This window comes from Oncorhynchus tshawytscha, linkage group LG13 (assembly GCF_018296145.1).
Source record: "Oncorhynchus tshawytscha isolate Ot180627B linkage group LG13, Otsh_v2.0, whole genome shotgun sequence".
In the NCBI taxonomy this organism is placed as follows: domain Eukaryota; kingdom Metazoa; phylum Chordata; class Actinopteri; order Salmoniformes; family Salmonidae; genus Oncorhynchus; species Oncorhynchus tshawytscha.
In genome coordinates, this window is record NC_056441.1 from 5,126,593 (window position 1) to 5,198,442 (window position 71,850).

The 71,850-nt window shown below is 44.2% G+C and overlaps 3 protein-coding genes across 5 annotated transcripts; 2 read left to right on the forward strand and 1 right to left on the reverse strand.

Annotated features, from left to right (window-relative positions):
- Nucleotides 1-926: 926 nt before the first annotated feature.
- On the forward strand, nucleotides 927-22,615 carry LOC112247786 (sodium-dependent neutral amino acid transporter B(0)AT1). Its single transcript, XM_024416611.2, has 12 exons — nucleotides 927-1,512; nucleotides 3,578-3,718; nucleotides 5,426-5,563; nucleotides 6,790-6,971; nucleotides 7,197-7,307; nucleotides 7,393-7,505; nucleotides 7,676-7,804; nucleotides 8,389-8,545; nucleotides 8,637-8,838; nucleotides 9,092-9,251; nucleotides 15,834-15,996; nucleotides 22,191-22,615. Exons 1-12 carry the CDS (start codon nucleotides 1,311-1,313, stop codon nucleotides 22,377-22,379), a joined length of 1,887 nt encoding a protein of 628 aa, XP_024272379.1. The 5' UTR covers nucleotides 927-1,310; the 3' UTR covers nucleotides 22,380-22,615.
- An 11,640-nt stretch (nucleotides 22,616-34,255) lies between these two features.
- LOC112247785 (nucleoporin NUP42) lies at nucleotides 34,256-50,653 on the reverse strand. Its single transcript, XM_042295072.1, has 7 exons — nucleotides 50,368-50,653; nucleotides 38,939-39,239; nucleotides 38,730-38,818; nucleotides 37,124-37,200; nucleotides 36,592-36,678; nucleotides 35,662-35,764; nucleotides 34,256-35,159 (listed from the first exon to the last, which is right to left on the reverse strand). Exons 1-7 carry the CDS (start codon nucleotides 50,519-50,521, stop codon nucleotides 34,606-34,608), a joined length of 1,365 nt encoding a protein of 454 aa, XP_042151006.1. The 5' UTR covers nucleotides 50,522-50,653; the 3' UTR covers nucleotides 34,256-34,605.
- A 3,040-nt stretch (nucleotides 50,654-53,693) lies between these two features.
- LOC112247783 (proline-rich protein 15) lies at nucleotides 53,694-59,454 on the forward strand. Of its 3 annotated transcripts, none has more exons than XM_024416609.2 (3): nucleotides 53,694-54,063; nucleotides 55,565-55,722; nucleotides 57,478-59,454. In XM_024416609.2, exons 2-3 carry the CDS (start codon nucleotides 55,575-55,577, stop codon nucleotides 57,744-57,746), a joined length of 417 nt encoding a protein of 138 aa, XP_024272377.1. In that variant the 5' UTR covers nucleotides 53,694-54,063; nucleotides 55,565-55,574; the 3' UTR covers nucleotides 57,747-59,454. The 3 variants fall into 3 exon arrangements, with proteins under 3 accessions (XP_024272377.1, XP_024272376.1, XP_024272375.1); XM_024416608.2 differs by having other exon boundaries at nucleotides 55,568-55,722; nucleotides 57,475-59,454; XM_024416607.2 differs by having other exon boundaries at nucleotides 53,696-54,063; nucleotides 57,475-59,454.
- Nucleotides 59,455-71,850: the final 12,396 nt, after the last annotated feature.

Consider the following 71,850-nt stretch of genomic DNA (forward strand, 5'->3'; position numbering starts at 1 on the left):
ATGGTTTTACTGCAACACTGCTAACTGCATCCAAGTTTCTTGATGTGTTTCAAAGTGCTGTCAGTCAAAGACGAGCTCGTGAAGCTCCCTGCCCACTCAGCCTGTCGTTTTAAACTTCCTGGTAGTTAGTCCTGAGAGAAAATGTACTTTTTCAAAAATGTATTACAGGTGATATTTCAGTTACTCAAAAGGCTATTTTACATGGGAATCAAAATGACTGTCCGGGACCTTTAAACTAGAAGTAGACTGTACAGATCGTGTAAATAGAACAGGCTTAATTAGTCCACTCCGTACTGTATCTTTACTACGTACATGGAAAGATGACTGTTGATGGGAAGGATGTGTCAACACGTTGGTAAATGAGAACACAGCATCAGTGACCTTTCAGTCACGGGTGAGCTAGACCACATTCCTTTCTGCGTTCTATTGTTCTAGAGTGTTCTACTGTTCTAGAGTGTTCTATTGTTCTAGAGTGTTCTATTGTTCTAGAGCGTTCTATTGTTCTAGAGTGTTCTACTGTTCTAGAGTGTTCTATTGTTCTAGAGTGTTCTATTGTTCTAGAGCGTTCTATTGTTCTAGAGCGTTCTACTGTTCTAGAGTGTTCTACTGTTCTAGAGTGTTCTATTGTTCTAGAGCGTTCTATTGTTCTAGAGCGTTCTATTGTTCTAGAGCATTCTAACAAGGAATAGGGCTGCCATTTTGGATGTGGACCCTCGCTTCCGTCTGAAAAACAATGCCAATTACGTGACTGCTCTTCCCATGATGTTTTAACCATTATAAAGATGGCTGATCTTTTAGCCGACACAACCTGCTGACGATGTGTATAATATCTCACTGGCTCAGATCAATCCTCAGATAACTGAAGCCACTGTGAAACCAAAGTTCAGCAGAATTGCTGTGACAGTCCCCCTTGAAATAAGACATTTAAAGGGTAAAGGCCACACAAGGTAGGCAGGACGCACGCAACAGTCAACCAGCTGACAGTAGAGAGGCTAGATACACTCGGCAGTCAACCAGCTGACAGTAGAGAGTCTAGATACACTCGGCAGTCAACCAGCTGACAGTAGAGAGGCCATTCAGTTCCTTTTGTTGTTTACAACCATCCTGAGACCCTTTCTGGGTGAACAAAAAAGCCAGCAGCTGAAAGAGAAAGAGAACTAGAGAGAGAGACGGAGAACAAGAGAGAGAGAGAAAGAGAACTAGAGAGAGAGAGAGAAAGAGAACTAGAGAGAGAGACGGAGAACTAGAGAGAGAGACAGAGAACTGTACCTTCATTGGGTAAGGAAGACTTCACTATCCAGCCGGTTGCCATGAGATTCCCCAAGCTGCCCAACCCAGGTCTGGATGACCGTATCCCGTCTCATAAGGAGCTGGAGAGGATGGAGAAAGAGGAGGCTGGGGACAGGCCCAAATGGGACAACAAGACCCAGTACATGCTGACCTGTGTGGGCTTCTGTGTGGGGCTGGGGAACGTGTGGAGGTTCCCTTACCTGTGTCAGAGCCATGGAGGAGGTAGGGGAGAAAGAGGGGAGTGGGTTTGATTGTATGCAACATTTTTGTAAATTAATGAAAAGGATTTTGAGATACGTATTTTTTCACAGTAGAAATTAAATAGGGAAAACTACAAACTACAGTGAGATTGCAAAACATTACATTGAGCAAGGCACTTAAACCCAGTTGCTCTGGATGAGAGCGTCTACTAAATAACTAAAATGTCAAACGTAGGACGAGTCAACAACATTATTTGGGTAATAACACTTTAAAACTTCTTAGGGAGGATGTTCCCTCGGGGGGATCAAATCAGCTGATATTTTAGAGCGTCACTGATCGTTTTTCGATAAAATTCAAACTTTCATTAAAACACACATGCAAGGTATTGAATTAAAGCTACACTCGTTGTGAATCTAGCCACCGAGTCAGATTTGTAAAATGCTTTTCGGCGAAAGCATGAGAAGCTATTATCTGATAGCATGTAACACCCCAAAAGACCCGTAGAGGATGTAAACAAAAATAATTAGCGTAGTCGGCGCTACACAAACCGCACAATAAAATATAAAACATTCATTACCTTTGACCATCTTCTTTCTTGGCACTCCTTGATGTCCCATAATCAATACTGGGTCTTTTTTTGGATTAAATCGGTCCATATATAGCCTAGATATCGATCTATGAAGACTGTGTGATAAACGGAAAAAAATAGCGTTTCATAACGTAACGTCATTTTTTAAAAGTTAAAAAGTCGACGATAAACTTTCACAAAACACTTCGAAATACCTTTCTAATGCAACTTTAGGTATTACTACACGTTAATAAGCTATAAAAATCATCAGGAGGCGATGTAAATTCGATAGTTGGTCGTGTGGAAAAAATGTCCGGAAAAACACAGAGACAATGCCTCAAGTTGGTGGTCGGAGGGAATCGGTTCCCTTTGGTCGGATCTACCAAGAATCAAATCAGAATCAAATGAGAAGACTCTATACATCCTGTGGAAGCTGTAGGTACTGCAAGCTCGGCCTCATTTAATACGGTTCACCTTTAACAATTCATGGAAGTGGCGCATGGATATTTTTTTCCATCTCCAGTGATCAGATTTTCCTGCGCTTTTCGATGAAACAGACGTTCTGTTATAGTCACAGCCGTGATTTAAACAGTTTTAGAAACGTCTGAGTGTTTTCTATCCACACATACTAATCATATGCATATACTATATTCCTGGAATGAGTAGCAGGGCGCTGAAATGTTGCGCGATTTTTAACAAAAAGCAACAAAAATTCGCAGCCTCTAAAGTAACTGGGGCAGCAGGGTAGCCTAGTGGTTAGAGTGTTAGAGTTGTAACCAGAAGGTTGCAAGTTCGAACCCCCAAGCTGACAAGGTATAAATCTGTCATTCTGCCCCTGAACAGGCAGTTAACCCACTGTTCCTAGGCCGTCATTGAAAATAATAATTTGTTCTTAACTGACTTGCCTAGTTAAATAAAGGTAAAAATAAGATATATGAGAACTTTTAAAAGAGGGATTTTTCACTGGAGAGTTCATTTAAAATGGTATTATCTGAAAATCTTCAACTTTTATAACACAATACAATAATACACCTGCTACTGTTGCAATATTGGAAATGTGTTCAGTAGACTATTGTTGATTTGTCAACTGATTAAAACAACCAACAAGAGATTCCAATTCCAATCTTGAGTTCCCAAGAGCGTTTATGATCCCATTCCCGATCTTGTGTTCCCAGGAGCGTTTATGATCCCATTCCTGATCCTGTGTTCCCAGGAGCGTTTATGATCCCATTCCTGATCCTGTGTTCCCAGGAGCGTTTATGATCCCATTCCCGATCTTGTGTTCCCAGGAGCGTTTATGATCCCATTCCTGATCCTGTGTTCCCAGGAGCGTTTATGATCCCATTCCTGATCTTTTGTTCCCAGGAGCGTTTATGATCCCATTCCCGATCTTTTGTTCCCAGGAGCGTTTATGATCCCATTCCTGATCCTGTGTTCCCAGGAGCGTTTATGATCCCATTCCTGATCCTGTGTTCCCAGGAGCGTTTTATGATCCCATTCCTGATCTTGTGTTCCCAGGAGCGTTTATGATCCCGTTCCTGATCCTGCTGGTTCTGGAGGGGATTCCACTGCTGCACCTGGAGTTTGCCATCGGACAGCGCCTCAGGAGCGGCAGTGTTGGGGTGTGGGGCTCTGTCAACCCTTACCTCACTGGCATTGGTGGGTGACAGTCCATTCCTGATTACGGTATCTGTGTGAAATTCCTGTGATCATGTCTGACAAAACCCTTGTGGCTTCAGGAATATGGTTATAAGTAGCTATAAGTTTTTATGTTTTACAATATTATGTATTATGTATAGCATACTTAAACATACAGTAGCAGTCAAAAGTTTGGAAACAGCTACTCATTCAAGAGTTTTGCTCTATTTGTACTGTTTTCTATATTGTAGACTAATAGTGAAGCTATCCAAACTATGAAATAACACATATGGAATCATGTAGTAACCAAAAAAGTGATAAACAAATCAACATATATTTTACATTTCAAATCAAATCAAAGTTTATTTGAGAATCTTCAAAGTAGCCACCCTTCGCCTTGATGACAACTTTGCACACTCTTGGCATTCTCTCAACCAGCTGAATGAGGTAGTCACCTGGAATGCATTTCAATTAACAGCTGTGCAAAGTTGTAGAATTTCATTTGTATAATTTCTTTCCTTCTTAATGCTTTGAGCCAATCAGTTGTGTGGTGAAAAGGTAGGTGTGGTATACAGAAGATAGCCCTATATGGTAAAAGACCAAGTCCATATTATGGCAAGAACAGCTCAAATAAGCAAAGAGAAATGACAGTCCATCATTACTTTAGGACATAAAGGTCAGTCTATGCGGAAAGTTCCAAGAAATTTGAAAGTTTCTTCAAGTGCAGTCACAAAAACCATGAAGTCCTATGATGAAACTGGCTTTCTCGAGGATCGCCATAATTGCTGCAAAGAAACCACTATTAAAGGGCACCAATAACAAGAAGAGACTTGCTTGGGCCAAGAAACACGAGCAATGGACATTAGACCGGTGGAAATCTGTCCTTTGGTCTGATGAGTCCAAATTTGAGAGTTTTGGTTCGAACCGCCGTGTCTTTGTGAGACGCAGAGTAGGTGAAAGGATGATCTCCGCATGTGTGGTTCCCACCGTGAAGCATGGAGGAGGAGGTGTGATGGTGTGGAGGTGCTTTGCTGGTGACACTGTCTGTGATTTATTTAGAATTCAAGGCGCACTTAACCAGCATGGCTACCAAAGCATTCTGCAGCGATATGCCATCCCATCTGGTTTGCGCATAGTGGAACTATCATTCATTTTTTAACAATGACCCAAAACACACCTCCAGGCTCCTTAAGAGTTGTTTGATCAAGAAGGAGAGTGATGGAGTGCTGCATCAGATTATCTGGCCTCCACAATCACCCGACCTCAACCCAATTGAGATGGTTTGGGATGAGTTGAACCGCAGAGTGAAGGAAAAGCAGCCAACAAGTGTTCTGCATATGTGGGAACACTTTCCATAGTTTTGGAAAAGCATTCCTCATGAAGCTGGTTGAGAGAATGCCAAGAGTGTGCAAAGCTGTCATCAAGGCAAAGGGTGGCTACATTGAAAAATCTCAAATATATTTTGATTTGTTTTACACTTTTTTGGTTACTACATGATTCCATATGTGTTATTCCATAGTTTTGATGTATTCACTATTATTCTACAATGTAGAAAACAGTTTTTTGTTTTAATAAAGAAAAACCCTTGAATGAGTCGGTGTGTCCAAACTTTTGACTGATACTCTGTATACTGTATATACTTAGACATAGCATACTTGAATACACTTTAATATGCTTATAATTCACTGGAATGTACAGGGAACGTAAATAACATTTGTTGTGAAACAGGTATTGCCTCCATGTTGGTATCATTCCTGGTTGGGATGTACTACAACACCATCATGGCCTGGATCATGTGGTACCTCTTCAACTCCTTCCAGGACCCCTTGCCTTGGAGTCAGTGTCCCCTCAATGCAAACAAGACAGGTACAGAATTTCCTTCGTGAGTAACAGTTGGTATTGGTAGCGACCTTAACTCAATACGTAGCTACCTCGGTTACCTAGCTACCTCGGTTACCCAGCTACCTCGGTTACCCAGCTACCTCGGTTACCTAGCTACCTCGGTTACCCATCTACCTTGGTTACTCAGCTACCTCGGTTACCTAGCTACCTCAGTTACCCAGCTACCTCGGTTACCCAGCTACCTCGGTTACCCAGCTACCTCGGTTACCTAGCTGCCTCGGTTACCTAGCTACCTCAGTTACCCAGCTACCTCGGTTACCCAGCTACCTCAGTTACCCAGCTACCACGGTTACCTAGCTACCTCGATTACCCAGCTACCTCGGTTATGATGTTCAGACGTCTTGGCGTAAAGGTTTTTGAGGTGTTGGCTTGACAGAGTCCCGGTCAGGGCGAACCCCCCCCCGTGAATTCACTACAGTATCATCAAAACCTGGACCCCAAAAAATATATCTAAACTTAGCTAGCTAGCCTAATAACAGCTTGATAGCAAGCAGGATCAGCTCACGGGTTAACTGACGTCGTCACGAAAACGATGCACACACGGGGAAGATGTCTGTGTGTTATTATTTGATGGTCAGATAGCTAGCAACTAGCAAATGAATATATATATATATGATATATATATATATATGATACATATAGCTACGTATAACTAAGCTAGCAACAATGACAAGAAGCTGCCTTGAGGATCGTAGGTAGCTGTTATTAATACCATGTTGTTTTGAGGTGTTTTTGACTCGTCTCGTCTATGCTGAATCCTGCTGAATCATGCTGAATCCTGCTGAATCATGCTGAATCATGCTGAATCCTGCTGAATCATGCTGAATCATGCTGAATCCTGCTGAATCCTGCTGAATCATGCTGAATCCTGCTGAATCATGCTGAATCATGCTGAATCCTGCTGAATCCTGCTGAATCCTGCTGAATCATGCTGAATCATGCTGAATCCTGCTGAATCATGCTGAATCATGCTGAATCCTGCTGAATCCTGCTGAATCCTGCTGAATCATGCTGAATCCTGCTGAATCATGCTGAATCATGCTGAATCATGCTGAATACATTGGCAGTAAGATCGCTAGCTAGACAAAAATTGAGAATTCAGACCGACCCAACTTCTATCTCATTTTCATCTTAGCTGTTATCATTCTTAGATCCAGACAGAAACAGTTTGAATATCGACCCCCTTGCAGGTCTGGTGTCAGAATGCGCACGGAGCTCCTCAGTGGATTACTTCTGGTACAGAGAGACACTGAACACTTCTACGGCCATAGATTTATCTGGAGGCCTTCAGTGGTGGATGGTGCTAGCCCTGGTGTCTGCCTGGACCTTACTCTATGTCTGCTGTATCAGGGGGATTGAGACTACTGGCAAGGTACCAGCTCAGATTCACTCTCTCCCTGTTTATGAGGGAGGTCAAATTTCAGTAAAAAATAATGGCTTGCCTTGGGAATGGTTGCCAGTTGTCTTATTGCTGATGTTTCTCTGTATCTCTCTCTGTCTCTTTCTCTCTGTCTCTTTCTCTCTCTGTCTCATTTCATAAGTGGTTCTGGATTCAGTTTGTGTAACAGTTTTAGAATCTCTCTCTCCTTCTCGTCAGGCTGTGTACATAACATCCACTCTGCCCTACGTGGTGCTCACCATCTTCCTGATCAGAGGACTGACTCTCAAAGGTTCTCTGGATGGAGTCAAGTTCCTCTTCACACCAGACGTAAGCATTAACTGTATGGGCTAACGTTGTCGTGACACTAAAATCAACACAAAGGCTGATTTCTAACTGTTTTCTATTTCTCCAGGTGAATGAGTTGATGAACCCGTCTACCTGGCTGGATGCAGGGGCACAGGTGTTCTACTCTTTCTCCTTGGCCTTCGGAGGTCTCATCTCATTCTCCAGCTACAACTCTGTACAGTAAGCAACTCCTTATTAAAACGTTTTAAAAAAAACACTTTTATTGCGACTGAATCCTCATCCGTGCAGAGAGTAAATCACAGATGCTCATAGACATTATTCCCAAGGATCTTGTCTTTTAATCTCTTCAAATAATTTCAGGCATTTTCTTCCATTGTCTGTTTCTCCAGCAACAACTGTGAACAGGATGCTGTCATCATCTCCATCATCAACGGAGCCACCTCCGTCTACTCTGCTACCGTCATCTACTCCATCATAGGCTTCAGAGCCACCGAGAAGTTTGACGACTGCTCGGATGGGTAAATTCCTAGTTCCTTCTTGGTTGAATCCATATTTTCAATCAAATTCAATGTAGATTGAAGTCATATGTGTTGACAACACTGTCAAGCATATGTCAAAATTGGATTTAATAAATAGGGATTACAGGAAGATAATCTAATGAGTTTGGTATTTACTTCTATATGTTCTCTTCCTTGTGACATCATGGCCCTGCTGAATGTGTTCTCTTCCTTGTGACATCATGGCCCTGCTGAATGTGTTCTCTTCCTTGTGACATCATGGCCCTGCTGAATGTGTTCTCTTCCTTGTGACATCATGGCCCTGCTGAATGTGTTCTCTTCCTTGTGACATCATGGCCCTGCTGAATGTGTTCTCTTCCTTGTGACATCATGGCCCTGCTGAATGTGTTCTCTTCCTTGTGACATCATGGCCCTGCTGAATGTGTTCTCTTCCTTGTGACATCATGGCCCTGCTGAATGTGTTCTCTTCCTTGTGACATCATGGCCCTGCTGAATGTGTTCTCTTCCTTGTGACATCATGGCCCTGCTGAATGTGTTCTCTTCCTTGTGACATCATGGCCCTGCTGAATGTGTTCTCTTCCTAGTAACATCATGGCCCTGCTGAATGCATTTGATCTCCCTGAGCACTTCTTCACTGTGAACAACTATGAGGAAGTACTTCAACATTACAACAGCACATCGCCAGACATCATCCAAGGATTAAACCTGAAGACCTGTGATCTACAGCAGTTTCTCAGTCAGGTAGTGAAATTACACAATGTCCAATCCAAGACACATCGTTTACTCTAAGGGACACCAGAACTTTCTTATGTCCATACTGTGTTCCCTGTAGGGTGTGGAGGGAACTGGTCTGGCCTTCATCGTGTTCACAGAAGCCATCACCAAGATGCCTGTCTCTCCTCTCTGGTCCATCCTGTTCTTCATCATGCTCTTCTGTCTGGGACTGTCCACCATGTTTGGGAACATAGAGGGGGTCGTGGTGCCCCTTCAGGATCTCAACATCTTCCCCAAGTGGCCCAAAGAAGTCTTAACAGGTTAGTGACACACAGAAGCTGGGATTTCTTCTTCTGAACTGGACTAAATCAAAATGTCTTCAAACCCAAGGCATTGTCTCCAACATCCCAGTTGTTCAGGGATTGAGATCACAAACTTGTTGTTGACCTTTAACCTCTCTGCGCACGCACCTTTAAGGGAGTATCCCTCTGAACATCCAATGAGGTTGAGCACCAATGAAAGAACCTTGGTTTGTCGACGTTTAACAACTGTCTTTGTTTCGTCTTCTTTCAGGCATCACTTGTACTGTTTGCTTCACGGTCGCTCTCATATTCACCCAGCGGTCTGGTAACTACTGGCTGGCTCTGTTCGACAGCTTTGCCGGCTCCATCCCTCTCCTAGTCATCGCCTTCTGTGAAATGGTGTCTGTTGTTTACATCTACGGGATAGACAGGTGAGTCCAGATACTGAAACACCACGAAATAAAATAGAACTGAATAGAATAGAAAATACCTAATTGTCAAAGCTATGTGGAGATGTACAGTAGATGTCAAACGTTTGGACACACCTACTCATTCAAGGGTTATTCATAATATTTTTGCTATAGAGCATACCGGACTTATTTTACTCTCCATATCCCCAAATTCCTACCACAAACTCTGAACCTTTTCATCTGGATCATCATAGCTAGCTAACCGCAACCCGGGTTGACTACTCCTGGCTAACGTTTTCGTCCCGGAGCTAGCACCAACTAGCCTGGGGCTAGCCCATGCTAGACCCATCTCCCGGCTCACTCCTGGGCTACAATATCCGGACCCCTTCTACTGCCGGTACGGGGCACGGAACCCCACCAATCCTCTATGACTGGAATACCGACATAATCTGCCCGAGGATTCCAACAGGCCCCTCAGGCGCGACGCCCGCTGAAGGCCCATCCTGCTAACCTGCTAGGCCTGCTAGCTACCTAGAGCTACTTGGAACCCTACTAATTCCACGACTGGTCTATCGACGTCACCGCACGAAGAGGCAAAAACAGACTTACCCCCATCGCGACGTCCCCCAAAGGCTAACTTGCTAGCCCTGGTCTGCTAACTGCTAGCTTGTTTAGCCCCGGCCTACTAACTGTTAGCGTGTCAGCATCGGCCTGCTAACTGTCTGAATCGCCTTGTCCCCAGTCAGCCCAACCACTCACTGGACCCACTACTGTCTTATTGTAGTGGGTTTATTTTACTGTCTTATTTCACTGTAGAGCCTCTAGCCCTGCTCAATATGCCTTAACCAACCATGTTGTTCCACCTCCTACATATGTGATGACATCACCTGGTTTAAAAGTCTCTAGAGACTATATCTCTCTCTTCATTACTCAATGCCTATGTTTACCTCCAATGTACTCACATCCTACCTTACCTTTGTCTGTACACTATGCCTTGAATCTATGCTATCGTGCCCAGAATCCTGCTCCTTCAAATCAAATCAAATCAAATTTTATTTGTCACCTACACATGGTTAGCAGATGTTAATGCGAGTGTAGCGAAATGCTTGTGCTTCTAGTTCCGACAATGCAGTAATAACCAACAAGTAATCTAACTAACAATTCCAAAACTAAATCAAATCAAATCAAATCAAATTTTATTTGTCACATACACATGGTTAGCAGATGTTAATGCGAGTGTAGCGAAATGCTCGAAATACTACTGTCTTATACACAGTGTAAGGGGATAAAGAATATGTACATAAGGATATATGAATGAGTGATGGTACAGAGCAGCATAGGCAAGATACAGTAGATGGTATCGAGTACAGTATATACATATGAGATGTAAACAAAGTGGCATAGTTAAAGTGGCTAGTGATACATGTATTACATAAGGATGCAGTCGATGATATAGAGTACAGTATCAACGTATGCATATGAGATGAACAATGTAGGGTAAGTAACATTATATAAGGTAGCATTGTTTAAAGTGGCTAGTGATATATTTACATCATTTCCCATCAATTCCCATGATTAAAGTGGCTGGAGTAGAGTCAGTGTCATTGACAGTGTGTTGGCAGTAGCCACTCAATGTTAGTGGTGGCTGTTTAACAGTCTGATGGCCTTGAGATAGAAGCTGTTTTTCAGTCTCTCGGTCCCAGCTTTGATGCACCTGTACTGACCTCGCCTTCTGGATGACAGCGGGGTGAACAGGCAGTGGCTCGGGTGGTTGATGTCCTTGATGATCTTTATGGCCTTCCTGTAGCATCGGGTGGTGTAGGTGTCCTGGAGGGCAGGTAGTTTGCCCCCGGTGATGCTGTTTCCTGAAGTCCACAATCATCTCCTTAGTTTTGTTGACGTTGAGTGTGAGGTTATTTTCCTGACACCACACTCCGAGGGCCCTCACCTCCTCCCTGTAGGCCGTCTCGTCGTTGTTGGTAATCAAGCCTACCACTGTTGTGTCGTCCGCAAACTTGATGATTGAGTTGGAGGCGTGCATGGCCACGCAGTCGTGGGTGAACAGGGAGTACAGGAGAGGGCTCAGAACGCACCCTTGTGGGGCCCCAGTGTTGAGGATCAGCGGGGAGGAGATGTTGTTGCCTACCCTCACCACCTGGGGGCGGCCCGTCAGGAAGTCCAGTACCCAGTTGCACAGGGCGGGGTCGAGACCCAGGGTCTCGAGCTTGATGACGAGCTTGGAGGGTACTATGGTGTTGAATGCCGAGCTGTAGTCGATGAACAGCATTCTCACATAGGTATTCCTCTTGTCCAGATGGGTTAGGGCAGTGTGCAGTGTGGTTGAGATTGCATCGTCTGTGGACCTATTTGGGCGGTAAGCAAATTGGAGTGGGTCAAGGGTGTCAGGTAGGGTGGAGGTGATATGGTCCTTGACTAGTCTCTCAAAGCACTTCATGATGACGGATGTGAGTGCTACGGGGCGGTAGCCGTTTAGCTCAGTTACCTTAGCTTTCTTGGGAACAGGAACAATGGTGGCCCTCTTGAAGCATGTGGGAACAGCAGACTGGTATAGGGATTGATTGAATATGTCCGTAAACACACCGGCCAGCTGGTCTGCGCATGCTCTGTGGGCGTGGCTGGGGATGCCGTCTGGGCCTGCAGCCTTGCGAGGGTTAACACGTTTAAATGTCTTACTCACTTCGGCTGCAGTGAAGGAGAGACCGCATGTTTCCGTTGCAGGCCGTGTCAGTGGCACTGTATTGTCCTCAAAGCGGGCAAAAAGTTATTTAGTCTGCCTGGGAGCAAGACATCCTGGTCCGTGACTGGGCTGGGTTTCTTCCTGTAGTCCGTGATTGACTGTAGACCCTGCCACATGCCTCTTGTGTCTGAGCCGTTGAATTGGGATTCTACTTTGTCTCTGTACTGGCGCTTAGCTTGTTTGATAGCCTTGCGGAGGGAATAGCTGCACTGTTTGTATTCAGTCATGTTACCAGACACCTTGCCCTGATTAAAAGCAGTGGATCGTGCCTTCAGTTTCACACGAATGCTGCCATCAATCCACGGTTTCTGGTTAGGGAATGTTTTAATCGTTGCTATGGGAACGACATCTTCAACGCACGTTCTAATGAACTCGCACACCGTATCAGCGTATTCGTCAATGTTGTTGTCTGACGCAATACGAAACATCTCCCAGTCCACGTGATGGAAGCAGTCTTGGAGTGTGGAGTCAGCTTGGTCAGACCAGCGTTGGACAGACCTCAACGTGGGAGCTTCTTGTTTTAGTTTCTGTCTGTAGGCAGGGATCAACAAAATGGAGTCGTGGTCAGCTTTTCCGAAAGGGGGGCGGGGCAGGGCCTTATATGCGTCGCGGAAGTCAGAGTAACAATGATCCAGGGTCTTTCCACCCCTGGTTGCGCAATCGATGTGCTGATAAAATTTAGGGAGTCTTGTTTTCAGATTAGCCTTGTTAAAATCCCCAGCTACAATGAATGCAGCCTCCGGATAAATCGTTTCCAGTTTGCAGAGAGTTAAATAAAGTTTGTTCAGAGCCATCGATGTGTCTGCTTGGGGGGATATATACGGCTGTGATTATAATCGAAGAGAATTCTCTTGGTAGATAATGCGGTCTACATTTGATTGTGAGGAATTCTAAATCAGGTGAACAGAAGGATTTGAGTTCCTGTATGTTTCTTTCATCACACCATGTCACGTTGGCCATAAGGCATACGCCCCCGCCCGTCTTCTTACCAGAAAGATGTTTGTTTCTGTCGGCGCGATGCGTGGAGAAACCCGCTGGCTGCACCGCTCGGATTGCGTCTCTCCAGTGAGCCATGTTTCCGTGAAGCAGAGAACGTTACAGTCTCTGATGTCCCTCTGGAATGCTACTCTTGCTCGGATTTCATCAACCTTGTTGTCAAGAGACTGGACATTGGCAAGAAGAATGCTAGGGAGTGGTGCACGGTGTGCCCGTCTCCGGAGTCTGACCAGAAGACCGCTTCGTTTCCCTCTTTTTCTGAGTCGTTTTTTTTTTGTCGCTGCATGTGATCCACTCCATTACACTGGTTGTAAGGCAGAACACAGGATCCGCATCGCGAAAAACATATTCTTGGTCGTACTGATGGTGAGTTGACGCTGATCTTATATTCAGTAGTTCTTCTCGGCTGTATGTAATGAAACCTAAGATGACCTGGGGTACTAGTGTAAGAAATAACACGTAAAAAAACAAAAAACTGCATAGTTTCCTAGGAACGCGAAGCGAGGCGGCCATCTCTGTCGGCGCCGGAAGTCTGTTCTCTGTCGGCGCCGGAAGTCTGTTCTCTCTGTTCTGAATGTGCTAGACGGTCAGTTCGTATAGTCTTTAGCCGTACCCTTATCCTACTTCTCCTCTGTTCCTCTGGTGATGTAGAGGGGAATCCAGGCCCTGTAGCCCCAGTTCCACTCCTATTCCCAGGCTCTCTCATTTGTTGACTTCTGTAACCGTAAAAGCCTTGGTTTCATGCATATTAACATTAGAAGCCTCCTCCCTAAGTTTGTTTTATTCACTGCTTTAGCACACTCTGCCAACCCAGATGTGTTAGCCGTGTCTGAAACCTGGCTTAGGAAAACCACCGAAAACCCTGAAATCTCCATCACTAACTATAACATTTTCCAAGATAGAACTGCCAAAGGGGGCCGTGTTGCAATCTACTGCAAAGATAGTAATATAGAACTCTGCAGGCTATCTAAGTCTGTACCCAAACAATTCGATCTTCTACTTATAAAAATTCACCTTTCCAGAAACAAGTCTCCCACCGTTGCCGCCTGCTATAGACCACCCTCTGCCCCCAGCTGTGCCCTCGATACCATGTGTGAATTGATTGCCCCCCATCTATCTTCTGAGCTCGTGCTACTAGGTGACCTAAACTGGGACGTGCTTAACACCCCGGCCATCCTACAATCCAAGCTTGATGGCCTCAATCTCACACAAATTATCAAATGAACCTACCAGGTACAACCCCAAATCAGTAAGCACGGGAACCCTCATAGATGTCATCCTAACTAATTCGCCCTCCAAATACACCTCTGCTGTTTTCAATCAAGATCTCAGCGATCACTGCCTCATTGTCTGCATCCGTAATGGGTCAGTGGTCAAACGACCTCCACTCATCACTGTCAAACGCTCCCTGAAACACTTCATCGAGCAGGCCTTTCTAGTCGACCTGGCCGGGGTATCCTGGAAGGAAATTGACCTCATCCCGTCAGTAGAGGATGCCTGGTTATTCTTTAAAAGTGCCTTCCTCGCCACCTTAAATAAGCATGCCCCGTTCAAAAAATGTAGAACTAGGAATAGATATAGCCCTTGGTTCACTCCAGACCTGTCTGCCCTTGACCAGCACAAAAACATCCTGTGGCGTTCTGCATTAGCATCGAACAGCCCCTGTGATATGCAACTTTTCAGGGAAGTTAGGAACAAATATACACAGGCAGTTAGGAAAGCTAAGGCTAGCTTTTTCAAACAGAAATTTGCATCCTGTAGTACAAACTCAAAAAAGTCTGTAAAATAAGAGCACCTCCTCCCAGCTGCCCACTGCTCTGAGGCTAGGAAACACTGTCACCACTGATAAATCCACTATAATTGAGAATTTCAATAAGCATTTCTCTACGTGTCCATACTAGACACGTGTTCATACTAGACACGTGTTCATACTAGACACGTGTTCATACTAGACAAGTGTTCATACTAGACACATGTTCATACTAGACATATGTTCATACTAGACACGTGTTCATACTAGACATATGTTCATACTAGACACGTGTTCATACTAGACACGTGTTGCATACTAGACACGTGTTGCATACTAGACACGTGTTCTATATGAGATGAGACCTATACGAGACACGTGTTGCATACTAGACACGTGTTGCATACTAGACACGTGTTGCATACTAGACACGTGTTGCATACTAGACACGTGTTCTATATGAGATGAGACCTATACGAGACACGTGTTGCATACTAGACACGTGTTGCATACTAGACACGTGTTGCATACTAGACACGTGTTCTATATGAGATGAGACCTATACGAGACACGTGTTGCATACTAGACACGTGTTGCATACTAGACACGTGTTGCATACTTGACACGTGTTGCATACTAGACACGTGTTCCATACCAGACACGTGTTCCATACCAGACACGTGTTCCATACCAGACACGTGTTCCATACCAGACTATATAAGTACCCCAGGGGTGTAACTTTGTCTTTAGAAGTAGGGGGGGCATAAATATATATATATATATTTTTCCAGTCGGATAAACACTCCAAACAGCCTTCCCGACCGCTCAGAGGCGTCCACATGATCCTAAAGCCTCGTTTTGTATCACATTCCAATTATAAAACTGTGGGGAACAAAAATGCAATTTCAGGATGTGGGTGGGGGCATGTCCCCAGTGAAAGTTACGCACCTGAGTCCACCTTAGGTCTTCATTAGACCTGTTGGGTTACATCAAACTTGGGAACATGTATCACAGTGTAAATATTCCTCTTCATTGGATATCATGGGGAACTTTCACTCAACATCGAAATCCTAGTTAATTCACTCTCCTACTCCGACAGGTTTAACGCAGACATAGAGTTCATGATTGGACACAAGCCCAACCTGTTCTGGCAGGTGACCTGGAGGTTCGTCAGTCCAGTCATCATGCTGGTGATTTTCATCTTCTACTTCGTCACCCAGGTCAGCGGAGAGCTGACCTACCTCGTATGGGACCAGGACGCGGTAAGCCTTGTTGACAGGAAATAGTTCATGAATGTTGTTGATACCCTCTGCGTCCCAAATGGCACCATATTCGCTGTGTAGTGCACTACTTTAGACCAGGGTCTATAGGGTAGTAGTGCACTACTTTAGACCAGGGCCTATAGGGTAGTAGTGCACTACTTTAGGCCAGGGTCTATAGGGTAGTAGTGCACTACTTTAGACCAGGGTCTATAGGGTAGTAGTGCACTACTTTAGACCAGGGTCTATAGGGTAGTAGTGCACTACTTTAGACCAGGGTCTATAGGGTAGTAGTACACTACTTTAGACCAGGGTCTATAGGGTAGTAGGGCACTACTTTAGACCAGGGTCTATAGGGTAGTAGTGCACTACTTTAGACCAGGTTCTATAGGGTAGTAGTGCACTACTTTAGACCAGGTTCTATAGGGTAGTAGTGCACTACTTTAGACCAGGTTCTATAGGGTAGTAGTGCACTACTTTAGACCAGGGTCTATAGGGTAGTAGTGCACTACTTTAGACCAGGGTCTATAGGGTAGTAGTGCACTACTTTAGACCAGGGTCTATAGGGTAGTAGTGCACTACTTTAGACCAGGGTCTATAGGGTAGTAGTGCACTACTTTAGACCAGGGTCTATAGGGTAGTAGTGCACTACTTTAGACCAGGGTCTATAGGGTAGTAGGGCACTACTTTAGACCAGGGCCTATAGGGTAGTAGTGCACTACTTTAGACCAGGACCTATAGGGTAGTAGTGCACTACTTTAGACCAGGGCCTATAGGGTAGTAGGGCACTACTTTAGACCAGGGTCTATAGGGTAGTAGACCAGGACCTGCACTACTTTAGACCAGGACCTATAGGGTAGTAGTAGTGCACTACTTTAGACCAGGACCTATAGGGTAGTAAGGCACTACTTTAGACCAGGGCCTATAGGGTAGTAGTGCACTACTTTAGACCAGGGTCTATAGGGTAGTAGGGCACTACTTTAGACCAGGGGCTATAGGGTAGTAGGGCACTACTTTAGACCAGGGGCTATAGGGTAGTAGTGCACTACTTTAGACCAGGGGCTATAGGGTAGTAGTGCACTACTTTAGACCAGGGCCTATAGGGTAGTAGGGCACTACTTTAGACCAGGGTCTATAGGGTAGTAGTGCACTACTTTAGACCAGGGCCTATAGGGTAGTAGTAGTGCACTACTTTAGACCAGGACCTATAGGGTAGTAAGGCACTACTTTAGACCAGGGCCTATAGGGTAGTAGTGCACTACTTTAGACCAGGGTCTATAGGGTAGTAGGGCACTACTTTAGACCAGGGGCTATAGGGTAGTAGGGCACTACTTTAGACCAGGGGCTATAGGGTAGTAGTGCACTACTTTAGACCAGGGGCTATAGGGTAGTAGTGCACTACTTTAGACCAGGGGCTATAGGGTAGTAGGGCACTACTTTAGACCAGGGTCTATAGGGTAGTAGGGCACTACTTTAGACCAGGGTCTATAGGGTAGTAGGGCAGACCAGGGTCTATAGGGTAGTAGGGCACTACTTTAGACCAGGGTCTATAGGGTAGTAGAACACTACTTTAGACCAGGATCTATAGGGTAGTAGTGCACTACTTTAGACCAGGGTCTATAGGGTAGTAGTGCACTACTTTAGACCAGGGTCTATAGGGTAGTAGTGCACTACTTTAGACCAGGGTCTATAGGGTAGTAGTGCACTACTTTAGACCAGGGTCTATAGGGTAGTAGGGCACTACTTTAGACCAGGGTCTATAGGGTAGTAGTGCACTACTTTAGACCAGGGTCTATAGGGTAGTAGGGCACTACTTTAGACCAGGGTCTATAGGGTAGTAGGGCACTACTTTAGACCAGGGTCTATAGGGTAGTAGGGCACTACTTTAGACCAGGGTCTATAGGGTAGTAGGGCACTACTTTAGACCAGGGTCTATAGGGTAGTAGGGCACTACTTTAGACCAGGGTCTATAGGGTAGTAGGGCCCATAGGGTAGTAGTGCACTACTTTAGACCAGGGTCTATAGGGTAGTAGTGCACTACTTTAGACCAGGGTCTATAGGGTAGTAGGGCACTACTTTAGACCAGGGTCTATAGGGTAGTAGGGCACTACTTTAGACCAGGGTCTATAGGGTAGTAGGGCACTACTTTAGACCAGGGTCTATAGGGTAGTAGTGCACTACTTTAGACCAGGGTCTATAGGGTAGTAGTGCACTACTTTAGACCAGGGTCTATAGGGTAGTAGTGCACTACTTTAGACCAGGGTCTATAGGGTAGTAGTGCACTACTTTAGACCAGGGTCTATATGGTAGTAGTGCACTACTTTAGACCAGGGTCTATATGGTAGTAGTGCACTACTTTAGACCAGGGCCTATAGGGTAGTAGGGCACTACTTTAGACCAGGGTCTATAGGGTAGTAGGGCACTACTTTAGACCAGGGTCTATAGGGTAGTAGGGCACTACTTTAGACCAGGGTCTATAGGGTAGTAGGGCACTACTTTAGACCAGGGTCTATAGGGTAGGACCAGGGTCTAGTAGTAGGGCACTACTTTAGACCAGGGTCTATAGGGTAGTAGGGCACTACTTTAGACCAGGGTCTATAGGGTAGTAGTGCACTACTTTAGACCAGGGTCTATAGGGTAGTAGTGCACTACTTTAGACCAGGGTCTATAGGGTAGTAGTGCACTACTTTAGGATCTAGGGTAGTAAGGCACTACTTTAGACCAGGGTCTATAGGGTAGTAGTGCACTACTTTAGACCAGGGTCTATAGGGTAGTAGTGCACTACTTTAGACCAGGGTCTATAGGGTAGTAGTGCACTACTTTAGACCAGGGTCTATAGGGTAGTGTGCACTACTTTAGACCAGGACCTATAGGGTAGTAGTGCACTACTTTAGACCAGGACCTATAGGGTAGTAGGGCACTACTTTAGACCAGGACCTATAGGGTAGTAGTGCACTACTTTAGACCAGGGCCCATAGGGTAGTGTGCACTACTTTAGACCAGGACCTATAGGGTAGTAGGGCACTACTTTAGACCAGGGTCTATAGGGTAGTAGTGCACTACTTTAGACCAGGGTCTATAGGGTAGTAGGGCACTACTTTAGACCAGGGTCTATAGGGTAGTAGGGCACTACTTTAGACCAGGGTCTATAGGGTAGTAGTGCACTACTTTAGACCAGGACCTATAGGGTAGTAGTGCACTACTTTAGACCAGGGTCTATAGGGTAGTAGGGCACTACTTTAGACCAGGGTCTATAGGGTAGTAGTGCACTACTTTAGACCAGGACCTATAGGGTAGTAGTGCACTACTTTAGACCAGGGCCTATAGGGTAGTGTGCACTACTTTAGACCAGGACCTATAGGGTAGTAGTGCACTACTTTAGACCAGGGTCTACTTACTTTAGACCAGGGTCTATAGGGTAGTAGTGCACTACTTTAGACCAGGGTCTAGGGTAGTAGTGCACTACTTTAGACCAGGGTAGGGTAGTAGGGCACTACTTTAGACCAGGGTCTATAGGGTAGTGTGCACTACTTCAGACCAGGACCTATAGGGTAGTAGGGCACTACTTTAGACCAGGGTCTATAGGGTAGTAGTGCACTACTTTAGACCAGGGTCTATAGGGTAGTAGTGCACTACTTTAGACCAGGGTCTATAGGGTAGTAGTAGTGCACTACTTTAGACCAGGGTCTATAGGGTAGTAGTGCACTACTTTAGACCAGGGTCTATGGGGTAGTAGTAGTGCACTACTTTAGACCAGGGTCTATAGGGTAGTAGTGCACTACTTTAGACCAGGGTCTATAGGGTAGTAGTGCACTACTTTAGACCAGGGTCTATAGGGTAGTAGTGCACTACTTTAGACCAGGGTCTATAGGGTAGTAGTAGTGCACTACTTTAGACCAGGGTCTATAGGGTAGTAGTGCACTACTTTAGACCAGGGTCTATAGGGTAGTAGTGCACTACTTTAGACCAGGGTCTATAGGGTAGTAGTGCACTACTTTAGACCAGGGTCTATAGGGTAGTAGTGCACTACTTTAGACCAGGGTCTATAGGGTAGTAGTAGTGCACTACTTTAGACCAGGGTCTATAGGGTAGTAGTGCACTACTTTAGACCAGGGTCTATAGGGTAGTAGTAGTGCACTACTTTAGACCAGGGTCTATAGGGTAGTAGTGCACTACTTTAGACCAGGGTCTATGGGGTAGTAGTAGTGCACTACTTTAGACCAGGGTCTATAGGGTAGTAGTGCACTACTTTAGACCAGGGTCTATAGGGTAGTAGTGCACTACTTTAGACCAGGGTCTATAGGGTAGTAGTGCACTACTTTAGACCAGGGTCTATAGGGTAGTAGGGCACTACTTTAGACCAGGGTCTATAGGGTAGTAGTGCACTACTTTAGACCAGGACCTATAGGGTAGTAGTGCACTACTTTAGACCAGGGTCTATAGGGCTGTAGTGCACTACTTTAGACCAGGGTCTATAGGGTAGTAGTAGTGCACTACTTTAGACCAGGGTCTATAGGGTAGTAGTGCACTACTTTAGACCAGGGTCTATAGGGTAGTAGTAGTGCACTACTTTAGACCAGGGTCTATAGGGTAGTAGTGCACTACTTTAGACCAGGGTCTATAGGGTAGTAGTGCACTACTTTAGACCAGGGTCTATAGGGTAGTAGTGCACTACTTTAGACCAGGGTCTATAGGGTAGTAGTAGTGCACTACTTTAGACCAGGGTCTATAGGGTAGTAAGGCACTACTTTAGACCAGGGTCTATAGGGTAGTAGTGCACTACTTTAGACCAGGGTCTATAGGGTAGTAGTGCACTACTTTAGACCAGGGTCTATAGGGTAGTAGTGCACTACTTTAGACCAGGGTCTATAGGGTAGTAGTAGTGCACTACTTTAGACCAGGGTCTATAGGGTTGTAAGGCACTACTTTAGACCAGGGTCTATAGGGTAGTAGTGCACTACTTTAGACCAGGTTCTATAGGGTAGTAGTGCACTACTTTAGACCAGGACCTATAGGGTAGTAGTGCACTACTTTAGACCAGGGTCTATAGGTTAGTAGTGCACTACTTTAGACCAGGACCTATAGGGTAGTAGTGCACTACTTTAGACCAGGGTCTATAGGGTAGTAGTGCACTACTTTAGACCAGGACCTATAGGGTAGTAGTGCACTACTTTAGACCAGGGTCTATAGGGTAGTAGTGCACTACTTTAGACCAGGGTCTATAGGGTAGTAGTGCACTACTTTAGACCAGGGTCTATAGGGTAGTAGTGCACTACTTTAGACCAGGGTCTATAGGGTAGTAGTGCACTACTTTAGACCAGGACCTATAGGGTAGTAGTGCACTACTTTAGACCAGGGTCTATAGGGTAGTAGTGCACTACTTTAGACCAGGGTCTATAGGGTAGTAGTGCACTACTTTAGACCAGGGTCTATAGGGTAGTAGTGCACTACTCTAGACCAGGATCTATAGGGTAGTAGTGCACTACTTTAGACCAGGGTCTATAGGGTAGTGGTGCACTACTTTAGACCAGGGTCTATAGGGTAGTGGTGCACTACTTTAGACCAGGGTCTATAGGGTAGTGGTGCACTACTTTAGACCAGGGTCTATAGGGTAGTGGTGCACTACTTTAGACCAGGGTCTATAGGGTAGTAGTGCACTACTCTAGACCAGGGCCCATAGAGGATGCAGACATGGACTTGTATGTATTTTCTCCCTTATTCTAAGTAAAGACTTTCACTTGTTGAAGTTTAAACCATTTCTTGCTCTTATGCCACAACAACTCTTTAGTATCTCGATTGGAAATGTATCTAAAGTTGTCAACAGTTTTTTGAAGGTGATACATTATACAGGATATATAGCCGTATGTGGACACCCAATCAAATTAGTGGATTCGTCTATTTCAGCCACACCCATTGCTGACAAGTGTATAAAATCGAGCCCGCCGCCATGCGATCTCCATAGACAAACAATGGCAGTAGAATGGCCCGTATTGAAGAATTCGTTCCGGTTCTCTTAACACAGTATGGACCCGGAACTTAATCCAGAATCTAAACTAATTACGCAAAACTTTGGTTCTGGATTATCCCAGATGAATCAATTATCAACAAATGAAAACACTATTGAAGATAAACCAAGTTAATTTAATAAAATAAGTTATTTTGTTGTTCCCTGATTTCCTTCATCTCCCTGGTTCTAGGAGGAGTTCCCTACTCTGGCAGACCGTCAGTATCCCGACTGGATCTACTTCATCATATTTATTTTGGCTGGCATTCCCAGTCTGGCTGTCCCTGGAGTCGCCATATTCAAATTCACCTACAACCGCTGCTGCCAGAGACACAACGGCTTCAGAGAAGACACCATCAACTCTGTCTCTGCTCAAATATAGATGATAGAAAAACCGATGGACTAAAAGTGACAGGTTCACCTTCAGTTCTGGATTTCAATGAAAAGTTGTTTTTACCTTGTCAGCTCGGGGGATTCGTCCCCGAGGCCGGTGTCGGCGCGCTGCTGGAGCCGCGTGTCAACGGGGTGGGGTACTGTCACGACTTCCACCAAAGTTGTTCCCTCTCCTTGTACGGGCGGCGTTCGGCGGTCGACGTCACCGGCTTTCTAGCCGCCACCAATCCATGTTTCATTTTTCCTTTCTGTTCTGTCTGTTTACACACCTGGTTCCCATCTCATGATTACGTTCCTTATTTAACCCTCTGGTTTCCCTTTCTGTTCTGTCTGTTTACACACCTGGTTCCCATCTCATGATTATGTTCCTTATTAACCCTCTGGTTTCCCTCTCTGTTTTGTGCGTGATTGTCTTTCGTGTATTCCGGTGTGTTGTATTTTGAGTCCTGTTTTGTCCTCGTTTGGAACGGGATTTTGTTACGTTTTGGATTGAGTAAATCAGTGATTGTTACTCTTATCTGTGTCCTGCGCCGACTCCTTCACTATCTTTTAGATAGACTCTGACAGCTGTAACTTAACAAAATGTGGAAAAAAGTCAAGGGGTCTGAATACTTTCCGAATGCTCTGCATTTTACTTGCTTTGGCAATGTAAACATACAGTGGCTCGTGAAAGTATTCACCTCCCTTGGCATTTGTCCTATTTTGTTGCCTTTACAACCTGGAATTAAAATGGATATTTTGGTGGTTTGATTCATTTGATTTACACCATTTTTAAGTTGCTAAATACTTTTTTTATTGTGAAACAAACAAGAAATAAGACAAAAGAAACTGAAAACTTGAGCGAACATTGTTCCCATGATGCACCACACAGGGACTGTCCCTGTCCCCCCTCCCCTCCCCCCCAAAGTCAATACTTTGTAGAGACATCTTTTGCAAGTCTCTTGGGGTATGTCTCTATAAGCTTGGCACATCTAGCCACAGGGACTTTTGCCCATCCATCAATGCAAAACTGATCCAGCTCTTTCAAGTTGGTTGGGTTCTGCTGGTGTACCGCAATCTTTAAGTCATACCACAGATTCTCAGTTGGATTGAGGTCTGGGCTTTGACTAGGCCTTTCCAAGACATTTAAATGTTTCCCCTTAAACCACTTGAGTGTTGCATTAGCAGTATGCTTAGGGTCATTGTTCTGCTGGAAGGTGAACCTCCGTCCCAGTCTCAAATCTCTGGAAGACTGAAACAGTTTTCCCTCAATAATTTCCCTGTATTTAGAGCCATCCATCATTCCTTCAATTCAGACCATTTCCCCAGTTCCTGCCGATGAAGAACGTCCCCATAGCATGATGCTGCCACCACCATGCTTCACTGTGGGGATGGTGTTATTTGGGTGATGAGAGGTGTTGGGTTTGTGACAGACAAAGCATTTTCCAAAAAACTACATCTGACCAGAGTACCTTCTTCCATATGTTTGGGGAGTCTCCCACATGCCTTTTGGCGAACACCAAACGTGTTTACTTATTTTTTTCTTTAAGCAATGCTTTTTTTCAGACCACTCTTCCGTAAAGCCCAGCTCTGTGGAGTGTGTGGCTTAAAATGGTCCTACGGATAGATACTCCAATCTCCGCTGTGGAGATTTGCAGCTCCTTCAGGGTTATCTTTGGTCTCTTTGTTGCCTCTCTGATAATGCCCTCCTTGCCAGATCTATGAGTTTTGGTGGGAAGTCCTCTCTCGGCAGGTTTATTGTGGTGCCATATTCTTTCCATTTTTTAATAATGGATTTAATGGTGCTCCGTGGGATTTTCAAAGTTTCAGATACTTTTTTACAACCCAACCCTGATCTGTACTTCACCACAACTTTGTCCCTGACCTGTTTGGAGAGCTCCTTGGTCTTCATGGTGCCGCTTGCTTGGTGGTGCCCGTTGCTTAGTAGTGTTGCAGACTCTGGGGCCTTTCAGAACAGGTGTATATATACTGAGATCATGTGACAGATCATGTGACACTTAGATTGCACACAGGTGGACTTTATTTAACTAATTATGTGACTTCTGAAGGTAATTGGTTGCACCAGATCTTATTTCGATCTTATTTAGGGGCTTCATAGCAAAGGGGGTGAATACATATGTTGGCACCACTTTTCCATTTTTAATCATTTAACATTTTCTGAAACAAATTATTTCTTTCATTTCACTTCACCAATTTGTAATTTTTTTTGTGTATGTCCATTACATGAAATCCAAATGAAAATCTATTTAAATTATAGGTTGTGATGCAACAAAATAGGAAAAACGCCAAGGGCTATGAATCCTTCTGCATTGCCACTGTATGTGTAAAATGAATTGAGAAGTGAATTCAACCAGTACATTATTTCTGTCTCATACTGGAGGGAACACCTGTTAGGTTCTACTCAAAGGAGCCCTATTTGTGCAGCTGAAATATTGGAATGCAATGCAAACGGAGCTCTGTAGATGAGTTTGAAATCACGATGGAGAGCCTTTCACAGCCTAAAGACAGACCTGGGTACATCAGGGAGAAAGATACTTTCATTATCAGCACAGTCATCAGCGCATTTAGCTAATGAAGACTACAGTGACAATGAGTGGATAGAGATGGAGGATGTGAAAGAGAGATGGAAGCTAAAACGACAGAAGTATGGAGAGTCCTATATTATGTAATAAAAAAGCTCAGGCTTGCCTTTGTTTCAGAGTTTGACTAGCTGGTTGGTGTACTCTGACATGTCCCAGATCAGATTGAGGAGGTAGGTGTGGTTTCAGTCCACATTCTGACCAAAGGGCAAACTCTGGGCATAGGCATGGAACCTATGCCCCAAAACCACAGAAAGTATTGCTGATTAGAAGTAAAGGAGGAAGTAAAGGAGGTTACTGAATGAAATGGAATGTGTCCACTCTTGGAATAAAGGTGAACAAGAAAATAAATGATTGATTCCGTTACAGATAAAATGTAATCCCCCCAAAAATTCATTCATAAAACCCAGGAAAACATTAACCATAGAGAAATGACCATTACTCTATCATAGCTGCTAAGGTTTATTACAGTATCTATAAACTATGTTAGTGGTTAGCTAGTTAACCATCAATCTGCTGGTGTGTCTATCTGGGTTTCTTTCAGACAGAGAGGCTAAAGTCCCTCTCCTTTGTTTACTGTGGCTGTTTGTGGTCACACATTTCATGTAGGCCGTGGAGAGAGTGGACAGACAGTTGATTGACAGGTGGTCATAGCCTATAGCAGAGCCCGACTCACTTTAAAGTCCAGGAAGAGGGTGTGGTACTTGAGTCTGAGGATGGACATGAGCTTCCTCATCATTTGCTGCGCGTCACAATGGGCGGAGCCTAGAGTCAGACTGTAGCTCGGATTTATTTAGTTATTTCACCTTTATTTAACCAGGTAGGCCAGGTGAAAACAAATTCTCATTTACAACTGCGACCTGGCCAAGATAAAGCAAAGCAGTTCGACACAAACAACAACACAACGGCTCACGTGGGCATTTCTGCAGTCAGCCTATTGCACCCTTTCTCAAACCGCAGACATCTGTGGTCATTATGTGGTGTGACAAAACTGCACGTTTTAGAGTGGCTTTGTATTGTCCCCAGCCAACCTGTGCGTGGCAATAATAAATGATTTGAGATGACAAGGCGTTGGACTGGGACACATTTTAATACGACAAACTTTTAAAATGGATCCTCCTTGGTGCTGTGTAGTCTGGTTGTGCTAATATATTTGAGACCAGTGTATTGCAGTTATTTTCGTTTTTTGATTTAATAAGTAATCTACAGTGCCTTGCGAAAGTATTCGGCCCCCTTGAACTTTGCGACCTTTTGCCACATTTCAGGCTTCAAACAAAGATATAAAACTGTATTTTTTTGTGAAGAATAAACAACAAGTGGGACACAATCATGAAGTGGATCAACATTTATTGGATATTTCAAACTTTTTTGACAAATCAAAAACGTAAAAATTGGGCGTGCTAAATTATTCAGCCCCTTTACTTTCAGTGCAGCAAACTCTCTCCAGAAGTTCAGGAGGATCTCTGAATGATCCAATGTTGACCTAAATGACTAATGATGATAAATACAATCCACCTGTGTGTAATCAAGTCTCCGTATAAATGCACCTGCACTGTAATAGTCTCAGAGGTTCGTTAAAAGCGCAGAGAGCATCATGAAGAACAAGGAACACACCAGGCAGGTCCGAGATACTGTTGTGAAGAAGTTTAAAGCCGGATTTGGATACAAAAAGATTTCCCAAGCTTTAAACATCCCAAAGAGCACTGTGCAAGCGATAATATTGAAATGGAAGGAGTATCAGACCACTGCAAATCTACCAAGACCTGGCCGTCCCTCTAAACTTTCAGCTCATACAAGGAGAAGACTGATCAGAGATGCAGCCAAGAGGCCCATGATCACTCTGGATGAACTGCAGAGATCTACAGCTGAGGTGGGAGACTCTGTCCATAGGACAACAATCAGTCGTATATTGCACAAATCTGGCCTTTATGGAAGAGTGGCAAGAAGAAAGCCATTTCTTAAAAATTTCCATAAAAAGTGTTGTTTAAAGTTTGCCACAAGCCACCTGGGAGACACACCAAACATGTGGAAGAAGGTGCTCTGGTCAGATGAAACCAAAATTGAACTTTTTGGCAACAATGCAAAACGTTATGTTTGGCGTAAAAGCAACACAGCACATCACCCTGAACCTACCATCCCCACTGTCAAACATGGTGGTGGCAGCATCATGGTTTGGGCCTGCTTTTCTTCAGCAGGGACAGGGAAGATGGTTAAAATTGATGGGAAGATGGATGGAGCCAAATACAGGACCATTCTGGAAGAAAACCTGATGGAGTCTGCAAAAGACCTGAGACTGGGACGGAGATTTGTCTTCCAACAAGACAATGATCCAAAACATAAAGCAAAATCTACAATGGAATGGTTCAAAAATAAACATATCCAGGTGTTAGAATGGCCAAGTCAAAGTCCAGACCTGAATCCAATCGAGAATCTGTGGAAAGAACTGAAAACTGCTGTTCACAAATGCTCTCCATCCAACCTCACTGAGCTCGAGCTGTTTTGCAAGGAGGAATGGTAAAAAAATTCAGTCTCTCGATGTGCAAAACTGATAGAGACATACCCCAAGCGACTTACAGCTGTAATCGCAGCAAAAGGTGGCGCTACAAAGTATTAACTTAAGGGGGCTGAATAATTTTGCACGCCCAATTTTTCAGTTTTTGATTTGTTAAAAAAGTTTGAAATATCCAATAAATGTCGTTCCACTTCATGATTGTGTCCCACTTGTTGTTGATTCTTCACAAAAAATACAGTTTTATATCTTTATGTTTGAAGCCTGAAATGTGGCAAAAGGTCGCAAAGTTCAAGGGGGCCGAATACTTTCGCAAGGCACTGTATCTTTGAGTAGTGAACAGGGAAGCAACGAGTCCCAGACAGCTTTCAATAGAACACACCAGAGGAGGGCAGCATTTTACTAGTCTACCTATATGATTGGGATCATCTGATTACTATCAATGTTTGGAATACATCGAGTTCGTTGACAAGACAGAGACGATGGGAGGCCCTTTTCACACAGAGATTTATTTGTCAAAGGTCCGCAGTGGGCAAGTTTAAACTAAACTATATTGGAGACAGGTTTAAAGCAGTCAATGTCATTTATTTGTTTACTGTTATAGTAGTTCTAAGTAGCAGCCATATAACAGCCAATTCAATGAATTGTTCTCAATTTGATGGCTGTGTAGCTCTTTACCAGAATTGTTTGGGTTTTCTTGTGATCACAAAAACGACTTATTTTACTCAAATAGAGATTAAATTGTGTTTTCTTTGACAAGATGGGCTGAGAATAGAGCTGTTTTCTACCAGAGTGATGATGGGCCCCAATTCTCTGGATCATTTTTGTGACCAGAATAAAGAGAAATATTTTACTCACCTAGAGATGAATGAAATGGTGTTTCTTTGAAAAGAGGGGGCCTGGCTGACATGGAAAATATCCATAGACAGAGGAATGTCTTTCTGCACATCTCTTTAGTTGCCATGGTAGCTGCCATGGTTAACACAGGACACAGGACATTAAATGCTACCTGATTTGACTCAGTAGAGCAACATGAGCAGGCCTACAGTATCACAGCCAGGTGGAACAGGTGTGTGTGCTATTGATTATTCTCTAACCTCCAGTGTATGTGGTCTACTATGGTCTTAGACATCACTAACCCTCATCTTTTCTCTATCTGTCTCCCCTTTCCGGGGGGCCTGAGGGGCTTGGACCGCGACTGAGGACACCCTGGCCCAATATTACCTGGCCCAATCCTACCTGGCCCAATATCACCTGCCACATGTCAGTTACTTGCTGTGAAGAGTTGAAGTTGGTGGTTGACATCCCTCTAGTGGTGTGGGGGCTGTGCTTTGGCAAAGTGGGTGGGGTTATATCCTTCCTTATCCTTCCTGTTTGGCCCTATCCGGGGGTGTCCTCGGATGGGGCCACAGTGTCTCCTGACCCCTCCTGTCTCAGCCTCCAGTATTTATGCTGCAGTAGTTTATGTGTCGGGGGGCTAGGGTCAGTTTGTTATATCTGGAGTACTTCTCCTGTCCTATCCGGTGTCCTGTGTGAATTTAAGTATGCTCTCTCTAATTCTCTCCTTCTCTCTCTCGGAGGACCTGAGCCCTAGGACCATGCCTCAGGACTACCTGACATGATGACTCCTTGCTGTCCCCAGTCCACCTGACCGTGCTGCTGCTCCAGTTTCAACTGTTCTGCCTGTGATTATTATTATTTGACCATGCTGGTCATTTATGAACATTTGAACATCTTGGCCATGTTCTGTTATAATCTCCACCCGGCACAGCCAGAAGAGGACTGGCCACCCCACATAGCCTGGTTCCTCTCTAGGTTTCTTCCTAGGTTTTGGCCTTTCTAGGGAGTTTTTCCTAGCCACCGTGCTTCTACACCTGCATTGCTTGCTGTTTGGGGTTTTAGGCTGGGTTTCTGTACAGCACTTTGAGATATTAGCTGATGTACGAAGGGCTATATAAATAAATTTGATTTGATTTCAAAGCTGCAATATGTAACATTTTTGGGTGACCCTGACCAAATTAACATAGAAATGTGGGTTATAGATCTGTCATTTTCATTGAAAACAAGTCTAAGAAGCAGTAGATATGTTCCATGTGCGCTAATTCTACGCATTCCGTTCTTTAAAATGTTGTTAATGCGTCTTCTTTTACTTTCGGTTTTGTTCACAACAGTACAATATTTCTTTGTTAAGGAAAACATATTTCACAGTTTAAATGTTTTAAATTATTATTTAAACGACTTGTCATAAACTGATATTAGTAAGAACGGAAATAAAAAAAATAAAAATGTAGCAACCAGGAAATGGCAGAGCGACCAGGAAATGGCAGAGCGACCAGGAAATGGCAGAGCGACCAGGAAATGGCAGAGCGACCAGGAAATGGCAGAGCGACCAGGAAATGGCAGAGCGACCAGGAAATGGCAGAGCGACCAGGAAATGGCAGAGCGACCAGGAAATGGCAGAGCGACCAGGAAATGGCAGAGCAGGAAATGGCGACTGCAGGAAATGGCAGAGCGACCAGGAAATGGCAGAGCGACCAGGAAATGGCAGAGCGACCAGGAAATGGCAGAGCGACCAGGAAATGGCAGAGCAACGAGGAAATGGCAGAGTGATTTCTGCACTGTGCGTCTTTAACTAGAGACTTTCAGCATATAGAGACACTCAACTTCTACTGCAAATCAAATCAACATTAATGTCACGTGCGCCGAATACAACAGGTGTAGGTAGACCTTACAGTGAAATGCTTACTGACAGGACCTAATCAACAGCGTAATTTTTAAGTAAAAAAGAAATAGGTATTAGGTGAAAAACAGATTAGTAAAGAAATAAATACAACTGTAAAAAGACAGTGAAAAACTGTAGAGGCTTTATACAGTAGAGGGGCTATATACAGTAGAGAGGTTATATACAGTAGAGAGGCTATATACAGTAGAGGGGCTATATACAGTAGAGAGGTTATATACAGTAGAGAGGCTATATACAGTAGAGAGGTTATATACAGTAGCGAGGCTATATACAGTAGAGAGGCTATATACAGTAGAGGCTATATACAGAGAGGCTATATACAGTAGAGAGGCTATATACAGTAGAGAGACTATATACAGTAGAGAGGCTATATACAGTAGAGGCTATATACAGTAGAGAGTTATATACAGTAGAGAGGCTATATACAGTAGAGGCTATATACAGTAGAGAGGCTATATACAGTAGAGAGATATACTATATACAGTAGAGAGGCTATATACAGTAGAGAGGCTATATACAGTAGAGAGGCTTATACAGTACAGTAGAGAGGCTATATACAGTAGAGAGGCTTTATACAGTAGAGAGGCTATTTACAGTAGAGAGACTATATACAGTAGAGAGGCTTTATACAGTAGCGAGGCTAAATACAGTAGAGAGGCTATTTACAGTAGCGAGGCTATATACAGGAGAGGCTATATACAGGAGAGGCTATATACAGTAGAGAGACTATATACAGTAGAGGCTATATACAGTAGAGAGGTTATATACAGTAGTGAGGCTATATACAGTAGAGAGGCTATATACAAGCACTGGTTAGTCATGCTAATTGGGGTAATATGTATATGTAGGTGTGGTTAAAGTGACTGTGCATTTATGATGAAAGAGAGTAGCAGCAGCGTAAAAGGGGGGGGACACAATGCAAATCATCCGGGTGGCCATTTGATTACTTGTTCAGGAGTCTTACGGTGGTAAAAACTGTGGAGAAGCCTTTTTGTCCTAGACTTGGTACCACTTGCCATCCGGTAGTAGAGAGAACAGTCTATGACTCGGGTGGCTGGGGTCTTTGACAATTTTTAGGGCCTTCCTCTGACACCGCCTGGTATAGAGGTCCTGGATGACAGGAAGCTTAGCCTCACTACCCTCTGTAGTGCCTTGCGGTCGGAGACCGAGCAGTTGCAATACCAGGCATACCAACCAGGATGCTCTGATGTTGCAGTTGTAGAACCTTTTGAGGATCTCAGGACCCATGTCAAATCTTTTTAGTTTCCTGAGGGGGAATAGGCTTTGTCGTGCTCTCTTCACAACTAACTCAGATAAAGGATGATTGGTTAAAAGACAAGGATAAGATAGTTGGAACTGTGTTGTTAGATTTCAGTGCAGCCTTTGATGTTATTGATTATAAATTGTTATTGAAGGAACTCACTATATATGATTTTACATCACCTGCCATCATATGGTTGGTTGGAGAGTTACTTAACCAATAGAACCCAGAGAGTGTTCTTCAAAGGAAGCTTCTCTAACATCAGATATGTAGTGGGGGTGTCCCTCAGGGCAGTTTCCTTGGGCCGTTACTCTTCTCTATTTTTACAAGTGATTTGCCACTGGTCTTAAACACAAAGCTAGAACGATTCGGATGATTCCAAAGCCAGTTGAGCTCAATGAAACTCTAAATAATGAGTTAGTTACAGAATGGGTGATTAATAACAAACAGGTCTTAAATACATCTACAACTAAAAGTATTTTATTTTATTTAAAACACTCTAAGACCTCATTGGAGAACATAAAGAATGTGACCACTGAGCCAGTTGAGGAAATTAATCTCATTGGTTTAACATTGGAGGGTCAGTTATCATGGTTAAGACTGTCATGACTGTCCTGATCAGGCCAGGTTACAGGAGACCACAACCCTACAGATTCTCTCTCAACCCCAACAGAGGAGAGATCTAGGGGTCTGAAGATGTGGGGGGTTTATGACCCCTCAAGCCCCTGGTAAATCTCAGGCCACAGACAAATTCCTTTGTCCTGTTACTATGGAGAACCAGCCTCAGAACATTAAACATGAAATAAAGGGACTTTGGGACAATTTTTCCGTCAGCCACAATGGTGGTGATGGCGATAGATGGAATATGAAAATGTATGTCATTTGGTGGTCATGACGATAGATGGAATGTGAAAATGTATGTCATTTGGTGGTCATGACGATAGATGGGATATGAAAAAGTATGTCATTTTCGTTTTGTTATTAGAGGTTAATGGATGTTATTACAAAAACATTGTAACATCAACAGTTTACCTAGTATATATTTGATGTTTATACATTGTACGTTGTATGGAAAATGTCCAAATCAAAGAGAATGTTTTGGTAAAGGTGAAATGTGAAGTTAGTTGTCTAAAATTGGATTTGAGTCAAATCTAGACCTTGCCTCTTAACTTGGTACACCCAGAGAATTGCCCTAAAAGGCGGTTACGCCCACAAGGGTATAAAACCTGTGGGAAAATAATTTACAGATAAGACTACATGACCCAAGCTGCAGCCGAGGTCTAAAAAGTCAACGAACCCAAAACGCAACGCAAGTTTGAAGACAAAGAAATATTTTTCTGCCCAAGCTACCCGCTATGTCTAAGCGGGTGAATTCAAGTCAAACCACCTAGCATCCAATCCCAGCGAATCATGGTATCTAAAAGGTTTCATTCCTATGCTGTGAGCTCTGAGCTACAGAGCTGCCTGTCCTCAGAAGACCCCTTCCAGAGCAAGGGTGAGGGAACAGACTCCTAAGCCAAAAGGACACTGACATCGTGAGGTCGACCAGAAAGGTGCGCCGCAGAAGTGCGTCATCGAGCAGCCTGAACTGTCCACGCAGAGAATCCTCAGTGGTCTTCCCCACGTAATTACATCATTATATTCTGACTCATAAGAGCGGCAGTTTGGGGCAAGGCTAGGGTTAGAATAAGCATAGCTGACAAATTCACCCAAATGTATATTTCTCTCGTGTACTTTCTTTTTTCTCTCTCGCTCTTTGAAATCCCCATTTTGGACGCGCCATAGTGTGTTGTTATACTAAGTTCTAATCATTAGCCTATAATTTGTTTTGTCTGTGTGTATCATTTAGCATCATTTTAGCAAATAAATATTCAACTAAGGTTGGTGTGGTACGAACTCATTGGTGAGACCCGGGTCCGTGCAGATTCACGGGCTATACGACGTTCAGAACGAGATTGTAGAGGTAACTGGTTAATTAGCGGCTGTTGTAAAATCGATATTCGTATATTCTTTTGAGTTAATTTGGGAAATAGAAACCTTTCCCTTTAACTGCACATACAGAACTAAACATCAACAACACGCGTGATAGTCCTTCATGTTGACGAGAGTTTAGCTGCTTCTCTACTAGTTCTGAAAATATTTACTGTAATATATAACAGATTGTTTGCATAATCAAATAACATTCAGCTCAGACACCCAATACACACCCCACAAGACAAGCCACCAGGGGTCTCTTCAGACACCCAATACATAGCCCACAAGACACGCCACCAGGGGTCTCTTCAGACACCCAATACATACCCCACAAGACAAGCCAACAGGGGTCTCTTCAGACACCCAATACATACCCCACAAGACAAGCCACCAGGGGTCTCTTCAGACACCCAATACACACCCCACAAGACAGACAAGACACCCAATACACACACAAGACAAGCCACCAGTTGGTTTCTGTTGATACCCAATTATTAGACACCCAATACATACCCCACAAGACAAGCCACCAGGGGTAGACACCCAATACACACCCCACAAGACAAGCCACATACCCCAGGGGTCTCTTCAACACCCAATACACACCCCACAAGTCTCTTCCAGACACCCAATACACACCCCCACAAGCGTGTGACTGTCCGTGTTTTGTTACTTGTCAAAAAGTATAACGTCTCATACAACATACACCTGGGGAGGGGGGGAGGGGGGCTTAGATGAAAGCACACAACAATTTAGTTTGAAAAATACATCTATGTAAAGGAAAACAAATACCACCAACCATAATTAAAACTGAATTTAATGTTGAAATATTAAGTCCCTGCAGACCACCAGTAAGTAGCCTGTGATAATGATATCTGCATTACATTCTGCTCCACCTTCATTTTAAAAAGGAAACATTTAAACCAAATGACAAGGCACTATTACCAGGACCACCCTCTTGGTTGAAACATGACATCATTCAGAATCCATGTGATCAGTAGAATCTAGTCAGATCAAGGGTTTTTACTCATTCAGTCCAGCTCTTTCCCCATCAGGTCAGTTAAAGAAAAGGAGACAAGATATTTTGCAGATGTCCATGGTGGGATCAGACCACCAGCATATCAACAGGGGGGGGTCTGAGTGGTGGGATCAGACCACCAGCAGATCAACAGGGGGGGGTCTGAGTGGTATCTGTCCCAGGGTGAACCTTTTCCCTCCAAACTCCTTCAGTTCCTCTTCACTCAGCTGGCTCTGGGGGGAGAAGAGACTGTTTGCTGCCCCCCCAGTCGCCCCTGCCCCCAAACCCCCAAACCCTCCACTCGCCTGTCCAAAACCACTTGCAGCCCCCGGGACTGCACTCCCGAAACCACTTCCTCTAAATTCTCCTCCACTAGTGGTCGTCGAGGTGAAGCTAAACCCGGAAGCAGCTCCAAACCCTGAAGCAGAAGCTCCGAAACCGGCAGTAGTTAGGTCTTTGTTGGCAGCAGGGGCGGTAAAGGAGAAACCTGCTGCCGAGGGAGCAGAGGCGGCCGTAGAGCCGATCCCAGCGGGAGATGGTGCGGCACCTACCACAGCACTGCCAAAACCAGACGCTGCAGGCTTTGGAGCAGCCGAACCAAAGCCTCCTGCACTCGGCGCAGCAAAGCTGAAACTGCTGACACCTGCAGTGTCCTGGGCTGGAGCCTGGGCTGGCACTCCAAAACCTAGAGAGAGGAGAGAGAGTCTAGCTTTAGATTGAGAGACGTACCAGAGAGATATCATCCTAGTCTTATCCAGTCAACCTAGGAGTTACCGAGGGTCTTAACCAGTCAACATAAGAGTTAGAGGGTTTTAGCCAGTCAACCTAGGAGTTACAGAGGGTCTTAGCCAGTCAACCTAGGAGTTACAGAGGGTCTTAGCCAGTCAACCTAGGAGTTACAGAGGGTCTTAGCCAGTCAACCTAGGAGTTAGAGGGTCTTAGCCAGTCAACATAGGAGTTACAGGGGGTCCTAGCCAGTCAACCTAGGAGTTACAGGGGGTCTTATCCAGTCAACATAGGAGTTAGAGCGTCTTAGCCAGTCAACATAGGAGTTAGAGGGTCTTATCCAGCCAACCTAGGAGTTATAGGGTCTTAGCCAGTCAACCTAGGAGTTATAGAAGGCCTCCACGCCTGTATTCCATTTGTATTGTATTCCTATGAAGAACACAGGCTACAGCAGATCTTACCTGTTCCAAAGCCAGATGGTGCTGAGGACCCAAAGCCGGTCACTGGTGTCGACCCAAAACCTCCAGACGCTGCCTGTGGTGCTGGGTTGCCCAGCTCTGCAAGCTGGGAGAGAAGAGACAGTATTACTCACTTTGTACATACACTACCGTTCACCAGGCTCATCGTCAACAGTGAAGAGGCGCCTCCGGGATGCTGGCCTTCTAGGCAGAGTTCCTTTGTCCAGTGTCTGTGTTCTTTTGCCCACCTTAATCTTTTATTTTTATCGGACAGTGTGAGATATGGCTTTTTCTTTGCAACTCTGCCTAGAAGGCCAACATCCCGGAGTCACTTCTTCACTGTTGACATTGAGACTGGTGTTTTGTGGGTACTATTTAATGAAGCTGCCAGTTGAGGACTTGTGAGGCGTCTGTTTCTCAAACTAGACACTCTAATGTACTTGTCCTCTTGCTCAGTTGTGCACCGCGGCCTCCCACTTTTCTTTCTATTCTGGTTAGAGCCAGTTTGTGCTGTTCTGTGAAGGGAGTAGTGCTTCTTTAATCAGAACAACTGTTTTCAGCTGTGCTAACAGAACTGCAAAAGGGTTTCTAATGATCAATTAGCCTTTTAAAATGATAATCTTGTTTAGCTAACACAATGTGTCATTGGAACACAGGAGTGATGGTTTCTGATAATGAGCCTCTGTACGCCTATGTAGATATTCCATTAAAAATCAGCCATTTCCAGCTACAATAGTCATTTACAACATTAACAATGTCTACACTGTATTTCTGATCAATTTGATGTTATTTTAAAAATGGACAAAAAAAATAGCTTTTCTTTCAAAAACAAGGAACATTTCTAAGTGAACCCGACCTTTTGACCTTTTGACCAGTTAGTGTATAAGACTTCCTATTTTGTCTTGTATTACTACAGAAACTAGTGTGTGTTACCATAGCGACTCTGGTGTTGCCGCTCATAGCCCTCAGCTCCTGGACTCTGCTTCTCCATTGGTTGAGCAGCTGATTTATGATGTCAGCCTGCAGACACACAGAAGGTAGCATTGATTGGCCGATACAGACACATATCAAATCAAACTCCAATGGCTGTACACTCTGGAATCGCTGTCCTTAAAGTTAGAAGGAAGTTAACGCCACTAAACTGCTCATTGGACGCTGCACTCCAGCCACCTCTACATAAGGTGTGTGTGTGTGTGTGTGTGTGTGTGTGTGTGTATCGGAAGGGTTCGGTAAAAAAAAAAGCAGGAGACAAATGACTGTCTCGTATGGATCAATAACATATTGTCTTCATGACATTGAATCCCAGGGCAGATGGCTTCACGTTATACTGTCTTCATGACATTGAATCCCAGGGCAGATGGCTTCACGTTATACCGTCTTCATGACATTGAATCCTAGGGCAGATGGCTTCACGTTATAAGGTGTTCATGCAGATAAAGGGACACATGCATGTGATTCTACTCACATATCCCTGCAGGTTTCCAGACGGCTTGGTGTTGTAGTACTCTAGTCTCAGCTCCTCTGGAGAGAGCTCTGTGAACCCTGCACAGAGGAGGAGGAAGACCCGGTTCAATGCCGTCCACATCCATTCAATATGCTGGAGTTAACATCACAGCCCCCCAGCCCCCAAGTCCAAAACTAATTCATGACAACGTACAGTAATAAACAGAGAGCCAGGATCGCATAGAAACTTCTTTCCATGTCCAACTACTCAAGCAAACAGCAAAATGACCTTTTAAAACAAACGAATAAACAACATATCATGGAACAGTAGGGACTGTAAGACACACACACACACACACACACACACACACACACACACACACACACACACACACACACACACACACACACACACACACACACACACACACACACACACACACACACACAGGGGAAAGGAACAAGCCATTTTGCAGATGTCCATGGTGGGATCAGACCACCAGCATATCAACAGGGGGAGGGGGGTTGAGTGGTGGGATCAGACCACCAGCATATCAACAGGGGGTCTGAGTGGTGGGATCAGACCACCAGCATATCAACAGGGGGGTCTGTGGTGGGATCAGACCACCAGCATATCAACAGGGGGGGTATGAGTGGTGGGATCAGACCACCAGCATATCAACAGGGGGTCTGAGTGGTGGGATCAGACCACCAGCATATCAACAGGGGGGTCTGAGTGGTGGGATCAGACCACCAGCATATCAACAGGGGGGTCTGAGTGGTGGGATCAGACCACCAGCATATCAACAGGGGGGTCTGGTGGTGGGATCAGACCACCAGCATATCAACAGGGGGTCTGAGTGGTGGGATCAGACCACCAGCATATCAACAGGGGGGTGGTGGGATCAAACCACCAGCATATCTACAGGGGGGTCTGAGTTGTGGGATCAGACCACCAGCATATCAACAGGGGGGTGGTGGGATTAGACCACCAGCATATCAACAGGGGGTGGTGGTGGGATCAGACCACCAGCATATCAACAGGGGGTCTGAGTGGTGGGATCAGACCACCAGCATATCAACAGGGGGTCTGAGTGGTGGGATCAGACCACCAGCATATCAACAGGGGGTCTGAGTGGTGGGATCAGACCACCAGCATATCAACAGGGGGTCTGAGTGGTGGGATCAGACCACCAGCATATCAACAGGGGGTCTGAGTGGTGGGATCAGACCACCAGCATATCAACAGGGGGTCTGAGTGGTGGGATCAGACCACCAGCATATCAACAGGGGGTCTGAGTGGTGGGATCAGACCACCAGCATATCAACAGGGGTCTGAGTGGTATCTTTCCCAGGGTGAACCTTTTCCCTCCAAACTCCTGCAGTTCCTCTTCACTCAGCTGGCTCTGGGGGGAGAAGAGACTGTTTGCTTGCCCCCCCCTCCAGTCTCCCCTGCCCCTGCTACCAAACCCTCCACTCGCCTCCCTCTAAATCCTCCCATTGACTAGTGGCTAATAGTTAACAGCTGTATCCAACCCACACGTGTGTGTGTGTGGTTTCAACAATCCCTCTGTTCCAACCAGACGATCCTACAGTGGGACAGACCGAAGCTAAGCTGTTTGTCTTACCTGAGATGCTTTCTTTGAGGACAGAGTAACAGGAGAAAAGCCATTGGCCTGAAGTCTCCCAGATCTCCATATCTTTCTGGATGGTCTCTCTGGTGAGGAGAGAAGACAACGGCTATTACATTTACAGACTACTTTGTACAGTGTGTGTGTGTGTGAATTCTGAATAGCATAATGAAAACTGTATCCACACAACCAATCACTGGACTTACAAGTGTTTTTCATTGTCCTCCCCTTCACTCCCACCCCTGTCGAAGCTGCACTGTGTGCTCAAGGCAGAAAATCTGTTGTGGTTTGGAGATGCGGCTGCAAAACTGAAACTGGAACTCTTGTTTTGGCTGTCTCTTCCTCCTCCTCCTCCTCCGCCTGGACCCCAGTTGTTGCCACCACCTCCCCCTCCTCTTCCTCCCCCCCAGTCATCCCCACCCTGCTGGGAGGAGAAGGATGACGGCTGGACGTAGCTTCCTCCTCCAGACCTCTGAGCTGGGTTCACCCACACTCTGTTCCCAAACCCTGAAAACAGGACGTTCATAGATTAGACTACCTCAATATTGGATGAGGAAACAGGACGTTCATAGATTAGACTACCTCAATATTGGATGGGGGAAACAGGACGTTCATAGATTAGACTACCTCAATATTGGATGAGGAAACAGGACGTTCATAGATTAGACTACCTCAATATTGGATGGGGAAACAGGACGTTCATAGATTAGACTACCTCAATATTGGATGGGGAAACACTACGTTCATAGATTAGACTACCTCAATATTGGATGAGGAAACAGGACGTTCATAGATTAGACAACCTAAATATGGGCTGCCGAGTGGGGCAGCGGTATAAGGCACTGCATCTCAGTGCAAGAGGCGTCACTACAGTCCCTGGTTCAAATCCAGGCTGTATCACAACCGGCCGTGATTGGCCCGGCGTCGTCCGGGGAGGCCGTCATTTTAAATAATAAATAGTTCTTAACTGACTTTCAGTTAAATAAAAAAATACTGGATGGGAGAAGTGTGTTGCTAGACTGCATGGCTTGACGACACACTTTCAATGAATTAGCCAATCGGTTTCTGCTATAGCCAACACAGTTGTTTTACTCGTCAGGACCTAGTCTCCCAAGAGCATCGAGGCAAAATTCATTACTAGAGCCTTTGTATGAGCAAATCAAATCGTATTTGATACATGAGGCAAATACAACAGGTGTAGATCTTACTGAAATTTTACTTACAAGCCCTCAACCAACGGGGTAGTTAAAAAAAACATTAAGAAAATATTGACAAAATAAAACAAAAGTTTTAAAAAATTACATTAAAAAAGTAACAAGAAAATTAACATATAACGAGTAATATAATAATAACGAGACTGTATACAGGGGGTACCGGTACCGGGTCAATGTGGTGGGGTACAGGTTATTCGAGGTAATTTGTAAAGTGACTATACAGAGATAGACAGTGAGTAGCAGCAGTGTAAAATCAAAGGGGGGGGTGGGGTCAATGTAAATAGCCCGGGGGCCATTTGATTAATTGTTCTGCAGTCTTATGGCTTAGGGGTAGTAGCTGTTAAGGAGCCTGTTGGTCATAAACAGTCTCGGACTTGAGCGGCTGGAGTCTGAAATTTTTTGGGGCCTTCTTCTGACACCGCCTGGTATAAAGGTCCTGGATGTCAGGAAGCTTGGCCCCTGTGATGTACTGGGTCGTACGCACTACCCTCTGTAGCGCCTTACGGTCAGAACCCGAGCAGTTTCCATACTAGGCGGTGACACAACCATGCTCTCGATGGTGCAGCTGTAGAACTTTTTGAGGATCTGAGGACCCAAATCTTTTCAGTCTCCTGAGGGGGAAAAGGTGTTGTCGTGCCCCCTTCACGACTGTCTTGGTGTGTTTGGACCATGATAGTTTATTGTTGATGTGGACACCAAGGAACTTGAAACTCTCAACCTGCTCTACTTCAGCCCGTCGATGTTAATGGGGGCCTGTTTCCTGTACGATCAGCTCCTTTGTCTTGTTCACATTGAGGGAGCGGTTGTCGGTGATCAGGCCTACCACTGTTGTGTCATCAGCAAACTTAATGATGGTGTTGGATTAGTGCTTGGCCACACAGTCATGTGTGAACAAGGAGTAGAGGGGACTAAGCACACACCCCTGAGGGGCCCCCATGTTGAGGATCAGCGTGGCAGATGTGTTGTTGCCTACCCTTACCACCTTGGGGCGGCCTGTCAGGAAGTCCAGGATCCAGTGATGCGCTTAGTGATGCGCTTTGAGGGCACTATGCTGTTGAACGCCGAGCTGTAGTAAATGAACAGCATTCTCACTTTTGTCCAGGTGGGAAAGGGAAGTGCGATTGAGATTGCATCATCTGTGGATCTGTTGTATGCGAATTGGAGTGGGTCTCGGGTTTCTAGGATAACGGTGTTGATGTGAGCAGCCTTTCAAATCACTTCATGGCTACAGATGTGAGGCAGGTTACCTCAGTGTTCTTGGGCACAGGAACTATGGTGGTCTGCTTGAAATATGTAGGTATTACAGACTCGATCAGGGAGTTGGTACACCTACGGCTTTGTGAATGTTGACCTGTTTAAAGGTCTTGCTCACATCGGCTACGGAGAGTGTGATCCCACAGTTGTCAAGAACAGCTAGTGTTCTAATGCATGCTTCAGTGATGCTTGCCTCGAAGCGAGCATAAAAGGCATCTCACTCATCTGGTAGGTTCGAGTCACTGGGCAGCTCGCGGCTGGGTCTCCCTTTGTAGTCCATAATATTTTTCAAGCCCTGCCACATCCGACGAGCGTCAGAGCCGGTATAGTAGGATTCAATCAAAGTAATCTTGTATTGACACTTTGTCTGTTTGATGGTTCGTCTAAGGACATAGCAGGATTACTTATGAGCATCCGAATTAGTGTCCCGCTCCTTGAAAAGCGGCAGCTCTAGCCTTTAGCTCGGTGCGGATATTGCCTGTAATCCATGGCTTCTGGTTGGGATATGTGGGGACGACTTCGTCGATGCACTTATTGATGAAGCCAGTGACTGAGGTGGTGTACTCCTCAATGCCATTGGATGAATCCCAGAACATATTCCAGTCTGTGCAAAATAGTCCTGTAGCGTAGCACCCGCATCATCTGACCACTTCCATATTGCACGAGTCACTGGTACGCCCTGCTTAAATTTTTGCTTGTAAGCAGGATTCGTTAAATCTCCGAGCTGTTTCCCAAAACCATCGTTATTAAAAAAAATACAACTTGTAAACAGGCGTAAATCTAACGCCTGCCTCAGACCTCCCGTGTCACTTTATACACAGATCTCAGCTAAACATAGAATCACTATGTTATTATGTTAAATATCACTACTATGTATCACTACTATATATCACTACTATATATCACTACTATATATATCACTACTATATATATCACTACTATATATCACTACTATATATCACTAATATGTATCAATATATATCACATCACTATATATCACTATTATATATCACTACTATATATCACTACTACCGCCTCTGTGACCGCCTTCAGAACAATGTTGACTACAAAGACAAAGTTTACAATGTCTATGCAATTGATAAACAATGCATAAAAAGGCGCATTAAATGAAAACTGAGATGAATGCATTGAAATATAAATATAGTAGGCTAAAGGCCTATTTCAATCATCATATTGAAATACTTTTAAAGTTCAATTAATTTAGTTATATTTTGCTACTTAGCCTACGTACAATAGCCTACGTACAATAGCCTACGTACAATAGACTACGTACAATAGCCTACGCACAATAGCCTACGTACAATACATATTTCTATGATATTGAAATAAATGTCATGTTCATTTAAAGGAGTTCAAATTTTTGCCTCAATATATTTAATGACATGTAGCCTTACATACGCACAATGATGACGCCAAATCTTAAGACATTAAGTGCATCATTATAGGGTGAGCATTAGAATAATCCGCTTCAATATCTGCAACCATAAGTGATATCTTTATAGGAGCTGATCCTTCCTCAGTATTGTGGAATAATTATAACAGACACTACCAGTCAAAAGTTTGGACACCTTCCCTACTACATATAGGAAAGCTAATTAAACCAAAATACACACAGGTGAAACTAATAAGACAAAACCAACAGACAAACGAAAAGGGGATCGGTAGCGGCTAGTAGGACGGTGACGACGATCGCCAAGCAGGCAGGGGAGCCAACTTCGGCGGAAGTCGTGACAGTTGGCTTTGGGGATGATCAGTGAGATATACCTGCTGGAACATGTGCTACGGGTGGATGTTTTTATCGTGACCAGTGAACTGAAATAAAGCGGAGCTTTACCTAGCATAGACTTATAGATGACCTGAAGCCAGTGAGTCTGGCGACGAATATGTAGCGAGGGCCAGCCAACTAGAGCATACAGGTCGCAGTGGTGGGTGGTATAAGGTGATTTGGTAACAAAACGGATGGCACTGTGATAGACTGCATCCAATTTGTTGAGTAGAGTGTTGGAAGCTATTTTGTCGATGACATCGCTGAAGTCGAGGATCGGTAGGATAGTCAGTTTTACGAGGATAAGTTTGGCGGCGTGAGTGAAGGAGGCTTTGTTGCTAAATAGAAAGCCAATTCTAGATTTGATTTTGGATTGGAGATGTGAGTCGAAGGAGAGTTTACAGTCTAGCCAGACACCTAGGTATTTATAGTTGTCCACATATTCTAGGTCGGAACCGTCCAGGGTGGTGATGCTGGTCGGGCGGGCGGGTGCGGGCAGCGAATGGTTGAAAAGCATGCATTTGGTTTTACTAGCGTTTAAGAGCAGTTGGAGGCCACGGAAGGAGTGTTGTTTGGCATTGAAGCTCGTTTGGAGGTTAGTTAGCACAGTGTCCAAGGAAGGGCCAGAAGTATACAGAATAGTGTCATCTGCGTAGAGGTGGAGTCGGCCCGAAAATTGAACCTTCTGGCACCCCCATAGAGACTGCCAGAGGACCGGACAGCATGCCCTCCGATTTGACACACTGAACTCTGTCTGCAAAGTAGTTGGTGAATCAGGCGAGGCAATCATTAGAAAAACCGAGCCTACTGAGTCTGCCGATAAGAATATAGTGATTGACAGAGTCGAAAGCCTTGGCAAGGTCGATGAAGACGGCTGCACAGTACTGTCTTTTATCGATGGCGGTTATGATATCGTTCAGTACCTTGAGCGTGGCTGAGGTGCACCAGTGACCGGCTTGGAAACCGGATTGCACAGCAGAGAAGGTACGGTGGGATTCGAAATGGTCAGTGATCTGCTTATTAACTTGGCTTTCGAAGACTTTAGAGAGGCAGGGCAGGATGGACATAGGCCTGTAACAGTTTGGGTCTAGGGTGTCACCCCCTTTGAAGAGGGGGATGACCGCGGCAGCTTTCCAATATTTAGGGATTTCGGATGATACGAAAGAGAGGTTGAACAGGCTGGTAATAGGGGTTGATATTAATATGAGGTGCCATAACTTGTGACCAATAAAAATAAGGAGAAATTGGGCATCCTTGTTTAATTCCGCGTCTAATATCAAATCTCTAAGGTTCCGTGGGATAATTTAACAGAGCTGTTAATATTATTATAAAGTGTCTTAATTACACTTTTAAAAAATTCTAAGTCTCAATTTTTTTTTAAAATGTTCAACTGTATCAAAAGCGGTGTAAAAAAATCCACAAATAAAATAACTCTGTCTTCCAAAATGTGCACATTAAAGTCTATCAAGTCCAATACTAGTCAGATATGATTAAATATGTCTTCCCTTCAGAAAAGCAGACTGGTTATCATCAATGATTTGGTAAAGACCTTCAGAAAAGCAGACTGGTTATCATCAATGATTTGGTAAAGACCTTCATAAAAGCAGACTGGGTATCATCAATGATTTGGTAAAGACCTTCATAAAAGCAGACTGGGTATCATCAATGATTTGGTAAAGACCTTCAAAAAAGCAGACTGGGTATCATCAATGATTTGGTAAAGACCTTCATAAAAGCAGACTGGGTATCATCAATGATTTGGTAAAGACCTTCATAAAAGCAGACTGGGTATCATCAATGATTTGGTAAAGACCTTCAAAAAAGCAGACTGGGTATCATCAATGATTTGGTAAAGACCTTCATAAAAGCAGACTGGGTATCATCAATGATTTGGTAAAGACCTTCATAAAAGCAGACTGGGTATCATCAAGGATTTGGTAAAGACCTTTTCGAAGTCTTTCGTCAAATATGGAAAGATGAATGAATTCAACTGAAATGTGTCTTCCCCATTTAACCCAGTCCCTCTGAATCAGAGGTGTGTCTTCCCCATTTAACCCAACCCCTCTGAATCAGAGAGGCGTGTCTTCCCCATTTAACCCAACCCCTCTGAATCAGAGAGGCGTGTCTTCCCCATTTAACCCAGTCCCTCTGAATCAGAGGCGTGTCTTCACGCAGGTAGCCTAGTGGTTAGAGGCAGGTAGCCTAGTGGTTAGAGGCAGGTAATCTAGTGGTTAGAGGAAGGTAGCCTAGTGGTTAGAGGCTTAGAGGCAGGTAGCCTAGTGGTTAGAGGCAGGTAATCTAGTTGTTAGAGGCAGGTAGCCTCAACCTCAGGAGTGGTTAGAGGCAGGTAGCCTAGTGGTTAGAGGCAGGTAGCCTGTTTCACCCTCTGGTTAGAGGAAGGTAGCCTAGTGGTTAGAGGCTTAGAGGCAGGTAGCCTAGTGGTTAGAGGCAGGTAGCCTAGTGGTTAGAGGCAGGTAGCCTAGTGGTTAGTAGGCAGGTAGCCTAGTGGTTAGGGGCTGCTCTGTAGGTAGCCATTCATAGTGGTTAGTATAAGAGGCAGGTAATCTAGTTGTTAGAGGCAGGTTCCCTAGTGGTTAGAGACAAATAAAAGATAGCCTAGTGGTTGGTTAGAGGCAGGTAGCCTGAATGGTTAGTGGTTAGAGGCAGGTAGCCTAGTGGTTAGAGGCAGGTAGCCTAGTGGTTAGAGGCAGGTAGCCTAGTGGTTAGAGCAGGTAGCCTAGTGGTTAGGCCAGGCAGGTAGCCTAGTGGTTAGAGGCAGGTAGCCTAGTGGTTAGAGGCAGGTTTCCTAGTGGTTAGAGGCAGGTAGCCTAGTGGTTAGAGGCAGGTAACTAGCCAAGCATTTCGCTACACTAGCCTAGTGGTTAGTTGGTTAGAGGGCAGGTTTCCTAGTGGTTAGAGGCAGGTAGCCTAGTGGTTAGAGGCAGGTAGCCTAGTGGTTAGGCAGGTAGGCAGGTAGCCTAGTGGTTAGAGGCAGGTAGCCTAGTGGTTAGAGGCAGGTAGCCTAGTGGTTAGAGGCCTAGTGGTTAGCCCTAGTGGTTAGAGGCTAGGTAGCCTAGTGGTTAGAGGCTAGGGTAGCCTAGCCTAGTGGTTAGAGGCTAGGCCTAGTGGTTAGCCTAGCCTAGTGGTTAGAGGCCTAGGTAGCCTAGTGGTTAGAGGCTAGGTGGTTAGCCCTAGTGGTTAGAGGCTAGGGTTAGAGGCTAGCCTAGTGGTTAGAGGCTAGCCTAGTGGTTAGAGGCTAGGTAGCCTAGTGGTTAGAGGCTAGGTAGCCTGGGTTAGAGGCTAGGTAGCCTAGTGGTTAGAGGCAGGTAGCCTAGTGGTTAGAGGCTAGGTAGCCTAGTGGTTAGAGGCTAGGTAGCCTAGTGGTTAGAGGCAGGTAGCCTAGTGGTTAGAGGCCTAGTGGTTAGCCTAGGTAGCCTAGTGGTTAGAGGGTAGCCTAGTGGTTAGAGGCAGGTAGCCTAGTGGTTAGAGGCAGGTAGCCTAGTGGTTAGAGGCAGGCAGGGTTAGAGCCTAGTGGTTAGAGGCAGGTAGCCTAGTGGTTAGAGGCAGGTAGCCTAGTGGTTAGAGGCAGGTAGCCTAGTGGTTAGAGGCAGGTAGCCTAGTGGTTAGAGAGAGGCAGGTTTCTAGTGGTTAGAGGCAGGTAGCCTAGTGGTTAGAAGGCAGGTAGCCTAGTGGTTAGAGGCAGGTAGCCTAGTGGTTAGGCAGGCCTAGTGGTTAGAGGCTAGGTAGCCTAGTGGTTAGAGGCAGGTAGGCTAGTGGTTAGAGGCAGGTAGCCTAGTGGTTAGAGGCAGGTTTCCTAGTGGTTAGAGGCAGGTAGCCTAGTGGTTAGAGGCAGGTAGCCTAGTGGTTAGAGGCAGGTAGCCTAGTGGTTAGAGGCAGGTTTCCTAGTGGTTAGAGGGAGGTTTCCTAGTGGTTAGAGGCAGGTAGCCTAGTGGTTAAAGGCAGGTAGCCTAGTGGTTAAAGGCAGGTAGCCTAGTGGTTAGAGGCAGGTAGCCTAGTGGTTAGAGGCAGGTAGCCTAGTGGTTAGAGGCTAGGTAGCCTAGTGGTTAGAGGCTAGGTAGCCTAGTGGTTAGAGGCTAGGTAGCCTAGTGGTTAGAGGCTAGGTAGCCTAGTGGTTAGAGGCTAGGTAGCCTAGTGGTTAGAGGCTAGGTAGCCTAGTGGTTAGAGGCTAGGTAGCCTAGTGGTTAGAGGCAGGTAGCCTAGTGGTTAGAGTGTTGGACTAGTAACCGAAAGGTTGCAAGTTCAAATCCCTGAGCTGACATGGTAACAATCTGTCGTTCTGACCCTGAACAAGGCAGTTGACCCACTGTTCCTAGACCAGTTGACCCACTGTTCCTAGACCTGTTAGACCTGTTAACCAGTTGACCCACTGTTCCTAGACCAGTTAACCCACTGTTCCTAGGCCGTCATTGAAAATAAGAATTTGTTCTTAACTGACCTGCCTAGTTAAATACAGGCAATACATGGGCTACCGGTACAGAGTCAATGGGCCACCGGTTAGTCAAAGTAATTGAGGTAATATGTAGGTAGAGTTATTAAACTGACTATGAATAGATAATAAACAGAGAGCAGCATAGTGGGGTCTAGGTAGCCCTTTGATTAACCAAGGATCTTTGTTTGGTTTGGGTATTACAGAAATGAGGCCTTGTGTCATAGAAACAGGCAGGACCCCTAAATCAATTGCCTCCTTAAAGACATGAAACATAAATTCAACAATATCCTCCTGAAAATAGGAATAGAATTCAGTAATAAGGCAATCATTCCCTGGAGATTTGTTCTCTTTTAACCTAGCTGATACATTTAGCTGACACATTTAGCTGACACATTTAGCTGACACATTTAACTCTCTTCATACAGTCGGTCCATAACTGACCCTTTCCTTCTTCATCCATAGAGATTAGAGAAAGTATGTCCTTAAAGTTTCTCTTCCCTCAATCTTTTAAAGAAATGTCTTTCCTCTCTTCACGTCTTGTCTCATACTTCATTCATTCCCAATATTTCCCTTTTTATTTATTTTTATTTTACCTTTATTTAACTAGGCAAGTCAGTTAAGAACAAATTCTTATTTACAATGACGGCCTAGGAACAGTGTAACAAGGACATGTCCAGATAGCCTTGTTCAGAGGCAGAAAGACAGATTTTTACATTGTCAGCTCAGGGATTCCTTTCGGTTACAAGTCCAACGCTCTAACCACTAGGCTACCTGCCGCCCCAATGACAAATAGTTGGGCTTTCCTCCAATTGTCTTGTATAATATCTTTGACATCCATCTTGAAATGATCATCTACCAACAGTCTACTATTGAGTTTCCTAGAACTCAGATTTGGGTTTATTAACTTCAGATCTATTCATATTTAAAGATAAGAATATAACTTTATGATCAGATGGTTCAATGGATACCTTTACGACAGTGTTATCTAATGGATTAGAAGTAAATTCTTGACTATCTGGACATATCCTTGTTACACCAAGTGAAGTACTTTTTAATTAGGATATTTAGGTATCCAAATATAGAATAATCCAAGAGTGGTGAGTCTTACTACTGATGACCATCCCTTTAAATACACCTTTAACTCTATTAATCTCCTCCAGAGTGGTGAGTCTTACTACTGATGACCATCCCTTTAAATACACCTTTAACTCTATTAATCTCCTCCAGAGTGGTGAGTCTTACTACTGATGACCATCCCTTTAAATACACCTTTAACTCTATTAATCTCCTCCAGAGTGGTGAGTCTTACTACTGATGACCATCCCTTTAAATACACCTTTAACTCTATTAATCTCTGCCAGAGTGGTGAGTCTTACTACTGATGACCTTCCCTTTAAATGCACCTCTTAAAACAGCTACACCTGCAGAGTGGTTGTTGCCATATGATAACCAGATATCGTTACTCCATAGATTTTTTCAAAAAGCTAGATCGGAAGAACAAGCCTGAGTCTCTTGTAGAATGTCTCCATTAAACCGTTTGCAATACAGGAAAATAGCCTTAGGTTTTGAGTAAATCCCCAATAACCCTGACATTAATAGAACAAAGAGATAAAGAAATCAATTTAAACCAACAACCTACAGAAAAGCTCAGGAAAAAAAGTTGTAACTCAAAAAGATGTCCATCCCAATATACTGTTCATAACGTTACCAAAGTATTCTTACTCCCACAAGGGGGAGACATTGTGTAAACTTTACAATAAGCAGTTATTCACCCATAGTTAGTGTTTAGTTCACCAGTTTTCAGTTTAGCCTTTTCTTATTTAAAGTGTATTGTGTAAATGCACCTGGCAATTATGCCGTGTTTAGGCCAGGTCTGTCCGAGTCGAACATTTGAGAGAGAGCCAGAGTCTGATTTCCTGACGATAACTTCAGCACCGACTATGAATGCCGTCCGTTTGCCTTTCGAGATGCAGCCACTGTCGGTCACAGTTTCTCCCGTGTCACTTTGTCCGCAGAGGTCAGCGAGTGAGCGTGAGTGAGAGAGCTCCACAGATGTCAACAACTCTACATTTGGTGTCCTCCCCCGACTGCTCTGGAATGAGATGGAGCCTCAGGTTCCACCTGCTGGCATCTCTCCGCCCCTTTCACTCGAGTTCAGACACCTTCTCATTTTCCTGGCAGATACCTTCCGTCATTGTAAATAAGAATTTGTTCTTTAACTGACCAGTTAAATAAAGGTTAAATAAAAAAAATAAAAAAACATGTTCTCCAAGTCATCTGCCCTTTCATTTATTTATTTTTGTGCTGTCAAAAGCATCACAATATTGTTTTGCATCTCAATAAGTGACATACCCTCTTGCCCTCATCTTTTTCACCTGGGACGTGACTGGAGATTCAGGGCTCGTCCGAGCACCGATTGTTCATCACCAACAGCATCATTTCCCCCACAGTTACATTCTGAAGAGGACTACCCACGACCATACCATCTTTTGCTCTTAACAAACATTTTCAAAACATTCCACATATGACAGACAGATACTGGTTCACACGCGGAAAATCGTGATTGGTCCAAAAAAAATCAGTGAACCAAAAACCATCACAAGTCACGTTACAATTCAAGTGTTCCTCATAACCACCGTCTTTATCCCACTGCCGTAACATCTTGTAACGGATGTAAAGCCGAGACTACTAGAAAGAAACGTAACTAGCTAGGCTAAAAGGTCAACAAAACAAATGTTATAGTTGAGTTTATGTCTATTAGCTACGGTGGAGAGTTGCTTATAACAAAAACAGACTGCGGTCTGGGGACCCGGATGAACAATACTACTTGCTACATCAGGTTCGCCTCGGCTCCCACGCTGCGCCGACGTTGTTGTCGAAAGTGAAGATGAAAGCCTGTGTGGCAGAGACTAGCTACTAGTTACCCCTTACCTCCTCCTCCTCCTCCTCCTCCACCTCTGTTGGACTGTTGAGGGGGACGGTTGTTGTAATTTCCTCCTCCTCCTCCTCCTCCTTTTGGGTGCTCATTCCAACACTTGTCGCCATATCGACACCGGCCTTGCATCCAAAAGTTGCACACCGTCATAGTGTGGCAGGATTTATAATTACCGGTGCGGTGAATGAAATGAAATCCTCTCGTTTCCCCACAATAGTTTTCAACACCACATAGTTTTCTTTCAGATTACGCCATTTTGAAAATCCACATGAAGGAATGTCGCGGGTCTATGACGTCAGGTTCAAGGCGGGTAACGCAACAACGCGCTCATGTGTTTGGTTTTGGTACTGCATCCGGGAAAGTAATCAGCCACAGCAGACAATAGTACCGAAAATAATTACATAATTAGGCTATATTACCTAAGACTCTATACAATTTGTAGTATTATTGTATTGTGTGTGTGTGTGTGTGTGTGTGTGTGTGTGTGTGTGTGTGTGTGTGTGTGTGTGTGTGTGTGTGTGTGTGTGTGTGTGTGTGTGTATATGTGTGTACGTATGTGTGTGCGTCAGGTGCATATGGGTGCTTAAATACTGTACATACGTAGTCTGTGTTTAGAGCAACACGATTGTCTGCATTGTCAGTGTTGATTGTACAGTTGCTCTGTAAACTGTGCTATTTTTAACTTAGAAGTGAAAGAGTTGCAAGACAGAGAGACAAAGTGAAAGAGGGAGGAACACAGAGTTTCTTTTGGATTCCAACTCCACATTCCAGAGCGTTTCACGAGTCTTGCCATGACAACACACAACCTGTTGAGGTGAAATTCAGGTGAGTTTCACCTGGAGGGCCGTGCAGTGTTTACACAGTACCACACACACACACACACACACACACACACACACACACACACACACACAGTACAGTACAGTATCACAAATCACAGGTCACCAATAACATGCACCTGCAACACATACACCACCAATAGACTGAAAAGTCCCTTTGACAATATTGTATAAGATACACTCCACCGTAATATTCCTGCAAATAGTATTTTGTATTGTTGACAACAAGCCCATGCAAATGTGAGGATGGTTTAGCATGCATTAGGGATAAGGAGTTGACCCGAGCAAAAACCCAGGGAAGTATTTTTTGTATTTATTTAACCTTAATTTAAGTCAGTTAAGAACAAAATCTTATTTACAATGAAGGCCTAGCCCGGCCGAACCGAACCCTAACCCTGACGCTAGGCCAATTGTGCGCCGCCCTATGGGACCCCCAATCATGGCCGGTTGGGACACAGCCTGGAATTGAACCAGGGGTCTGTAGTGATATCTCTAGCAATGCAGTGCCTTAGACCGCAGTTCCAGTTGGGAGCCTCAAGTATGGTGAGATCTTTTCCCATTTCCACCTTGTGACATAAAAGATCATACTGCTCAAAGAGTGTGTGTGTGTGTGTGTGTGTGTGTGTGTGTGTGTGTGTGTGTGTGTGTGTGTGTGTGTCTGTCTCAGTCTGTCTGTCTGCCAAAGGAGTGTGATAGTTGCAGCCTGAGAACATGCGTGACATAAATACATTAAGTGTCATTGTGTACTTAGATCCAATACTTCCTGAAAGATGTCCTGACTCAGAGATGCATCTCTCTCTCCTCCATCATCTCCTCTCTCTGTCTCTCTCTCTCCTTCCTCCATCATCTCCTCTCTCTCTGTCTCTCTCGCTCTCCTTCCACCTTCATCTCCTCTCTCTCTCTCTCTCTCTCTCTCTCTCTCTCTCTTCCTCCATCATCTTCTCTCTCTCTCTGTCTCTCTCTCTCCTTCCTCCATCATCTCCTCTCTCTCTGTCTCTCTCACTCTCCTTCCACCTTCATCTCCTCTCTCTCTGTCTCTCTCGCTCTCCTTCCACCTTCATCTCCTCTCTCTCTCTCTCTCTCTCTCTCTCTCCTTCCTCCATCATCTCCTCTCTCTCTCTGTCTCTCTCTCTCCTTCCTCCATCATCTCCTCTCTCTCTGTCTCTCTGTCTCTCTCGCTCTCCTTTTACCTTCATCCCCAATCTCTCTCTCATTCACTTTCATCCCCAACCCCTCTCTCTCTCTCTCTCTCCTTCCACCTTCATCCCCACCCTGTCCCATTCCTCCTTCCACTGAATATAAAATACTGCCCTCTATTGACTTGTGAAAGCCTCAAATGGAACTACTGGCACACTGCACTGGTTTATACGTTTATATGGATACAATCCTATATTTCACTGAGATAGGTAATGACATGGGTTAGATAGAAAATACTGTATTTTCAATGCATTATTAGTACTTCTTATGCAATTTATATTTCATATCTTGTATTGACATTGGTCCATTTACACCATGGATGATCAGGTGACTCTGTGACTGTGGATGGTGAAATAAGTCCCAGTTATAATGAAAGAGAGAGAGAGAGAGAGAGAGAGAGAGAGAGACAGGGAGAAAGAGAGAGAGAGAGAGAGAGCGAGAGAGTGAGAGAGAGAGAGAGAGAGAGAGAGAGAGATTGCGAGAGAATTGTAAAAACTCATACAGAAACTCAATCCAGAGACAGTAAGGAATGCACAGTATGTGTCCTTGCTAAAGCATTCGGAACCTTCATTTCCTACAAGCTGCACAACAGGTAAAACTGGCAACAGTCCAGTCTTTGCTGTGCTTACGTCAGTTTGTATGCTCTGTGTCAATTTGATTTTGAAAGGTCCTGGGATTCCTCCAACTCCTAAGCTCCTTTTTATAATAGAGACACTAAATGTCTCTGCTAATTTTAACACGGAATGCATTTTCATCTCTGTATCTGTCGCAGGAGGTTGGAATACATATACTGTAGAAATTGTATAGGCCTACTCAGATAGATTGGGGTTAAGGCCAATTGTACAGTACATCAATCTGCTCAGTTGCATCTATCTGCAGAAAACATTTTTTTGTTTTGTTAGATGTGACAGATAGGTCTACAATTACTGGTATACCTCACTGTCGCTGTGGCAACCATTCAAATATTTGTTCTGTAAAAAGTATCACCAGTGCTATCTTCATTCCATTTTTTTTGGTGTTTTAAAATACTGTTGCTAAGCAATTAAACTCTAGTATCTGAACATCGTTGGTCCCTTTGGAGGGTGTGACTCTGTGTTGTGTCCTATTGTTCAGTGCCTCTATGTATTTCTTCCTGGATGTCAGGCAATGTGCGCGCCGCAGCACGTTGCTAGGTAACCCTGAAGCCCAACCCTCCCTTCGAGTGGATTCACCTGAACGCAGGTCACGTGTGCGGTCCTCCGGTTTTGGCCAATCAGGGGCCCGGACAGGTGCTCCTCCGGGAGGACAGTTTCGGAGGCGGAAACCTGCAGGTCCACTAAAAGACAGACGCCTCAATATAAAGTTGTAAATTCAGTCGTATTTTTAAAAATCAGAGAATCACCGAAACAACGAGTTATGAGAGCGAATCAAATGAATGATATTTAGGTTTAAATATATATATTTTTCAACCGTGGAAAGAGAATGAGTGGAGATAGTTTACGCTGAGAATCCGTGTGTAAAGGTAGACGCACTTTTAGGACGCACAACATAAAAACCGTTTCAACTGACTCCACAAGAGATCAGCCATGGATTTTTACATCAACACGGACTAAAGTTCGTTCTTGAAGAGGTCCGACCCGCTCCGACCCTGTCCCATACCAGCCCGAATTAGTGCAGGTGAGTGGCCCGGTGGTGTAGAGATGCTTATAGCATTGCTGAGCGGTGAATCACAGCTCTGTCTCAGCTGTTCTCACGGCTCATTAAACCTGTTCTGCACCACATAGATAGTTACGGATAGTATGCGCTGTGTTTGCTGTTTAGTTTGTTTTTGCAAAGAAGTTCTGTATTCATATTCATAGGCTTTCACTGACCAGGAATAACATAAAGGCATAATCGGTGTGCGAATGAGACATGAGGTTCTAGACACTGTATTTGCGTCTCATATATTTCATATAGTCTTTTTGTAGTGGAACGAACATGTGCATGTAGCCTTATTTTTTTTAATTTTTTTTTTTAAATATCATACATATATCCCATATTTCAACACCTTCTCATGTGTCCACACTTTCATTTTTGACAAAAAAAACAAAACGTATCAATTAATCAGGCTACAAGAGTGCAGGCCTAATGACAATCACCGAATGTAATTTAGACTTGTTGGTGTGTCTTATAACAGATGTCTCTTTCTATTCTTCCAATCGCGGTGCACAGTGCGTCCCATATGGGATGGTGCATAGTGCGTCTCATATATTTTCATATGTATGGGACGGTGCACAGTGCGTCCCATATATTTCATATATATGGTATGGTGCACAGTGCGTCCCATATATTTCATATGTATGGTAAGGTGCACAGTGCGTCCCATATGGGATGGTGCATAGTGCGTCTCATATATTTTCATATGTATGGGACGGTGCACAGTGCGTCCCATATATTTCATATATATGGTATGGTGCACAGTGCGTCCCATATATTTCATATATATGGTATGGTGCACAGTGCGTCCCATATATTTCATATATATGGTATGGTGCACAGTGCGTCCCATATATTTCATATATATGGTACGGTGCACAGTGCGTCTCATATATTTCATATATATGGTACGGTGCACAGTGCGTCTCATATATTTCATATATATGGTACGGTGCACAGTGCGCTGTTGTGATGCACAAAATCATTTTGGAGTGAAACGAACATGTGCATGTAGCCTTATGTTTTTAAAATATATATATATTTTTTTGACAATCAGATGAAAGCATCATGAAGATCATGCCACATTAAAATAGAATACATTTCTACCGTTAAAGGAAGTCACATAATTTTTTTTTTTTTTAAAGATCTCCCGAATGTCAGGATATAATTGGCACTGTGGGCATCATCATAGAGCTATAATTGCTGATGATGAAGATGATGATGATGAGTATGCATTATGCTGCTCGGGATGTTTGGTGTAAAAAAAAACAACGTAATATTCATTGCGTGATTGTACCAGCAGTATTGTAAACAGTTATTACATTGCAATAACACTGTACCGACCTGTACATCACTATGACGTCACTATGACATCACTATGACATCACTATGACATCACTATGACAACATTTGTTTTAGATATACTGTTTAATACATGTCTGAGTGATACTCGGCATAAAGGTGGACCTGTTAATGTCTCTAGCAGGTGGAGGATGGCAGAGAGAGTGACTTGGTGGAGAGTGTTTATGGGGAGCAATAAGAGAACAAGTAGTGGTACCAAGGACATCGCCACTCAGCTCCCCGACACAGTGAAGGACCCTCTGACGCCCAGCACACAGGGAGTCCTAGCAACACCACACTGTAAGTCATCTCAGCACCCGCAGTGAAGTCGGAGGTTTACATACACCTTAAATACATTTAATAAACTCTGTTTTTCACAGTTACTGAAATTTAATCCTAGTAATAATAAAAAAATCCCTGTTTTAGGTCAGTTAGGATCAACACTTTATTTTATGAATGTGAAAATGTCAGAATAATTGTAGAGAGAATTATTTATTTCAGCTTTTATTTATTTCATCACATTCTCAGTGGGTCAGAAGTTTACATACACTCAATTAGTATTTGCTAGCATTGTCTTTAAATTGTTTAACTTGGGTCCAACGTTTCGGGTAGCCTTCCACAAGCTTCCCACAATAAGTTGGGTGAATTTTGACCCATTCCTCCTGACAGAGCTGGTGTAACTGAGTCAGGTTTCTAGGCCTCCTTGCTCACACACGCTTTTTCAGTTCTGCCCACAAATGTTCAATAGGATTGAGGTCAGGGCTTTGTGATGGCCACTCCAATACCTTGACTTTCTTGTCCTTAAGCCATTTTGCCACAACTTTGGAAGTATGCTTGGGGTCATTGTACATTTGGAAGACCCATTTGCTACTAAGCTTTAACTTCCTGACTGATGTCTTGAGATGTTGCTTCAATATATCCACATAATTTTCCTGCCTCATGATGCCATCTATTTTGTGAAGATCACCAGTCCCTCCTGCAGCAAAGCACCCCCACAACATGATGCTGCCACCCCCGTGCTCCACGGTTGGGATGGTGTTCTTCGGCTTGCAAGCCTCCCCATTTTTCCTCCAAACATAACGATGGTCATTATGGCCAAACAGTTCTATTTTTGTTTCATCAGACCAGAGAACATTTCTCCAAAAAGTATGATCTTTGTCCCCATGTGCAGTTGCCTTGAAATACATCCACAGGTACACCTCCAATTGACTCAAATGGTGTCAATTATCCTATCATAAGCTTCTAAAGCCATGACATCATTTTCTGGAATATTCCAAGCTGTTTAAAAGCACAGTCAACTTAGTGTATGTAAACTTCTGACCCACTGGAATTGTGATACAGTGAATTATAGGTTAAATAATTTGTCTTTAAACAATTGTTGGACAAATGACTTGTGTAAATGTCAATGGCCTCCTTGTATGCCCCCAAAATGTGACCGATCGCCTTGATTCTGTCATATGTTGCAAAATTTGAAACAGTGTTTTTTTTTATTTTTACATTGGATAAAAATAGAGACACAGAGCTACAAAATGTTATATCACTACAGTTGAGGAAACAATGGGAAAGTAATTCTGCTTTGAAAGTTGATCAACTTGTAAAACTCACTTTTGAGAAAATGGCCCTTGAATGTTTTGGTACCTACAGGACAGCTCTTCTTTGACTTGTGTAAATGTAAATGGCCCTTGAATGTTTTGAAACCTGTCTAGAAAGCTCCTCTTTGTCTCCACCCATTCATCATCATCCTCTTAAACTGTAGTCCCCATCCAATACTCTGACCATTTTACTCCCCCTAGCAGAGCTTGGTTAGGCAGTTTTCATGTTATCCAGAGCGTTGGTGACTGTGCTGCTGGCAACAATTTAATTACGTTATTTTGCTGATGTTGACTGACTCCGGCCATATTCAACAGGTGTTGAGCGTTCGTAAAATCATCAGTTATTGTTTACGTTCAAACGGCTCTCCTGTAAAGTAGTGACCTGCGACATAGTTCCTGAAACAGGCCACATATGTTAAGCCACCTTGAAATCCCACAACATGTATTCTACTGTTCTCAGCAGCAGCCCCCAAACTCCCAACCGACCAACAGCCACCAGCATCACAGCAGCCACCAGCATCACAGCAGCCACCAGCATCACAGCAGTCACAGGCACCAGTCAGTACAGGCAACAGCCTCTTCAGCGACGAGACCTTCGATGACTCCCAGTTTGAGTCGGTCTTCAACGAACAGACGTGTCGTAGGAACCTGAGGGTGTCTCGGTCAGGCCGGTTTAAGGAGAAGAAGAGGGCACGCTCCAGTCTTCCTACTGGGAAAGAGGACGTACGATGACGAGGATGGCGATGAGGATGAGGGAGATAGTGGCCAAAGACTGCTCTTACTTCTGAACTTTATTTCAACATGGCCATCCGTTCTGGGGAAAGAGGAAGGTAGATGAAGATGAATTGTAAGTTGAAGATAAGTTGAGGGTAAATTGAAGATAAGTTGAGGGTAAGTTGAAGATAAATTGAGGGTAAGTTGAAGATAAGTCGAGGGTAAATTGAAGATAAGTTGAGGGTAAATTGAAGATAAGTTGAGGGTAAGTTGAAGATAAGTTGAGGGTAAATTGAAGATAAGTCGAGGGTAAGTTGAAGATAAATTGAGGGTAAATTGAAGATAAGTCGAGGGTAAATTGAAGATAAGTTGTGGGTAAGTTGAAGATAAATTGAGGGTAAGTTGAAGATAAGTTGAGGGTAAATTGAAGATAAGTCGAGGGTAAGTTGAAGATAAGTTGAGGGTAAATTGAAGATAAGTTGAGGGTAAATTGAAGATAAGTTGAAGATAAGTTGGAACCCTTTTGTCAGTACTAGAGAGTCTGTCCGTTCCACTGCTTCTGCTTCTTCACCAATCAACATGAGATTCATTTAATTGATTTTGATTTATTGATCCCTTATCGGAAGTTGAACGTGTCGAACTGTGTTTCCCATCACATAGAAAGTGAACTGATCAGAAATGAAGTTATACTCTCCTGTACCGCCTGTCTTGTTACATTATAATGGACTGCTGATTGGCAGTAGTGAACGTTTCTCAGTGACAGTCCTTCCCTGAGGAAATCACAGATCTGACAAAGGTTTGATTGATTTAAAGCAATAGGAAGACAAGTGTGTCTTTACTAATCCAATCCCCTAAAGATCAGTGGTTAGGCTCCTTCAAGAAAGGAAGGAAGGAAGGACTGTTTTCTGTAAGAAGTATCACCTTTCAGCTTTAAAAACTATCCAGACCTTTCTAGCGTTTTCTGTATCCAAACAGTATACTGAAAATGAGACACACACACAGCTATGCACATTCCAGGAAATGATACGCTGTTTATAAGATGTTTACATATATATACGCGTAATATTTTGAATATGAAGGATATAATAATGTTTTTTACTAATCAATGTTGTTTTTCTGTGTTTTTTTTAAACTATGATTACAGTGGGTTAGAAGGGTACCTCATTTGTTTTTTTTAAAAGAGGTGGGATTGCTTGAATGAATGAGCATTGGTGTTTGTGACCGGACAGGTGAAAATATAAGATTATATCCACTAGCTGCTATTCAGTTACATACAGGCACACGTTTTAGAGGGAAACATCACTGTCTGGAGCAAATCCTGATGGAAGGTAAGGTGTTATAGATATATATAATCCTGATAGAAGGTAAGGTGTTATAGATATATATAATCCTGATAGAAGGTAAGGTGTTATAGATATATATAATCCTGATAGAAGGTAAGGTGTTATAGATATATATAATCCTGATAGAAGGTAAGGTGTTATAGATATATATAATCCTGATAGAAGGTAAGGTGTTATAGATATATATAATCCTGATAGAAGGTAAGGTGTTATAGATATATATAATCCTGATGGAAGGTACTATTAGAAACTAAACTAGTCAGTAATTGACATCACTGTGCTTGGACGTGACACATACATCATGGTCTGTAAATGCTGCAATGAAGGCTAAACATGATTGTTGTAATGACAGAAGAACAAATAAACATTGATCAATGTCTCCATGTCTGTGTGAACACTGGTGTGTGTGACTACATACTGTATGTACATCTCTGTGAGAGTCAGTGGCGTCTCGCTTATTTCCTGACTCAGTAACGTTGTGAATCACATGACCCAAAAGTCAGTGTGCGACCCAAATGGCACCCTCTTCCCTACACAGTGGACTACTGGCACCCTATTCCCAACATAGTGGACTACTGGCACCCTCTTCCCTACACAGTGGACTACTGGCACCCTATTCCCAACATAGTGGACTACTGGCACCCTCTTCCCTACACAGTGGACTACTGGCACCCTCTTCCCTACACAGTGGACTACTGGCACCCTCTTCCCTACACAGTGGACTACTGGCACCCTCTTCCCTACACAGTGGACTACTGGCACCCTCTTCCCTACACAGTGGACTACTGGCACCCTCTTCCCTACACAGTGGACTACTGGCACCCTCTTCCCTACATAGTGGACTACTGGCACCCTATTCCCAACATAGTGCACTACTTTTTTACCAGACCCCTATGCCCTACACAGTAGACTACTGGCACCCTATTCCCAACATAGTGCACTACTTTTTTACCAGACCCCTATGCCCTACACAGTAGACTACTGGCACCCTATTCCCAACATAGTGCACTACTTTTTTACCAGACCCCTATGCCCTACACAGTAGACTACTGGCACCCTATTCCCAACATAGTGCACTACTTTTTACCAGACCCCCATGCCCTACACAGTAGACTACTGGCACCCTATTCCCAACATAGTGCACTACTTTTTTACCAGACCCCCATGCCCTACACAGTAGACTACTGGCACCCTATTCCCAACATAGTGCACTACTTTTTTACCAGACCCCCATGCCCTACACAGTAGACTACTGGCACCCTATTCCCAACATAGTGCACTACTTTTTTACCAGACCCCCATGCCCTACACAGTAGACTACTGGCACCCTATTCCCAACATAGTGCACTACTTTTTTACCAGACCCCCATGCGTTATAGGGTGCCATTTGAGTTGAAGACACATGTCATGCTCTCTTCCTACAGAGAGCAGAGAATCTCCTTTATTGTTAATATAGCTTATTATTGTCATTAATACAATCTACCTGGTTTCACATTGTCTGTCTGTCAACACACCTGGTTTCACATTGTCTGTCTGTCAACACACCTGGTTTCACATTGTCAACACACCTGGCTTCACATTGTCTGTCTGTCAATCAAATCAACATCCCTGTGCCACCACCTTCCTCTGTCTGTCACTGGCGGTCATGGAGGAGCCAGGGACTGTCCAATCAGAGAGAGTCCTCCTCCAGGCTGTTTGTCTCTGTCTGTCACTGGTGGGCATGGAGGAGCCAGGGACTGTCCAATCAGAGAGAGTCCTCCTCCAGGCTGTTTGTCTCTGTCTGTCACTGGTGGGCATGGAGGAGCCAGGGACTGTCCAATCAGAGAGAGTCCTCCTCCAGGCTGTTTGTCTCTGTCTGTCACTGGCGGTCATGGAGGAGCCAGGGACTGTCCAATCAGAGAGAGTCCTCCTCCAGGCTGTTTGTCTCTGAGTATAGCTGGTGGGCATGGAGGAGCCAGGGACTGTCCAATCAGAGATGGGTCCTCCTCCAGGCTGCTTGTCTCTGAGTATAGCTGGACACACATACACCTTTCTATATACATATATATATATTTTTTTACAGTTTATCTCGATTGTTTAAACACAAAAAACTGGTTCCTGTAGCACAAACACCCTTACGTCATTCCAAAAACACACACGCATTTCCCACCGTAAACACTATTCACCTGTTTCCACACGTTTCAATATTCAAAACTCTTCCTCCAAAACCTTACACAAACGTGGCCAATTAAATCATTCATTGCACTCTGTATTCATTCAGCAAACACATGCTCTCAATATAGTTAACTCAAGTCATCACAACCTAAACTCAAAGAGCACACCTTTCTCCAGGTGCAAACACTAAGCCTCAAAATTGTTAACACACCAATCAGAATGGCAGAATCAATAAATAGGGCCTAGAGGCGTGTCCATGTGCTTTGGAACAATGGACAGCTGAGCAGGAGACTGCCCTGGTGAATATGGAGGTAGGTGGAGACTTAGGAGACTGCCCTGGTGAATATGGAGGTAGGTGGAGACTTAGAAGACTGCCCTGGTGAATATGGAGGTAGGCGGAGACTTAGGAGACTGCCCTGGTGAATATGGAGGTAGGTGGAGACTTAGGAGACTGCCCTGGTAAATATGGAGGTAGGCAGAGACTTAGGAGACTGCCCTGGTGAATATGGAGGTAGGTGGAGACTTAGGAGACTGCCCTGGTGAATATGGAGGTAGGTGGAGACTTAGGAGACTGCCCTGGTGAATATGGAGGTAGGTGGAGACTTAGGAGACTGCCCTGGTGAATATGGAGCTAGGTGGAGACTTAGGAGACTGCCCTGGTGAATATGGAGGTAGGTGGAGACTGCCCTGGGGAATATGGAGGTAGGTGGAGACTTAGGAGACTGCCCTGGTGAATATGGAGGTAGGTGGAGACTTAGGAGACTGCCCTGGTGAATATGGAGGTAGGTGGAGACTTAGGAGACTGCCCTGGTGAATATGGAGGTAGGCGGAGACTTAGGAGACTGCCCTGGTGAATATGGAGGTAGGTGGAGACTTAGGAGACTGCCCTGGTGAATATGGAGGTAGGTGGAGACTGCCCTGGGGAATATGGAGGTAGGTGGAGACTTAGGAGACTGCCCTGGTGAATATGGAGGTAGGCAGAGACTTAGGAGACTGCCCTGGTGAATATGGAGGTAGGCAGAGACTTAGGAGACTGCCCTGGTGAATATGGAGGTAGGTGGAGACTTAGGAGACTGCCCTGGTGAATATGGAGGTAGGTGGAGACTTAGACTGCCCTGGTGAATATGGAGGTAGGTGGAGACTTAGGAGACTGCCCTGGTGAATATGGAGGTAGGTGGAGACTTAGGAGACTGCCCTGGTGAATATGGAGGTAGGTGGAGACTGCCCTGGGGAATATGGAGGTAGGTGGAGACTTAGGAGACTGCCCTGGTGAATATGGAGGTAGGCGGAGACTTAGGAGACTGCCCTGGTGAATATGGAGGTAGGTGGAGACTTAGGAGACTGCCCTGGTGAATATGGAGGTAGGCGGAGACTTAGGAGACTGCCCTGGTGAATATGGAGGTAGGCAGAGACTTAGGAGACTGCCCTGGTGAATATGGAGGTAGGTGGATACTTAGGAGACTGCCCTGGTGAATATGGAGGTAGCTGGAGACTTAGGACTGCCCTGGTGAATATGGAGGTAGGTGGAGACTTATGAGACTGCCCTGGTGAATATGGAGGTAGGTGGAGACTTAGGAGACTGCCCTGGTGAATATGGAGGTAGGTGGAGACTTAGAAGACTGCCCTGGTGAATATGGAGGTAGGCGGAGACTTAGGAGACTGCCCTGGTGAATATGGAGGTAGGTGGAGACTTAGGAGACTGCCCTGGTGAATATGGAGGTAGGCAGAGACTTAGGAGACTGCCCTGGTGAATATGGAGGTAGGTAGAGACTTAGGAGACTGCCCTGGTGAATATGGAGGTAGGCGGAGACTTAGGAGACTGCCCTGGTGAATATGGAGGTAGGTGGATACTTAGGAGACTGCCCTGGTGAATATGGAGGTAGGTGGAGACTTAGGAGACTGCCCTGGTGAATATGGAGGTAGGTGGAGACTTAGGAGACTGCCCTGGTGAATATGGAGGTAGGTGGAGACTTAGGAGACTGCCCTGGTGAATATGGAGGTAGGCGGAGACTTAGGAGACTGCCCTGGTGAATATGGAGGTAGGTGGAGACGTAGGAGACTGCCCTGGTGAATATGGAGGTAGGTGGAGACTTAGGAGACTGCCCTGGTGAATATGGAGGTAGGTAGAGACTTAGGAGACTGCCCTGGTGAATATGGAGGTAGGTGGAGACTTAGGAGACTGCCCTGGTGAATATGGAGGTAGGCGGAGACTTAGGAGACTGCCCTGGTGAATATGGTGATTGCCGATAATGCCATCCGTTTGAGTGAAATTCAAACCCAAATAGTTGAAGACCAGGTAGTCTTCCAAGGGATTGACAGCATCAGAATTTCCACCATTGACCAGATCGTTCAGAAGAACCAGATAAGGACAAAGCATTTGTTCCTTGTGCCTTTTGAAAGGAATTCAGAGTTAAGGAGCAACGATTCCAATATGTGCAGGTAGTTGCTATACTGTACAGAACTTTTACAGTATGTAGAGTATGGCCCATCTCTCCAGAATATCAATACAGAACTTTTACAGTATGTAGAGTATGGCCCATCTCTCCAGAATATCAATACAGAACTTTTACAGTATGTAGAGTATGGCCCATCTCCCAGAATATCAATACAGAACTTTTACAGTATGTAGAGTATGGCCCATCTCTCCAGAATATCAATACAGAACTTGTACAGTATGTAGAGTATGGCCCATCTCTCCAGTATATCAATACAGAACTTTTACAGTATGTAGAGTATGGCCCATCTCTCCAGAATATCAATACAGAACTTTTACAGTATGTAGAGTATGGCCCATCTCTCCAGAATATCAATACAGAACTTTTACAGTATGTAGAGTATGGCCCATCTCTCCAGAATATCAATACAGAACTTTTACAGTATGTAGAGTATGGCCCATCTCTCCAGAATATCAATACAGAACTTTTACAGTATGTAGAGTATGGCCCATCTCTCCAGAATATCAATACAGAACTTTTACAGTATGTAGAGTATGGCCCATCTCTCCAGAATATCAATACAGAACTTTTACAGTGTGTAGAGTGGCCCATCTCTCCAGAATATCAATACAGAACTTGTACAGTATGTAGAGATGGCCCATCTCTCCAGTATATCAATACAGAACTTTTACAGTATGTAGAATGCCCATCTCTCCAGAATATCAATACAGAACTTTTACAGTATGTAGAGTATGGCCCATCTCTCCAGAATATCAATACAGAACTTTTACAGTATGTAGAGTATGGCCCATCTCTCCAGAATATCAATACAGAACTTTTACAGTATGTAGAGTATGGCCCATCTCTCCAGAATATCAATACAGAACTTTTACAGTATGTTTGGCCCATCTCTCCAGAATATCAATACAGAACTTTTACAGTATGTAGAGTATGGCCCATCTCTTCAGAATATCAATACAGAACTTGCAGTATGTAGTTGGCCCATCTCTCCAGAATATCAATACAGAACTTTTACAGTATGTAGAGTATGGCCCATCTCTCCAGAATATCAATACAGAACTTTTACAGTATGTAGAGTATGGCCCATCTCTCCAGAATATCAATACAGAACTTTTACAGTATGTAGAGTATGGCCCATCTCTCCAGAATATCAATACAGAACTTTTACAGTATGTAGAGTATGGCCCATCTCTCCAGAATATCAATACAGAACTTTTACAGTATGTAGAGTATGGCCCATCTCTCCAGAATATCAATACAGAACTTTTACAGTATGTAGAGTATGGCCCATCTCTTCAGAATATCAATACAGAACTTGTACAGTATGTAGAGTATGGCCCATCTCTCCAGAATATCAATACAGAACTTGTACAGTGTGTAGAGTATGGCCCATCTCTCCAGAATATCAATACAGAACTTGTACAGTATGTAGAGTATGGCCCATCTCTCCAGTATATCAATACAGAACTTTTACAGGATGTAGAGTATGGCCCATCTCTCCAGCATATCAATACAGTACTGTGTAGTAATGTGTCATGACGTTGCCCTCGTTGAGTACAGCGAGCACCATCCCCTCTCTCTGCCTCCTACAACCAGGCTGCTGTGGTCAGAGAGGTCGTAAATTCCCGGAGGAGATTATCTCCTCATGGCCACACAGTATAAGAGACAGAGTGAAGTTTCATAGAGAACAAAGGAATTTCTTCCACCTCACAGAACTTGAGGTCCGAAGGTATAAAAGATCGGTGAAGAATCCAGCTACGAACTGGTCCGTTTGGTACAAGTTTGTGAAACTCATTGGAGACGGTGCGGCCACATTCCCATAACGCTGTTTATTTAACAGCCTCAGATGTGAGGTTTACATCTAATTGTTGTATAAGATGAATGCGTGAGGATGATACTGTTTGTAAAATTGTGTAATGTGATTGTGGACTGTTTAATGAGGGAAACTCCAATTCCCTTTTGAGTTTAACTAAATCAGAGGACCGCCCATGAGCCCAGTTAGAGAGGGCATCCTGGGACAGGCCCTTTTCTGCAACTCCTGAATAAAACCCCAACTTTGAGAATGTCTCAACAGACCATGTTTTCTCTATAGATATCCTTCGTGGTGTACCAGCCTAATGTCTCTACTTTGAGGAAAAGGTTTGTGCAGAACTGCAACGACACTTTGTGTTTAAATAAAGTATACTTGTTACAGTTTCAGGACATTTATACTGTACGCAGCGGAGTAGAACAAACGTGCCTGAGTGTCAACACGTACAGGGACGTTTCGGTCGTTACTAGTTACCACAGCCACAAGTTTATAATTATGGCTAAACCACTCCTATTTCGACGATGTATAAAATAAGATTTTTTTTATAAACCTAACCTTAACCCTAACCACACTACTAACATTATCCATAACCCTAACTTTAAATTAAGACCAAAAATAGTTACTTTTTGTTTTCAATAAAATAAAATAAAACAATAAAGTCAACTTGGACTTTGTGGCTGTGGTAACTAGTGACAACCGGACATTTCATCATGCAAGTTGTTGCAGGAAGCGTTGCTGTGATTGGTTTTGAATGTTCTGTAGTGACATATTCCTCACCTTTTTCTTGGGAGCTGGCGTTCTAAAATTCCTGGCTGTGACCTTGCAGGTCAGTAGAATGGAATTTGTAGCCTACTGAAAGTATCCTGGGTGTGAGTCTGTTTCTCGCCCGGGTACGAGTCTGTTTAAATAACATTCCACTCCTTGTACTCTGTGTCATAATGCCAAAGATCGTTTAAAATTAAAGAAGTGGCAAGGAGTGTAATGTTAGCTAAACAGACTGAACGATAGCTAAACAGACTGGTACCCAGACTAGTCGGTTTCTGCGCTCTGGCCAACTCCTTATAAAATTGTCATGCCAAACAGTTGAGCTTGACAATGACAATGGAATAGGCGAAAGACAGACCTGGGACCAGGCTACCGACAGACCTGGGATCAGGGTACAGACAGACTAGGGTTGTGCCGTGGCGGAGATCTTTGTGGGCTACACTCAGCCTTGTCTCAGGATGGTAAGTTGGTGGTTGAAGATATCCCTCTAGTGGTGTGGGGGCTGTGCTTTGGCAAAGTGGGTGGGGTTATATCCTTCCTGTTTGGCCCTGTCCGGGGGTGTCCTCGGATGGGGCCACAGTGTCTCCTGACCCCTCCTGTCTCAGCCTCCAGTATTTATGCTGCAGTAGTTTATGTGTCGGGGGGCTGGGGTCAGTTTGTTATATCTGGAGTACTCCTCCTGTCCTATTCGGTGTCCTGTGTGAATCTAAGTGTGCGTTCTCTAATTCTCTCCTTCTCTCTTTCTTTCTCTCTCGGAGGACCTGAGCCCTAGGACCATGCCCCAGGACTACCTGACATGATGACTCCTTGCTGTCCCCAGTCCACCTGGCCATAATGCTGTTCCAGTTTCAACTGACCTGAGCCCTAGGACCATGCCCCAGGACTACCTGACATGATGACTCCTTGCTGTCCCCAGTCCACCTGGCCATGCTGCTGCTCCAGTTTCAACTTCCACCTGACTGTGCTGCTGCTCCAGTTTCAACTGTTCTGCCTTATTATTATTCAACCATGCTGGTCATTTATGAACATTTGAACATCTTGGCCATGTTCTGTTATAATCTCCACCCGGCACAGCCAGAAGAGGACTGGCCACCCCACATAGCCTGGTTCCTCTCTAGGTTTCTTCCTAGGTTTTGGCCTTTCTAGGGAGTTTTTCCTAGCCACCGTGCTTCTACACCTGCATTGCTTGCTGTTTGGGGTTTTAGGCTGGGTTTCTGTACAGCACTTTGAGATATCAGCTGATGTACGAAGGGCTATATAAATACATTTGATTTGATTTGATTTGATTTGACCTGGGACCAGGCTACCGACAGACCTGGGACCAGGCTACCGACAGACCTGGGACCAGGCTACCGACAGACCTGGGACCAGGCTACCGACAGACCTGGGACCAGGCTACCGACAGACCTGGGACCAGGCTACCGACAGATCTGGGACCAGGCTACCGACAGACCTGGGACCAGGGTACAGACAGATCTGGGACCAGGCTACCGACAGACCTGGGACCAGGGTACAGACGGATCTGGGATCAGGCTACAGACAGACCTGGGACCAGGGTACAGACAGATCTGGGACCAGGCTACAGACAGACCTGGGACCAGGCTACAGACAGATCTGGGACCAGGCTACAGACAGATCTGGGATCAGGCTACAGACAGATCTGGGACCAGGCTACAGACAGATCTGGGACCAGGCTACAGACAGATCTGGGACCAGGCTACAGACAGACCTGGGACCAGGCTACAGACAGATCTGGGATCAGGCTACAGACAGACCTGGGACCAGGCTACAGACGGATCTGGGATCAGGCTACAGACAGACCTGGGACCAGGGTACAGACAGATCTGGGACCAGGCTACAGACAGATCTGGGACCAGGCTACAGACAGATCTGGGATCAGGCTACAGACAGACCTGGGACCAGGCTACAGACAGATCTGGGACCAGGCTACAGACAGATATGGGACCAGGCTACAGACAGATATGGGATCAGGCTACAGACAGACATGGTATCAGGCTACAGACAGACATGGGATCAGGCTACAGACAGACCTGGGATCAGGCTACAGACAGACCTGGGATCAGGCTACAGACAGACCTGGTATCAGGCTACAGACAGACCTGGTATCAGGCTACAGACAGACCTGGGACCAGGGTACAGACAGACCTGGTATCAGGCTACAGGCAGACCTGGGATCAGGCTACGGCAACTACTGTAACTACAGTAGTATCTAGTCAACTTGCTAACTTATTCAGTGGTTGTTCAACACATTTCTACCGGTAAAATAACACATTTTCAGTAGTAAAGCTAATCAACTCGGGGCTCTAACGTTATACGTTCTTTAGAAAATAATGAACGACGTGCTCGCGGTGAACTGACCTTTCCCTTTTATAGCGTGTCTATAATTTAACACATTTACTACTGAAAATGTGTTTTTTTTTACCGGTAGAAATGTGTTGAACAACCACTGAATAAGTTAGCAAGTTGACTAGATACTGTAGTTACAGTAGTTGCCATGGTAACCAAACAGACTTGGTAGTTTAGCTAACCAAACCCTCAGTCCTAGCTCGCTATTATGGAATCTAATTCGACAATACCAATACTGTTTTCAATTTGACTTTTGCAATTCAAAGCAGCTCAAACTAAACATGTAAATGAACTATAGCCATTGAATTCTATCGTGCATATATGCCGTGCGTAAAACAGGAAATAATCCACGCTCTAGAATGCCCTTCAAGCCTATCAGAAAGGAGTATTCAACAATGCCAATATGTAATACACTATAATACACACTGTAGTTCACACAACGTATTCAGTACATATTATTGGTAAAAGGCAGAGATTATTGCACACAGTCCTAGTCTACAGTAGACCAGAGCATCAACAGTCCTACTCTACAGTGGACCAGAGCATCAACAGTCCTACTCTACAGTAGACCAGAGCATCAACAGTCCTACTCTACAGTAGACCAGAGCATCAACAGTCCTACTCTACAGTAGACCAGAGCATCAACAGTCCTACTCTACAGTAGACCAGGGCATCAACAGTCCTAGTCTACAGTAGACCAGAGCATCAACAGTCCTACTCTACAGTAGACCAGAGCATCAACAGTCCTAGGTCACGGTAGACCAGAGCATCAACAGTCCTAGTCTACAGTAGACCAGAGCATCAACAGTCCTAGTCTACAGTAGACCAGAGCATCAACAGTCCTAGTTCACGGTAGACCAGAGCATAAACAGTCCTAGTTTGCGGTAGACCAGAGCATCAACAGTCCTAGTTTGCGGTAGACCAGATCATCAACAGTCCTAGTCTACAGTAGACCAGAGCATCAACAGTCCTACTCTACAGTAGACAATAGCATCAACAGTCCTACTCTACGGTAGACCAGGGCATCAACAGTCCTACTCTACAGTAGACCAGGGCATCAACAGTCCTAGTCTACAGTAGACCAGAGCATCAACAGTCCTACTCTACAGTAGACCAGAGCATCAACAGTCCTACTCTACAGTAGACCAGAGCATCAACAGTCCTACTCTACAGTAGACCAGAGCATCAACAGTCCTACTCTACAGTAGACCAGAGCATCAACAGTCCTACTCTACAGTAGACCAGAGCATCAACAGTCCTACTCTACAGTAGACCAGAGCATCAACAGTCCTAGTCTACAGTAGACCAGAGCACCAACAGTCCTACTCTACAGTAGACCAGGGCATCAACAGTCCTAGTCTACAGTAGACCAGAGCATCAACAGTCCTACTCTACAGTAGACCAGAGCATCAACAGTCCTAGTCTACAGTAGACCAGAGCACCAACAGTCCTACTCTACAGTAGACCAGGGCATCAACAGTCCTAGTCTACAGTAGACCAGAGCATCAACAGTCCTACTCTACAGTAGACCAGAGCATCAACAGTCCTACTCTACAGTAGACCAGAGCATCAACAGTCCTAGGTCACGGTAGACCAGAGCATCAACAGTCCTAGTCTACAGTAGACCAGAGCATCAACAGTCCTAGTCTACAGTAGACCAGAGCATCAACAGTCCTAGTTCACAGTAGACCAGAGCATAAACAGTCCTAGTTTGCGGTAGACCAGAGCATCAACAGTCCTAGTTTGCGGTAGACCAGAGCATCAACAGTCCTAGTTTGCGGTAGACCAGAGCATCAACAGTCCTAGTTTACGGTAGACCAGAACATCAACAGTCCTACTCTACAGTAGACCAGAGCATCAACAGTCCTAGTTCACGGTAGACCAGAGCATCAACAGTCCTAGTCTACAGTAGACCAGAGCATCAACAGTCCTAGTTCACGGTAGACCAGAGCATCAACAGTCCTAGTTTGCGGTAGACCAGAGCATCAACAGTCCTAGTTTACGGTAGACCAGAGCATCAACAGTCCTAGTTTACGGTAGACCAGAGCATCAACAGTCCTAGTTTACAGTAGACCAGAGCATCAACAGTCCTAGTTTACAGTAGACCAGAGCATCAACAGTCCTAGTTTACAGTAGACCAGAGCATCAACATACACACATTGTCGTCACTTCATCAATATATAAATACAAATAATAGGTCCTTATTGTAAGAGGTCATTTGTTCTCAATTAATTAAATAAAGATTAAATACATTAAGCAGAGCTATTTACACACTTTGTTTTGTTTTGCTTCTTGGCTAAATAGTCCTGTGAGTTACAAATTAAGTTAAAACCTTTAAGTCTTTAACATAAAGAGAACAAACCCATCAATTAGTAAACAGGAAGTCACATGCTGCTCTAAATACATACACGTGGTCCCAGGTTGCTTTCTTAGTACTGACATTGTTTTAGCTTATGCACATTACAATCTTACTGTATAACTTACTGTATAACTTACTGTATAACTTATTGTATAACTTACTGTATAACTTACTATATAACTTACTGTATAACTTCCTGTATAACTTACTATATAAATTATTATATAACTTACTGTATAACTTACTGTATAACTTACTGTATAACTTACTGTATAACTTACTATATAACTTACTGTATAACTTACTATATAACTTACTGTATAACTTCCTGTATAACTTACTATATAACTTACTGTATAACTTCCTGTATAACTTACTATATAACTTACTATATAACTTACTGTTTAACTTACTGTATAACTTACTGTATAACTTACTGTATAACTTACTATATAACTTACTGTATAACTTCCTGTATAACTTACTATATAAATTACTATATAAATTATTGTTTAACTTACTGTACAACTTATTGTTTAACTTACTACATAACTTACTATATAACTTACTGTATATCTTACTGTATAACTTACTGTAAAGCTTACTGTATAACTTATTGTTTAACTTACTGTACAACTTATTGATTGTTTAACTTACTGTATAACTTATTGTTTAACTTACTGTAAAGCTTATTGTTTAACTTAATGTTTAACCTACTGTAAACGTACTGTAAAGTTTACTGTATAACTTACTGTAAAGCTAACTGTATAACTTATTGTTAAACTTCCTGTATAACTTACTGTGTATCTTATTGTTAAACTTCCTGTATAACTTACTGTGTAACTTACTGTAAAGCTTACTGTATAAC

Excerpts from the sequence above, each read along its gene's own strand:
- LOC112247783 (XM_024416608.2), top strand. The coding sequence starts at position 55,575 with ATGGCAGAGAGAGTGACTTGGTGGAGAGTGTTTATGGGGAGCAATAAG. Across the intron at positions 55,723-57,474 it reads AGTCCTAGCAACACCACACT|CAGCAGCCCCCAAACTCCCA; the intron begins GTAAGTCATCTC and ends TACTGTTCTCAG.
- LOC112247785 (XM_042295072.1), bottom strand. The coding sequence starts at position 50,521 with ATGACGGTGTGCAACTTTTGGATGCAAGGCCGGTGTCGATATGGCGAC. Across the intron at positions 38,819-38,938 it reads GAGGACAATGAAAAACACTT|AGAGACCATCCAGAAAGATA; the intron begins GTAAGTCCAGTG and ends TCTCCTCACCAG. Across the intron at positions 35,765-36,591 it reads GCAACACCAGAGTCGCTATG|CTTGCAGAGCTGGGCAACCC; the intron begins GTAACACACACT and ends CTTCTCTCCCAG.
- LOC112247786 (XM_024416611.2), top strand. The coding sequence starts at position 1,311 with ATGAGATTCCCCAAGCTGCCCAACCCAGGTCTGGATGACCGTATCCCG. Across the intron at positions 7,506-7,675 it reads TCCAGCTACAACTCTGTACA|CAACAACTGTGAACAGGATG; the intron begins GTAAGCAACTCC and ends CTGTTTCTCCAG. Across the intron at positions 8,546-8,636 it reads TACAGCAGTTTCTCAGTCAG|GGTGTGGAGGGAACTGGTCT; the intron begins GTAGTGAAATTA and ends TGTTCCCTGTAG.